This window comes from Gracilinanus agilis, chromosome 5 (assembly GCF_016433145.1).
Source record: "Gracilinanus agilis isolate LMUSP501 chromosome 5, AgileGrace, whole genome shotgun sequence".
Lineage (NCBI taxonomy): Eukaryota > Metazoa > Chordata > Mammalia > Didelphimorphia > Didelphidae > Gracilinanus > Gracilinanus agilis.
The window spans coordinates 298,636,000-298,708,088 of record NC_058134.1 but is presented as its reverse complement, the minus strand read 5'-3'; the positions used below and the strand labels follow the sequence as shown (position 1 = coordinate 298,708,088).

The 72,089-nt window shown below is 41.1% G+C and overlaps 1 protein-coding gene and 1 pseudogene across 1 annotated transcript; one reads left to right on the top strand and one right to left on the bottom strand.

Moving 5' to 3' along the window:
• Window positions 1-26,971: 26,971 nt before the first annotated feature.
• LOC123249661 lies at window positions 26,972-29,202 on the top strand (annotated as a pseudogene).
• A 4,332-nt stretch (window positions 29,203-33,534) lies between these two features.
• On the bottom strand, window positions 33,535-66,482 carry LOC123250263 (zinc finger protein OZF-like). Its single transcript, XM_044679276.1, has 7 exons — window positions 66,404-66,482; window positions 57,090-57,216; window positions 56,551-56,646; window positions 52,675-52,849; window positions 51,515-52,023; window positions 50,783-51,358; window positions 33,535-33,680 (listed from the first exon to the last, which is right to left on the bottom strand). Exons 1-7 carry the CDS (start codon window positions 66,437-66,439, stop codon window positions 33,535-33,537), a joined length of 1,665 nt encoding a protein of 554 aa, XP_044535211.1. The 5' UTR covers window positions 66,440-66,482.
• Window positions 66,483-72,089: the final 5,607 nt, after the last annotated feature.

The following is a 72,089-nucleotide window of genomic DNA, read 5'->3' as shown; positions in this document are numbered from 1 at the left end:
TTCCCGTTTTCTAGATGAGGAAACTGAAGCCAAAAAAGGTTAAATGAACTGCCTAGGTTCCACATCTGGTAAATGCCTTCAGATTTATCTCAGTTCTTCCTGACTCCAGGCTAAGTGTTCTAACCACCTGGTCCAAATGTCACCTTAGTCATATTAAAAATAATTAAAAACCATAAAAATGCCAACTCTACCTCCTCCTAAAAGCATAATGATCACTCTTACCCTAAAGAAGACAAGGAATAGGTATCCTGACCGAGGTGAGCCATGGGAAGGGAAGGCAGTATAATAATCTTCTCTTTGACAGAATCTGAACTATGGAAACGGAGAGATGACCAATGGATGCAAAAGAGACAACTTGGCTCCTCAGTTTACATACCTCAGCTGTCCATGTTCATGGACCCAAATTTCTTCTAGGAAAATGCCAGGGACTTATCTAAAGCCATTTTGTTTCTCTGTGGTTTACCAGAATAGGCCCAACTTAAGGTGGAGGACAGAGAGTTAATTAGTTAGATCATGAGGCTGTAAAGATGCCCAGAAAAGAAGTGGTGACAATAGAAGACAAAAAAATGGAACAATTTCCCTGGGATAGAAGATGGAACTACTCTTCCTCAGAGACTATAGGAAAAGAGGAAAGAGAGGAGGAAGTTTCAAAGGGATAGGAGAGATAACAGAACTTCTGATAGATGGCCTTTATTTTCTCCGAAAATTAGTAGTTTAAGATGTCTGTTGAGAGAGAAGACGATGGGGCAGTGTTGAAATCCTGGGCAAGGTGACTGAGTGAGGATGAAAACTGGACCATAAGGAAGCAGTAAGGTCCTGTAGTGGATAGAATCTTGGGCCTGGAGTCAGAAAAAAACTGAGTTAAAAATCCAATCTCAGACATTAGCTGCATGACCTTGGGCAAGTCACTTAAACTCTAGTTTCCTCGGTTTCTTTATCTGTATAATAATAGCAATTATGAGGTTCAGGGTTGTTGTGAGGGTCAAATGAAATAATAACTGTAAAATGTTTTACGTGACTGCTCCATAATAGACACATGATACATGCTAGCTATCATAATCATTACTGCTACTTCATTATGTTCATGTTCCATTTTCATTAATTTACTCATTCATTCTTTTATTTATATATTCATATAATCTATATAATTTATTTATATATTATATAATTTATAATAATTTAACTTATATCAATTATAGCTATTTTGTCATATTTCCTAGAACTGAATTGGTTAAGTGCTCAAAACCTTTAAGTCCTTGTTAAATCTTCAAAGCTCTCTCCCTTGATCATCCAATTTGATTTAGTTTAACAAGACAACTCATGGTATAGTGATGGCAAACCTTTTAGAGATGGAGGACTGGCCCCCCCCTCCCCAGATCATGTGCCATGTCTCTCCCCCAACCACATGCTGGGTATGCCCTCCTCTTCCCCCCCTTACCCGGAGGGAGAAAGCACTCCCATTGGACTGCTGGGCGGAGGGCAGGTGAAGTGAGGAATGTCCTCAGTGAGTGTAGTGAGGGGGGAGGAGAGAGGTCCGAGTGCTCTGCTCCAGGTCAGCTCAGAGCAGCTCCACCTGAATCCCTTTCTAGGTAACAAACTTTGGGGGAGGGAAGGTGGCTGAATGGCCACAGAGAGTGCTCTGTGTGCCATCTTCTACACTGGTGCCATTGGTTCGCCATCACTGGTATAAATGATGTACCTGTTACATGCAGGGCTCTTTACAAGAGAGCAAAGAAGTTAAAAAAAACCCCAGAATCTGAGGATTCTGTCCCCTGGAAGCTAAAAATCAGAGAGTGAGCTACTTTTGGAGGATCTACAACTTTAATCCAGAGGGGGAAATGATGTTGGTAAAGTTAGATGGTGTTAGAGACAATCTAAAGAAGGAAAGAAGACTTCCAGCCACTCATACTGGTGAGGTGGGATGTAGTTTCTTTTTCCTTTTGATAATTCAAATGCCTCAATGCAAAATATAGCCATAAGCGAAAGAATTGAGTAGGAAATACTGATTTAAAATTTTTCTTTCCAATTCAGGAGAGCTAACTCAATAAATTGGTGCATTACTCCTAGAGGAAAAAAACAAAACAAAACAGGAGCTACCCAAGTAAGCAATCATGACCACCAATAACCCAGGTAGTTCCCAAGGGAGTTTGAAGCATGCTACCTATTCCAATTTCCAGCGCCAAGAAAAGAACAAATCATTTTCAAGACTTAATATGCCAGGAAGCAGCTCCTCAAGGGAAACTCAGAGGCGTAACCCAATAGTTCCAGAAAATGCTGTTCAATCACAAGGTAAAATTCTAAAGCACAATCCTAGAGACTGTTCAAATGGATTCCCACATGGTTTAATAACTTTTTCTGATTTTTCATTCATTTCTTGAATGGATTTAATAAATGACAGAATATATAATTAAACCACATTCCTGAAGTCAGATCATCACAGAAGATCAGAGTTGGCAAGGACCTCAGTGGTGGCTGAGTAATAATACACTAAACCTCCAACTCTGCCCCTTGACCATCTCTGAAATGTAGGGGTGCAGTTTCTGCTTCTATCAGGCAGAAGATGGGTGTTTGAATCTTCACTTAAAGACCTGAAGCTAGCAGGGAGAGAGTGACATAAAGGCAGATAATGATTATAGGGTTGAAGGTGGAATGTGCACAAATAAAGTTTAAAGGGTTACTTTTTAATTTGGAAAAAGAAATGTCTTCTGGAATGGGATTCAGTTCCTTCCTCTGTGTTCTACATCCAGAGACCACTGATGTGAATTTAAGAGTGAATCAGTAAGTACTTGCTCCTTTTTTCTTCTCCAAACTTCATATCCAAACCAAACTTTACCACCTTTCCTACAAAACCCTCTTTTCCTCCTAACTTTTCCTATTTTTATTAAGGGAACTATCATCCTTACAGACACCCATGCTTAAATCTCAGAGGCAATTCAGTTCGTCATTCATCGGATATATCCAAGCAATTGGAAAGTCTTATTGATTCTTTCCTCATTACATGTCCTAAAGCACTGATTTGATCATGTCACCCCATGACACAGTAATTTCCCATGGCTTCCTATTACTCAGGATCAAACACAAAATCCTCTGACTGGTGTTCAAAGCACTTCATAACATAACAACTCCTGTCTTTCCTGTCATGTTAGATCTTCTCTCTGCTCTTTGATCTAGATACGGTGGTATTCTTTTCACTTGCTATTCCTTTCACTCCATCCCTAAACTCTGGACATTTTCACTGTCCTTGCCCCATGCCGGGAATTCTTTCTTTCTTTTGCTTCCTTCCAGTTTTGATAAAACCTCACTTTCTGCCGGAAGCCTTTTTCAATCCCTCTTATTTCAAGTACTTTTAGTCTTTTAATTCTTTCTAACTTCTCCTCTCTATAATTTGCTTGTTCGTTATTGTTTTTCTCTACTTTTAGGTTATGACTTCCTTAAAGATAGAGACTTCTTTTTTTGGTTTTCATTTGATTCCCTGGCACTTAGCACATTGCTTGTCCTAATGTAGGCATTAGATGCATGCTTAGTGACAGATTGACTGATATATCCCTTCCTTCAAATCACAGGACTTGATCCTACATCAAGGGGTTTATCACCTTTCAATTAGACTATTTCTACATCCTCTGATTTGATCTCCTCTCTTTAAATCTCTCTGTTTTCTAATCCATCTTCCACACCCCTGCCAGTGTCCATTATCTAATACGTGGCTCTGACTACACCACTTCCCTGCTCAAAATATCTATGGATTCTCTATTGCCCCTGAATCATCATTGGATGAACTCTGGTTGGTATCTGATTACAGTTTACATTTCCTTTTCCCACACTCCACTTTGACCACACTTGGACTTTTTTTTTTGTGTGCCATTCTTCATGTTTGATATTCTCTGCCTTTGTACTATATATGATGCTCCTTGGTTGAAATGTTCTTTCCTCACCAGCATGGCCAAAGAGGTTCTGGGTTCCTTCAAAACTCAGTTAAAGGGGGCAGCTGGGTAGCTCAGTGGATTGAGAACCAGGTCTAGAGACAGGAGGTCCTGGGTTCAAATCTGGCCTCAGACACTTCCCAGCTGTGTGATCCTGGGCAAGTCACTTGACCCCCATGGCCCACCCTTACCAATCTTCCACCAAGGAGCCAATACACAGAAGTTAAGGGTTTAAAAAATTAAAAAAAAAACTCAGTTAAATCAACACCTTCTATTTGAAGCCTATCCCAATCCAAGTTTCTAGAGATTCGTTTCTCCCTACACCCCACCCCCCATGATTATGTTTAATTACAATCCCTTTTTGCACGTACAAAGGATGTGCCTCCCCAACAGACTTCTCAGGAAGAGTGTAAGGTCCTTGAGGGGAAAGAGTTTTTTAGATATTGGGGTCTATCTTCAGTTCCTGACTCAATGTCCCCAATACTTTGCTGATTTTGATTAATTCATTTCTTCTCATGCAGGTCGACCAAAGCCCTCAAATGACCAGATTGCCCGTAGAGGCAGTGCAGTTCATCCGAGTGAAGCTCAAATCCGCAAAATGACATTTGAACAGGTCGTAAGCTCTATCCTCCAGTTTCTTGGAAAGGATCCAAACTACATGGCATCTGTTGACCCCAACCGTCCTGGCCAGTCAAAATCTCGAAAGAGGAAACAGAATCCCAAGGTAGATCTCTAGAACAAAATCCTAGATAGTATTTATGGTGTTGAATCTAGTCTTGATTTCCTTTTCTCTGATGTTTTTTAATTTACCGAGTTTCTTTACCTTGATAAATAACATCAGCTTGGACAAGGAGGAAGAGAGATGGGTTTAGAGTCACAATACTTGCCTTTAGCTCCTGGTTTGCTGATCGAATGTAAGCAGGTTGGCTCTGAGGGTCTCACATTCATCAAGTGCATAGTTACTGGCTTGGACTAGACAGCCTTGTAAGGGAGCTTCTCTAGATCTGAGGCTGTTTCCTATTCACAGGTAATACTCAAACATTGTTTTGGTCATCTCACAATGCATTTCTGAGAAGGATTTCATCCAGTTGCCAAGGGGCACTATGACACACAGGATGGTTAATAAACCCCTATTATATTTGGTCCCCTTGTCTTGTCTCTTCATACTTTAATCCATTCTCCACTGAGGATCTTCCAAAGTTATTTCTCTAAAGCTCTGAACATGACCCTTCCCCCATTAAATAAATTCCAGGATTCTCTATTGCTTCTAGGATCAAAATCACTGGAATATCTTCATAACCCGCCTCCCCTCACCTATTCACTTTGATTATGAGAGGATATTTGTAAATCAAATACTATTTATAGAGTCCTTAGCACAGTGCTGACATTTAAGGAAGCGATACTCTTTCCTCTATCCCTCCCTTGCTTCTTCCTTTCCTTTTATTTCTCCTTTCCTTCTTCTCTCCTTCCCTTCCTTCCATCCTCCATCCCTAGAAGACTGCGCCCCACTCCTACTTCTTTCCTGAATTCCCTCAAGATCCATCCTCAGTTGGAAGAGAACTTTACCCGGCAGCTCCTAGTGCCTTCCCTTCTCAGACTGCCCCCAATTTATACCGTATCTATCTTGAGCGCACTCTGTCGTGTACGTGGCTGCCCTTCTATTAGCCTATGAGCTGTGTTTATTTTTCACCTTCCCTGGTCACTCCATTAATTAATACAATATCAGACACATCAGAGGCACCAAATCACTGCTTGCTGCCTTGACATTTACGATTCTCCACTCGCTGACTTTGAGCGCTCAGCCTTCTCTTCCTTTTGTACCCGCAGTATTCGGTCGTTGCATTGGATCGACATTATTGCCTTCTTGTGTCTTCAGATTTTTTTGTGAGTCTGGAATTTTGTGTGTGTTGACCCTTTCATGACAACAGTAGCAATCATAAAAATAATCCCTACAATAAGGATGCTTACAACGAGCATCCATTTAATACTTCAAGTTTATAAAACTTTAAATATGATATCTCATTCGTTCCTCGCAACAACCCTGGGAGGCACATGCATGACATTTTTATTCCCGTCTCACAGTTGAGGAAACCGAGGAAGACAGAGGAGAAGTGGCTTGATTTAGATGACACGGCTAGTCAATCGCCCTTCCACTCTGGCTTACTCTTGTTTTTCATTTTGCCATTCACCATGGTTTTGTCACAGATCACCCACTGAGGTTCACCCAGGACCCTAGCTAGCGACATCTTGCCCTCCATTCTCTTAATCCTGTTTTGTTTTCATTTCAGCTCTCTGAGACAACAGATCAAGCTTCCAAGAAGTGAACCAAGAAGAAAAACAGAAGAAAAACCAGTTGGATAGTTTCACCTTTTCACCCAATTCCCCCAAGCAACGGTCCTCTACTTCAGTGATCATTAACTAGGACTTCTGAAGCCTCTGCCGTGCACTTGTGCTGAACTGACTACTCAGGACAGAGACCAAGGAGAAACAATCCCTGCCCTCAGGTTTATTTTCTATCACAGAAGAAATAAATACGCAGATGTGTTCTATATGGATGTATGTGTGTTTAATCAGTATTACAGAGCAGACCAATCTAACATTGGATGGCAAGGCACTAGCGTGGAGGAGCAGGCCATTATTTTTTATTATATTTTATTTTAATTGTTAGATATACTTACAGGTCTTCTGAACAAGTAGAACTCCACCTGAGCTGTGAAGGAAGATATGACACTGTCACAAACCTCACCTTACTGTATCTTTAGCCCACTTGACCTTATTTTTGGAGACACCGAGAAGCAATTTTTAAGAATTTTATTTGACATCCTGGAGTTTTGAATCACTTGCATTTCCCCATGTATTCTTCCCCAACAGGCTTTCAAAGAGTTATCTCTGAATATAAAAGAGAAGGGAAGGGAAGGAAAAAAATCATTAAAACTACCTAGCATTCTGGGAAAAGTCTGATATTATTTCCAGAATTCCACACCCAGAGTCCTTCACCACTGAAAAGAAACAGGGGAAGGTTCCTTGTCATATCTGTTCATTTTGGTCATTCTTATTTTGCCTCCTTCTGTTTTAACTTTTTTGCTTCTCATTCCCATTTATATAGCTGTAATAATTAGGTATGTGGTCATCCTGGTTTCCATAATAGTTTTTGGTCTTCATCCTCTGTGACTCTCCCTCACTTCTCAATTCTGATTGCTAGGTTTGACCTCTGAGAATGTCATCACAGCATTTTCTTTATACAGCCTTCCCTTTGCTCCTTCATTGGAATGAGAGCAACTGCTCTGTTTGGCTCTTAAAGCACCTGGGACAATAGACTGATGTATGAATGAAAGAGAGAAAAATCCGTGCAGGGTAAAGGTAACATGAGAAAGTGCTAACTTCCAGAGAAAGTGACCGACGCTCATTAGGTTGGTCAGAATTTATCTCAGTTGTCTACTGTAATATTGATTTGCTTAGCAAGAAATCAATAAATACCTCCTATGGGCCAGACACTATGATAAATTTTAAATTGTGGATTTTATGAAAATCTATACAATCCCCCCGAGAAAGGTGTTGACCAATACCTTGATCAACTCAGAACACATGGTTGAGTTATGGAGTGTATGAGTCAATTATCAAAGGAAAACCAAAACGTAAAATGAAAAACAGAAGATAAATTAAACTTTGGGAAAAAGAAAAAATTCAAAATCAGAATCAAAATATCAAAAATCTACATATGTAAAAATTTCTGAGCAAACAATAATAGATTCATAACATGGTTCAAAGAAAACACACTGTAATGCAGGTGGTGAACCTATGGCAGACATGGCTCCTCCAATCACAGTCACAGATTTGGCCTTCTTTTCATAAGTTTTTTCATAGTTTGTTTTTTTTTATCATATTTTTTTCCAAGTATAGCTAGGAAAGAACTGGTCTTGGCCTGAAAGCAACTTTAGGGAATTCTCCAAGGTAATAGGTATTATAGATGGGGGACCCTTATTTGGTGAGCCCAACAGCCTTACAAAGGAATTGCTGCGTGATCCAGTTACAAAGCCTGTCGTCCTTATTTTTTCAAAACTCTTTTCATCTTTCCATCACCCTACAACCACCATGCTATACAACTCTATTATTATTATCTATTATATATCACTGCCATGTTCTGACACAATACCATAACTTCATCAACATATTAAAGATCTGATACTATTTAATATGTCATAACCTTTTTTTTTCTGGTTCTTTCCTTAAACCTTGTAGATCTCTGAATATAATCAACATTTTTAGCATCTGCATCAATAGGATCGCCTGAAGATGCAGAATAAATATAGTTGCTCTATTTGGAATCTTCGGATTGAACAATGCTGAAATTATAAAAGAGCATGTCCTAGTTTTATATTCTCATTGATAAAGTTCTATAACCCTATAACGCAGGGGTCGGCAACCTTTTTGGCCGTGAGAGCCATAAACGCCGCATTTTTTAAAATGTAATTTCGGGAGAGCCGTCCAGTGCTCACAGTGCCACTCCTGTAACAACGCCTGAAAAAAAATTGACTTTATGGCTCCTGCAGAAAGAACCATATGTTGCCGACCCCTGCTATAATGGTTCTATAATTTTCTATAAAAATTCACTTAGTAGGGAAATATGTTTTGAGTGATAATACATGTATAATCCAATGGAATTCTTTGTCAACTCCAGGAGAAGGGAGGGTAAAGGAGAGGGAGACAACATGAATCATGTAACTTTGGAAAACTTATGTGCAAATTTGTTATTGGAATGAAATAAAAGTAAAAAGTTTTTAGAAATTCACTGTGACACAGAATTCATATCTTTTGTTTCCTTTTATCTGCTTCTTCATTTCTCAGACCTCCATATTTCTTTTCTAATTCCCAATGGCATCAAGAGTGAAAAATCAAATCTTCTTTGGTATTCCTCTGATTTCAACACAAAATTTATGTAATTTTGATTGATTAACAGTCACACTTTCCAGTAGGGGTAGTTAAAAAAACCCTGTGATGTATCCATATGGTTCAATACCACAATGTAATTAAGATTAAAACAATATGATGGAAAAAAAACAAAAACAAAACAATATGAGGAAGTAAAGGAAGTGAAACTAAAGTTCAGTGATTTGCTATTCAAAGAAAACAGAACTGGAGTTTTGAAGACTCAAAGGTAAAAAAACAAAGAGAGCTTCCCCTACTGAGGGCTGGCAGCCCCATCATGGATTATGACAGATATAAGAATAAATCAGATTCATAGTGAACTGAGATGAGAACTGGGTGGCACCTTCTATCTGCCTGTTTCATCTTTGAAGTGTAGGGTCATCCAGGACCTGTTCAGGAGCCTTACACACAGCAGCTCCTTTCTAAGCGCTTGGCAAATTGAAATGACTTGAAATCTACTGAAGCATTGTCATGTGATGGTTCTCCTGAGCCCTGGGAGCAGGGCTTTGGGAAATGGGGGGACAGGTCCACAATTAGCCTTTGTGTAGAGAAAAACATCCAAACAATCAGAAGTATTTTCACTTCGAATTGCAATCCCTCAGTTTCTCTCCACTCCACAGGTCTGGTTGGGCTCCAGCATGTTCTGAACCCTGTCCTAAACCAGTTATCTGTGTTCAGGCCTTCAGCTTTCTATCCAAAACTACCAAGCTCCAAAGCTGGGCCATGCTGGTTGATCTCTTTCTCCCCTCCTTCTGCCAAGATTCTCATACTTTGTATGATGAAGTTGTGTAGCAGTGCTCATTGGTTCTTTGACAAAGTCATATTCCATGTATTTGACCCTTCCTACTCAGTTGCTTTTCTTCCATTCTTCCAAAATTGTCCCTCCATAATTTTTGATTCATGAGCCATTTCAGATGCTTCACATTTTACTTTGAGCTCATGCTCCCAGTTCTCACAGGCATTGCCAGATTGGGGCTCCCAAGTGTGATGACTACTTCCCCCTCATGGATCTAGCTTGTTCTGAGGGACTAGCGGTGATTTTATGGAATGTTACATTCTGGGTCTCAAACTTTGCCTTTCCCTATTGATTATAAACCTACTAAGAAGCTTTTAGAAGGAGGTATTTACTCAATAAAAAAAGTGCTTTGTCCAAAGAATCCCCTTTCCCAGTACGTTCTCCCAACGATATATCCAGAATACAGGAGAAGGTGGGCTTGATCTTAGAGAGCATCTGTCTTAAGAACTTTTAGTTCTGTCTTCTGTTAAAGATTCAAGTTTAAAACTTGGCGATATGTTCACAAGTGCTCTCATTGAACCCATTTTGAAATCTCCAGACGGTCAACCTTTATCTTTCCAATTTATTTCAAGTAAACAGTCCTCAGGTATATATATTTTACAGTGGTTCTTTCCAGAGCCCTGTGGCAGGAGGCAAAAGAAGTTAAAGATAAATAAACCAAGGAAGCTGAACATCAAGCATGGTAGATAAAATATGGAGTCCAGTAATTCTTATCCAGGAGATAAGATCAAAAGGTCAAGGGAGGGTTAAAATCTGTTAAAATTTAAAGAAGAATGGGAATCTGGGAACTCTTGAATTAGACTGGGGACAATTGTTTTCCCCTTTACTTTTTACTCTATCCAAAACATAAGTATAAGTGATTTTTTTTGTCTTTGTTCAGGTGTACCAAGTTTGAAAAACTCAAGAGAGGTGCCTAGAAAATAAAGTACATTTCATGTATTCCATCCGTCTATTGAAAACAAAACCCAAACTGAAAAAAGTTTTAGAAAGGAGTTTATTAAATCACCTGGGATGAGGTGAAATAGGCAGCCCTTTCCCTGAGCCTCCATGTGTTACACATTTTATAAACCTGAAACAAAAGAAGAAAAAGAAAACAGCCGATTGGTCACACACAATCAGTTTCCACCTAGGTTAAATTCTACCTTAAAATGTACATCTCAGAAAATGATTTCCTGGCATCAAGCTTTAGATCTCCTGGATGTTTTCTGAGGTAAAATATGAGTTAGCTATCCTGAGCTAGGCAACAAATTCAGGCTCTAAGCAACAAATACATCTCAAGCTCTAAGCACTGTATTCTAAAACATAATAAAGTTTTCCTCCAATCTTATAGAAGAAATTAGACCTGGTAAAGAAATTCGGCAAGAAGTTCAGAAGATCAAACTCTTCTTGTAGGTTAATTTCTACTGAAGATACTAGAGGATTTTCAAACTAATTCCTTTTAATTCTAACTTTTCTGTGTTTCATAAAGAAAGAAATAAGTAAAGAATGATATGGTGGAAGGGCATAATTCTACATCCAAAGAATCAGATAATCTGATGTTTTGGCAGAGATCTGAGGAGCTCTTTAGTCTAAGCAGTAGTTGAGTAATCACCCACCCTACAAAGTACTGGTAAAATCAATAACTCCTCTTGAATTGATTATTACCTTCCAGAATGTCTGGGTTGGAATTCTGGCTACTGACACTCTCTTTACTATCTAGAGAGCCTAGAAGACCTTCCTACTCTTGAAGCCTCTCTTTCTTTTTTGTGCAAAATAAAGCCCTCAGACTATATGACTTCCAAGTTTTCTTTTGGCTCTAAAATGGAACTTGTTATTTGCAGGCAATGCATTGTCCTTGGCACTTTGAAAATCACTTTGGAAAAGTTCCAATTAATAATAAACTACTGATACTAATAAAGGCTAGTTATAATAATTGTTAGTATCCTTAAAAATATGTTTTGAGAGATTTCCCCTTCTCAATGTGGAATCTAAAGACCCCATACTTGTGGCCTAGAGAGATCTGATGAACCCCAAGTTTTAGAAATAGTTTGTAGGTTGGAGACCCCCAAAGCTTGAGCTTGTTCCCTGTGATTCTTTTGCCTTAGAAGCTTCTCCCATTGTACTACATCTGCCTTTCGGGAAGTGAACTCAGGACCTTCAGCTTAGGAGACTGATGCGCTGCCTACTGAGCTAAAGAGTCACTTAGCTTTTACCCTAGGGTCCTTTATTCAGTCTGCAACTGCTAGCCTGAGATTCCCTTCAGGGTGGATTCTCATGGGAACAAACTTTGGGGGTCTCCAACCTACAAGCTATTTCTAAAACTTGGGGTTCATCAGATCTCTCTAGGCCACAAGTTTGGGGTCTCTAAATTCCAAGTCGACACCTTCAAGGAACTGAAATCTAGGAGGGAGAATGCAAAGGAAAGACAACAAAAAATCCAAGTACAGAGATCCTCGAAAGTGCAAACAAGTGGAACAAGGATCTAGTTTCTATGTAAAGAAGGAAAAGCAATTTGGAAATGAGTTCTGTGCTCTTCTACTTGGCTAAGGGGTTGCTCACTCACTGATTATGGAATAATTGAAGAAAAGACTTGTATGACTGTGAAAGGGAATTCTGTGTTCTCTTTGTCTATTTTGAGTTTACACTTGTGTAAAAGGAATCCTTTATTCTCTTTGCCTAGTTGGAGTGGATACTTTGGTTAATATCAACTTAAGTATTCCTACTTAGTACCTCAAAAGACTGAAGAGGGAATAACTCTCCTTTGTCTACCTTTCAAATTGAATCAGCAAAAGATTGAACACCCTACTTAGTGCTAGGTGAGAAGCCAGCAAGATACTTGGAGAGCTCCACCTTTTTTTTTTTTTAACTCAATTAGTCAGAAACTTGTGAATTCTTTTAAGAGTTCACACCCTAAGAAACTTTTCAATCAAGAAACTGAGAACCTTTTTTATGAGGAAACTGACCTTCAGAAGGTGAGAAGTTGATCCCATGGACACTGCCCCCTGGGAAGTGCTAGACAATTAGGCTTGAAGCAGGAAGTGGCTTTAGAGGCCATCAAATCTAAAGCCACATTTTTACAGAGGAGAAAACTGAGGAACAGATCCATTAAGTGACTTGCCCAGAGTGAAACAGCTAGTCACTGACTGAGGTAGTATTCAGAGTCAGAGGTTGCTGAATCCAAGTCCAGTGCTTCTTCCACCATACCACACTGCCTCAATGCATTCTTATATAAGAGCCTTCTTCAGATCCTCCCAACATTCCATTAGAAAACAAAGAAAGTACCGATCTTTTTGTCTAAAGCTCAGAGTGGAGCTCCAAGACTGGACAATCAAGGGTGTGCTTGATTGGTAAATCCCTTTCCAGAGCATCCAAAGCTAGTGCTCTCTCTCTCCCCCCTGTATAATTAGAAAATATTGTACCCAGGACTATGTTCCCCAGAATTCCTTTAGTATTTCCCAAAATTCCTTTCCTCTCTCCACCATGTTGAATGTTCACGTTATGTATATCGTTGTGTGTAACCTCTCCCTCTCTCTCACACAGGAATTCTGGGGAACATAGTCCCGAGGTACAACATTTTCTAATTATACACCCCCCCCTTTTTTTTAAGGTCACAGAAGCTCCATCCTGCCTAGTCCTTTTCTTTGAAATTGAATAGAAGAGACACTCACCAGACTGGTGTCTGACACTGAGAAGGTAGTCAGGATGATAGCAGAAATTGTGCAGGGATGGTAGGGACAGAATTATAGGTACTATCTCTCCCGAGTTGGCTGCTTCAGGAGGGTGGTTATCCTGTCACCTTCAAGAGAAGAGATACTGACTGCAGAGGGAGTTGGGGAGATCTCCTAAGGCCCTAACTTCTGTACTGAAAGCAAATCACCATTGCCAGTGACTAATGACTAATTACTCGGATCCATTAAATAATGAGAATGCACTTTGAGTAAGTGGGAGCAGTAGGGAGAGTTATCTATCTCTATCAAGTTTCTTTATCTGTAATCAATCAATCTATTTTTCTATTGGCTTTTTCTATCTCCCTTTTCTATCTATCTTTCATCACCATCATCCTCATTCTCATCTCCTCCATCTTTGTATTGGTCCATCACCACCTATATGCCATTCTAATTACATCTCTATTGTATATCAGTCTCTACCTCAATATCCATGTTTCTACCTCTCTCTCATTATTGCTTATATCTCTAGTTATCCATATCTATCTAATATTCTCTTAATAGTATCCATTATTAAGCTATATATCTATATCTACCCACCTAAATTTGTATCATTGAATCATCTATCTATTATGAATGTTTCTTTGTCTCTATCTAACTATTGTCTTTTCATCTCTCCACAGAAGCTATCTGGTCCAAGCAGAATGTAGGCTGGCATCTCCTCTACAACTTACCAGTAAAATCAGTAACCACTGTAAAAATTAAAATTAATATATAAGTGGGGGTGTATACATTCCTGGTGGCTAAAATCTAAAGAACAATAGGGGAGAGTTAATCTCATCTTCACACCACCATGGGAGTGAATCTTACCTAAAATGAGGCCAGGGTGGTATTCTGACTTACAACCATGGGTAAAGGCATTCCCACTCTGAGTTTCTTTCTTTCTGTGTAAAATGTGATGCTTAGTTTAGATAATCTCCCAAGTCTTTCTAGCTCTAAAATGGCCTTGATATTTTCAGGCCCCAGTCTATAGCACAAAGTCTATGAAAAACATTTTGTAAATATTAAAGTGCTACAAATAAATTGTTACTATAATATTGATTATTATCTTTACAAAGGGATATGCGTAAGGAGTCTCCCATCAAAGAACCAATAATCCATTCAGTGGTACAAAGTAAAGACAAAAAAATTTAGATTATAGAGAAGGTGAAATTTGCAGATGAGTTGAACAAAGACTGGGTTATATCTAGATAAGGAAATGTCATTTGGAACTAGATTCTAATTATCTTCTTGAGGTTTTAATATTTGGACATAACTCAGCAAAATACTGTTGGCATGATGCTCATCATTAGAGCCCAAGAATAACATTCAAATTCATGAAGCATTCCAAATTTTTCATAAAATTAATTTCTGCTCAAACAAAATAAGTGCTTCTTATATCAGAAATAAAGTGGTAACTGGGGGAAATATTTGCAGTAAATTTTTCTGATAAAATTCTCATTTTAAGATAGATATAGATGATTCAAATTGTGATATAATGCACTGTTGGTGGAATTGTGAATTGATCCAACCATTCTGGATGGCAATTTGGATCTGTGCCTAAAGAGCTTTAAAAGACTGTCTGCCTTTTGATCCAGCTATACTACTACTGGGTTTGTACCCCAAAGAGATAATAAGGAAAAAGACTTGCACAAAAATATTTATAGCCGTGCTCTTTGGGGTGGCAAAAAATTGGAAAATGAGGGTTGTTTTGGACACCTTTGATCATCAATTATTTTTTGCTTGTTTTTTTGATCCCACCAAAAAAAAAAATGTGATGGTCAAAGGTGTCCAAAACTAAATCAAATTGTGGTATCTGCTGATGATGGAGTGCTAAAAGGAACGATGAACTGGAGGAGTTCGATGTGAACTGGAAAGACCTCCAGGAACTGATGCAGAGTGAAAGGAGCAGAGAAGCAGGAGAACATCGTACATCAGTGATTCGCAAAATGGGCACCACCGCCCCCTGGTGGGTGCTGCAGCGATCCAGGGGGGCAGTGATGGCCACAGGCACATTTCTGAGTTCAATAAATAGTTTCATAGTTTCAAAGTTCAGTGTTTCTAATTTACACCTTTCTTTACTATATTTTACTAAAAAGGTAGAAACATTAATAATAAGAAAAATGTCTTTCCTATTAATTGCTATTAAAAATAAAAAAATTAGTTTCCAGGGGGCACTAAGTAATATATTTTTCTGGAAAGGGGGTGGTAGGCCAAAAAAGTTTGGGAACCACTGTTGTACACAGAGACTGATACATTGTAGCACAATCAAATGTAACCAACTTTGTTACTAGTAACAATGTAAAGATCCAGGACAATTCTGAGGGACTTATGAGAAAGAACACTATCCACATCCAGAGAAAGAACTGTGGGAGCAGAAACGCAGAAGAAAAACAACTGCTTGATCTCATGAGTTGATAGGGATGTGATTGGGGATGTAGACTCTAGACAAGTGATTCCCAAAGTGGGCACTACCGCCCCCTGGTGGGTGCTGCAGCGATCCAGAAAGCGGTGATGGCCACGGGTACATTTATCTTTCCTATTAATTGCTATTAAAGTTTTTTAAAAAATGTAATTTCCAGGGGGCTAAGTAATATTTTTTCTGGAAAGGGGGTGGTAGGCCAAAAAAGTTTGGGAACCATTGCTCTAGACAATAACCCTAATGCAAATATCAATAATATGGAAATAGGTCTTGATCAGTGACACATGTAAAACCCAGTGGAATTGCTCATTGGCTATGAGAAGGGGGGTGGGAGGAGGGGAGGGAGTGGCTGGACAAATTATGCTCTATAAATGGGATAGAATATTAGTGGGCTGTAAGATATGAAGAGGGAGATGAAGTTGGAGACCCATTCTAACACCAGGCCATCTCTGTTCCACCTTGGCCATCATGTTCAGGTACCATGCTACCATGCATGCTACCACTCCACCTTCCAGCAAAGGAGTAGAGGATCCTGAGGAGAGAGAGACAAACAGCACTCACCCATCTGAGGAAAGGTTAAGGTTGAGGAAAAGTCAGCTGCATCTCAATCCTCTATTTGCAAACTCACCAACAGTCTTTGCCCATGTGCTCTGGGGACCTAGAAGAGGTAGACAGACCTGCATGCATTAATAAAACCCTCCTTGTGTTAAAAAAAATCAAAGAAAGAGATCACACCAAGAGGACTTGTGACTTTAATCCTGGGAATGAAATGATGTTGATAAAGGTACATGATGTTAGAGACAATCTAAAGAAGGAAAGGAAACTCCGACCACTCAGACTGGTGAGGTGAGATGTAAGTGAGATTTCTTTTAACTACTAATATTCAAGTATCTCAATGTAAAATTGCTAAATGAATGAAAGAATTAAATAATAAATACTGATTTTTCCCCCTATTCAGGTGCAGCTAATTTGACAAATTAGTGCATGACTCCTAGAGGGATAAAAAACAGGATATGAACAGTCAGGCAATCATGACCACCAATAGCCCAAGTAACTCCCACAGGCACTTGCAACATACTACCTATACCAATTTCTAGTACCAAGAAAAGGACACATAATTTCTGAGACATAATATGCCAGTAGCCAACTCCTCAAGGGTCACTTGGAGATATAATCCAGAAGTTGCAGAAAATTCTTATCAATGCAAGGTAAAATTCTAAAGCATACTGAGTTCTCTAGAGGGTATAAAAGACCCCCAAGTTCTGTCCCTGTTGGGAGCTGACATCTAGTGCAGTGTCTCTCCCAGGGATACGTCCCCAGAGTCCCCAGGGTGGTGGCCCTGGGTAGATTTTGGTGCTGGTCTCTGTGTGGCAGCCGAATGTTGAACATATCCCTATTCCTGATTAAAGACTTGGGTTTTTCTGACTATCTAATAATTTCTGTGTATATTTACAAGTGAACACAGCCTTCCCTTTGCTCCTTCATTGGAATGATAGCAACTGCCCTGTTTGGCTCTTAGAGCAGCTGATAATCTGATAACAACCTAATATTCCAAACTAATTTCACATTGCACTCCTTCATGCATTCTACATATTGCCTGTCCAACTCCTTGGAACAGGTGGTCTCCACGTCCTGGAATAACTTTAATGATTCATCATCTCAAACCCTTGGAACCCTTTCATTCCCCTCCTGGTTTATGCAAAGTGCCACCTCTCTCGATGTTTGATCATCCCACCTTCCTTGGAATAACCTACAAATAACTGATTTTCCATTTTATTATCTACATAAAACCAGTCTGCTAGCAACACTGACCATCAAAGAACCACCACTGATGGGCAAATAAGGCCCCAAAGCCTGGGAATTTCTATTTTCACAAGCCTCTAGCCCAATGGTTCCCAAACTTTTTTGGCCTACCACCCCCTTTCCAGAAAAAATATTACTTAGCCCCCTAGAAATTAATTTTTTAAAATTTTAATAGCAATTAATAGGAAAGATAAATGCACGTGTGGCCATCACGGCTTCCCTGGATCACTGCAGCACCCACCAGGGGGCAGTGGCGCCCACTTTGGGAATCACTGCAAGTCCTCTGCCCTCATCACCCGGGGAGTCAGACTTGTGAAGAGAACTGGTGACCAACTCCATAGGAGCCAAGACCCCCACCTACTCAGCAAGCACCCTATGGAACACGCCTAAAAGAATGATTGAATTCCCAGAATCCTTGGCTTGGGGACCGCAGACTATGTCAACATCAGAATTTGAGAGAGTTTAAATGCTTCAGAGTGTTTTCTAAGAACCACGAGATGTTTCTGTCTTCCATACATGAGAACTTCACTAGGCACAATCTCCCCCAATTAGAATGTAAAATTCTGGAGGACAAATATCTGGACTTTCTGTCTGTATTCCTCCCCGTAGTATTTTGCTTAGCATATAGGAAGCTCTGTGTAAATGCTCTTTTGTTCATTAGTTTATCCGTTCCTCATTTTCACAGCCTGCCATAAAAGTGGCTGTTTTCTTTTGTCCTTAGGTGACCCACAGGAAGTATTTACTGAATACTTACTAACGAAACCAATATTGCAAGTGACAATGGAGAAAAATTCTGACTCACCCAGTGAGTGTTGATCAGTCTCTAGAATTTAGCTTTCCCTCACGTTGCCTTTACGCTGCACTGATCGTCGGTCTCTCATTCTTTCATTTCATACATAAGTCAATTGTCCCACTCATCTCACTTGTTCTTGGGTTCAAGCTCTGATAGAATTTCTGTACAAAATGTTTCTTTCTTTCATCATGTAGTTATTAATAGTGTATTGATTAAAATTGAAAGTCTGGCCGTAGACTTAACATTTTTATTTAATCAGAAAGGAGAAGAAGAGAAGGATGAAAGAGGGAGGAGATTACTTTTAGGGAAGATTTACCCTAGTCTAGCTTTTCCATTTAGCTTGCTGTTATGCAGCAGCCATGTGGGCCCCGCAGTCAGCACCAACACAGAAGTGAGGAGGCCAAAATCTCTTCTCACCTCAGTTTATTAAACTTTCTCTCCACCCACTGACTCTCACACTTCAGCCAACTGTCCCTTTCTCCTTTGCCTGGACACCCAGGGGACATCCAGCCTGTCTCCTGCCTTGTTGTCCCCTACCCCGATGGCTGGCTTTTCCTGCTGACTACAGGGGGCACCAGAGTCTCAACTCCATCCTCGTGATCAAACCTTCACACAATGGTTTACTTTGTGCAAGGCATCATGGGAAGTGCTTGGGTTCTAAAAATAAAAATAAAAGAGCTGAATGGCCTCAGGGAGTTTACATTCCACCAAGGGAAAACACAATGTACATGATCAGATTGTCCAGACTGTGTATTTGTGGAGGCTGGGTAGTAGGAGAGAGCCTGATTTAAAATCATGAATAATTTTTAAAAGGCCCAAAACATGAGTCTAGTATGAATATACAGACAAGTTGGAGATGAGTTTAAAATCAAAAAAGGAGCCAACAGATCAATCCATAAAAATTAGGTCTAATGTGGAAGGCTAGGAGGTACAGTGGAGACAGGAAAATCTGAGTTCAAGTCCCGCCTCAGACACTTACTTGTTGTGTGATTCTGGATAAGTCACTTAATCCTATTTGTCTCCGTTTCTGCAGATATAAAATGAGCTGGAGAAGGAAATGGCCACAACTCCAGTATCTTTGCCAAGTAAACCCCAAATGGGATTACTGCCTCTGACAAATGAACATCAAAAACAATGTGGCAGGCATTAGAACAAGGGAAGTCATTTGAATTCACACAATCTGAGCAAAATCCTGCCATCTCTCCATCTGGTTCAACACCACAATGCAATTAAAATGAAAAAATATGAGGAATCCAAAGAATGATGGAAAGACTTGCAAAAGAAGTGAAACTAAAACTCAAATAGAATAGAATTGGAGGGGGCAGCTGGGTAGCTCAGTGGATTGAGAGCCAGGCCTGGAGACGGGAGGTCTTAGGTTCAAATCCGGCCTCAGACACTTCCCAGCTGTGTGACCCTGGGCAAGTCACTTGACCCCCATTGCCCACCCTTACCAATCTTCCACCTATAAGTCAATACACAGAAGTTAAAGGGTTTAAAATAAAAAAAAAAATTAAAAAAAAAAAAGAATAGAATTGGAGTTTTGAAGATTCAAAAGTTAAAAAAAATCTTTGGTAGACTTAAGATCCTTCATCCACTATAACCATGATCCATGGGAAACCTGATGAAACATAGTGGATGCACCATGGAGCCAGACATTAGATGCTCTCATATACCCCTTGTGCAGATGGAGAATGCTATTGAGAAAGCGACGAGAAAGAAGGGAGCTCGCCAGCAGCAGGATGGATCTGGAGGCCCTGCTCTCTGGAGAGATTCTGGAATTAAGGCTGGTCCTGGGTAGGTGCTGGACTCTTGGGGTGTTTCCTCAAGAAAATCACCATAGATAGCCTCTTGGGCACATCATCAATCCCACAAAGCCTGCTTTTCAAATATGATCAAATATTCTTTCAAAGGTGGTTCCCAGGAGCAATGGAGATGAACTAGGATGTAATCAGGAGGACTTGGCCTCGAGCCTTTTACATAGAGGAGCACATCAATGTCTACAAAGTAATTAAAAAGCCAGCCGGGGAGGCAGGAGGGGAGGACCCTTTTTGGGGCTCCTGCTTTGAGCCTGGTCCCCAGGGAGCCTCTAGGACTGATGGTAACAGTCTGGAAGCAACTGAACAGGTAGGTGGTATAGCTAAAAAACCCTGGCTGACATTTTGAAGACACAGGACCATTTTTTGCACTCTGAGACATTCAGGAAGTATTTCATCAGCAGAATTGCGATAGTCAGACAAAAGTAAGGTGGAGTTAATGAAAACGAGCTGGGCAAGAATAGGACCCCAACTCTGGGCAGTGAGGAAAGTGCTGAAAGAAACTGAAATATGACGATTATCACCAGAAAAAGGTGGTAGGGAGTCATTCTCTCTGTTTTTTAGGGAAAAGAATGATAGCCAGAATCAGTAGGACTTGTGTATCGTAGAGGGCAGAAAAACCTCCAAAACATTTATCACTCACTAGGTTGGTACCTAGCCACAATTTCTACATTTCTGGAAGCAATGCCAGACAGATTCCATTCACAAAAGGCACCTGCCTAGGAAGGTGACATCCCAGGAGAGCTGAGTTCTATCCCAGATGTGATAAGCTGGAGTGGTCAATGGAGGGGACAGTTCTGTGAGCAATGACAGATATTGCATGCCTGGTTTCAGTCCAAGTAACTGTGAGGATGCCTCAGAGAGTCATCATACAAAATGATGAACAGTCTTTAATTTGGCTGCAGAGTCAGAAAAGGAAAAAACAACTATACTCTAGAGTTGCTGAGCTGAAAATGAGGTTCTATTTAAAATAGGAAAACAAGTCCATTTCCCAGGATCTTGCCTTTGTGCCTACAATGGGGCAGAAATTCTTTCTATGCCTCCTCATTTTGCAAATTCTAAACAAGTGTACAATTATCATCATCATCAGTAGGTGATCTCGAGTGATAGTATTAGACACCAATGAGATTGTATTAAAATGACACAGAAAATGCCCTAGAACAAGAAGGAGGAAGTAAAGAATTGGGCATTTGGCAGCGGTCCTGGCTTCCACCCTCCTTTGCAGAGAGTTGCCCAGTTTGGATGAAGTATGGGGCGAAAGATTATAGAACACCATGCTGGGGAAAGCCTTTGGTACCAGGCAGAAGAGTTGAAACTCTACTCTGGACTGAAGCCAACAGAGAGCCAGTGTAGAGAGTTATGAGCAGAAGAGAGTATCGACACATTCTGGCAGCGTGTAAAAGTCAAGATGGAAACAGTGGGACTGGGAAGTCCCACAAAGAGTGCCATGTCCAAAATCCAGGCAAGCAACAGCGAGGGTACTGCACAAGGGAAGGGCAGGAGAGCAAGAGTTGGGGGAGAGCAGTGTCACAGAGATGAGATCTGTAGGACCTGGCCATGGAGTGGATATGAGAAATCCAGGAAAGTGTCCCGGGTCATAGGCAAGTGAAAGTTCTTGGCAACTCTCAAAGGTAGGAAAAGCTTTCTTCTCCTTAACAGCCAGCATTTAGAGAGTGCTTTAAGGTTCCCGAATTCTTGGCAGCAGTTATTTCATTTGATCCTCACTGAAGCTGAGGTTAAACGACTTGTCCAAATCCATAGTTTGTAAGTATCTGAGGCACAATTGGCAGTCAGATTTTATTGGATTCTGTAGCCACAGTCCCTCTAAGTTTCCTCTACTCGGGTCCTCTTCATGGAATAGAAAATGTAGCTTTGCCTAGTGGCTAGAGTCCATCTCAGTGCCTGAAAAACCCAGGTCCAAGTCCCATCTCTTCTGTTATACCTGTGCAGATCACTTGACATCTCAGTGCCCCGAGGCCACTCTCAGGACTGGAAGTTACAAGGGATTTATCTCACTATACACATGAGGAGAGGGTTTTCTCAGACAGTGGTTCACTATATCATTGAACTTAACTGTTCTTTTCCATGCCTTCTCAAAGGCCAACACACAGAGAATCAAAAGCCTGTGCCCTTTCCCTCCTCTTCTTTTAAGGACATGGAAGAAACTCCATCCTGCCTAGTCCCTATCTGTAACCTTGAGATAGAAGGATGCACTCAAAGGGCTGGTGTTTGCTACTGAGGAGGTAATCAGGAATATTTTCAGAAAGTATATCAGGGATGGTGGGGGCAGAGTATAGGGAATGACTCCTCTTAGCTCTCCTCCCTTAGGAGAGTGATTATGCTGTCACATTCTGGAGAAGAGACATTGACTGCCAAGGGATTCTGGGACATCTTCTAAGGACCCAACATCTGCCTTGGAAGCAAATCACCATTACCAGTGACTAATGACTAATTACTATGATCAGTTAACAAATAATGAGAATGTATTTTGAGTAAGTGGAAACAGCTGGAAGAACTATCCCTATCAATTATCTTTATCTATCTATAGCTATATGTAAACTATCAGGCTATTTTTCTACTAACTTTTTCTGTCTATCTTTCTCCTCTTTATATCTATCTTTCATCATCATCATCATCATCATCATTCTTATATCCTCCATCTCTGTTCTGGTCCTTCACAACCTATCTATCTAATTATCTCTGATGTATATCAGTTTCTCTACCTCAACATCCATCTTTCCATCTCTCTCTCTCCTTATCACTTATTTCTTTCATTATGTCTATCTGCATATTCTCTGATTAGCAAATCAGTTATTGAACTACCTATATATATATGTATATATATATATATCTACCCACCTAAATTTTCATTGCTTGACCATCTATCATTAATAAGCCTACTAATCAATCATCTGTGGTTTTTTGTCTCCATCTAACTATCCTCCTATCATCCATTAGCCTCTCCTTAAAAGCTATCTGGTTCAAGCAGTTGTCTGGGCAAGTATTTACTCTACAACTAACAGTAAAATCAGTAACCACTTTTGGATTGAATTTCACCAACGCAATGCCAGGGTGGCAATTTTGGTCACTTACAGTGTCACTACCAACAATCCTTGGGCAAAGCATTCTCCTTCTGAGTTTCTCTTTCCTCCTGCATAAAATGAGAGGCTGGGATTAGATGATCTCCAAAGTTTCCTCTAGCTCTAAAATGGTCTTGATATTTGTAGACCCCTGCCTTTGGTGCTAAGGATGATTCCCTGAAAAAATATTTTGTAAAGATTAAAGTGCTATAAATAAATCAGTTATTATCATTACAATGGAAGGGAAAGATGCCATGAAGCAAAACTTCCTTTTCCTGCTGTGTCCAGTTTTGGGCATTTCCCCCCAATCTCTTCCCTCCCCCCCCCCCCATGACTCTAAGTTTCATTGGAAATCACATAGATCATGAAATGAAAAGAGTCTTCAGTTGTTTCATTTTCCTCCAGCAGATGTCTCCACGAAAAGAAAATCAGACTCTGTCCATGAAAGTCAAGCAACTGAAAGAGAGGATGGCAATGTGATGAGAAAGAGGAAAGTAGGAATTTTCTGGAAGGAGAAGGACAACAGACGAGGATTTGAGTCAGCAAACTTCTCATAGAGACTCTCTGGGCACAGTTGAAGAGTAAGAGATGAGAGATTTGTGGGGTGGAGCCAAGATGGAGGAGTAATCCAGCACACAAGAATCCTCTCTGACCAAGATTACGATATCACCACAAAAGGATAAAAGAGTGAAAGAACCAACAAGGAGACCGAGTGAAACAACTTTCGAGAAAAGAAAAACCCCAAAAGTAGGCAAAGAACATCTGGGGCACTGCAGTGAGAGGAGAGCAGAGCCAGCAAGAAGCAAGGAGGGGAGAGCAAGCCAAGAGTAAGCCACATACCCTCATCTCACATAGTTTCTTTTTAATATTGTGCAGGTCTTAAAATGGTTTAATAAAAGGAGACGCAACATGAAGAAATTTATAAGAATACAATTCACCACCATAAATTAGAGTTGGTTTTGGAAAATATTTTAAATTTTGCATCTAAGTGACCAAGTAGCAAAAAATAGCGTGTTAGAAAGATTTCAAGCAGGAATTTAAGTTGATGAGCCCAACAGCTTCATGAGGAATAGCTGTGTGATACAGTCATGAAGTCTGGTCATTTTCGTTTTCCCACAATTCTTTCCAACCTCCCACCAATCCTACAATCACCACCCTACACAACCATATCATCGTAGAGCACTGCCATGTTCCAATAGACACAATACCATGACTCCATCTACATAAAGAATTATTGTGATCCAATATACTTTTCTTTTCTGGTTCTTTTCTCAGATCCTCCAGTGCTCTGAAGACCGCCCACATTTTTAGTATCTCAGTCAAGATAATTTCCTGAAGATGTAGAAGAATTTTAATGCTCTATTTGGAAATCCTCAGGTGACCAATTCTGGGATTCTCAGTCTACCCTGACTTTACATTGCCTTAATGATACAGTTCAATAATTTTCAATAAAAATTCACTATCACAGAATTTCTCTTCTGCTTCCTGTTATCCACATCTTCATGCCTTGAGCCTCCAAATTTCTTTACCAATTCCCAAATGCACCAAAAAATTTACTCTTCATTTCTTTGGTATTCCTTTGATTTTAACATAAAAGTCTTTTAGGCATGATTGAGTAATATTCAAACTGATTTTTAAAAAAAAATTGTGATCTATCCATCTGGTTGAAAACCACAATTTGATTAAGATGAAAACATATTGGGAGTACAAAGAAAGATGGAAAGACATGTGAAATGATTTTTAGTGAAAAAGAAAAACCAAACCAGTACTCAGTGTTTCCTTACTGAAATGGAATCAATTAGCTTCTGGCTATTCAAAGGTGGAAGAAGACAAAAACTTTTCATCTAGAGGGCTTTCACCCCAGATTAGGCTTTAAAACAGTCGAAAACAAATAGGATTCATAATAAATTGGAATAGGCTTTTATTGGAAGCTGATAACTATCCGCCAGTTTTTGAAGCCATCCAATAATGGTCAAGTGCCTTTTCACACAAAAAAAGGTCTTTTCTAAGTGATTTCAAATGGAAATGTATTGAAACCGTTTGAAGCATTTCCATGTGGAAGAGTGATGAGGCTTCATCTGGATCCTAGGGGGGAAATGATACACAATGGGTAGGAATTGTACAGAATGAAACCAAGGCCTCCTTAGTGAAAAATGTACAAATTTCAGCAATTCTCCAACCTTAAATTGAGCTCCCTCAATCTTCATTAAAATTCACATTCTGGGCTCTATTTTAAGCTAATTATTTACGTGAAGACCCTTTAGCCTTGGATCCTACTTACCTCCTGAATGACTAGAAGGCTTCATAGAATGCATGTTATGTGTATCTTTATACCCAGGCTATGTGTTATGCTTGTCAAAAGCGAAGATTCACACAAGCAACACATAAGGTGTAGAGCGAGTCAGTCAGATGGAGGAGAAATACACGGCTAGGACGAACTCTTGGAAGAACCAGATATGCCCTCCTTAGTTAAGTTTTACCAATGATGCTCAGCACTGGATATGCAGAGCACTTGGAATTCCAGTCAGTGCCACGAAAATACCAGGCGGTGTAATAAGGAGGAGGACTAGTGAACACGATAAGGAGGTTTATCCCAAGAGCTCATACCTTAGCCCAGGAGTACACGGTTTTATTAGTACACTTAACAGGCCAGTTTTCTTCTTTGTCATTTGGGGAAAGTAAGACCTCTTCTGATCATACTCATAAGGGCAGGGATCGGAAGAGAATAATAAGTATTTTTACAGAGATGACTATTCAGCAAAGGGCTTTACAAATATGTCATTTCATTCTCATAACAATGGTACAAGGTAGGCTGTATTATGATCCCCATTTTCTCAAAAGTTAAGCGAAATGCCCCGTGGCCACCTCTCTAATAAATGTCTGTGGCCTTTATTTTCTCTGAAAACGGGTAACTGCAGATGTCTATTGATAGAGAAGGAAACGGAATAGTGTTGAACGGTGCCTAGGCAAGCGATCGAGTAAAGGAGGAAATGATAGGCCTTAAGGAGGCTGCAAAGTCTCACAGTGATACTCTGGACCTGGAGTCAGAAAGATTTCTAGTCTCGGACATTAGCTGTATGACTTCAGACAAGTAACTTAACCTCAGTTTCCCTCAGTATACTGTAGTATATAGCCAAAGCTAGAAAAAACTATATGACCCCAATTCTGTATACTACAATACTCATCTATATAAATAACAGCAACTATCCCCCAGGGTTGTTATGAGGATCAAATGAGATAAGAATTATAAAACACTTAAGTGACTACCCCATCATAGGCGCAGGATATATGTTAGCTATACTTCTTGTTATTGCTACATCGTTTTGTTGTTGATTGGCATCATTTTCCATTTGTCACTAATCTATAATTTCTTTTTTGCATCCGAGGGGCTGTTAATTGGAATTTGGGAAATGCCATTTAAAAGTATATATATATATATATTTTCTATGGACACGTGGGGACCTTAAAAACTACATTTCCCATGGTCCAACGGGTTTCCTATTTTGGATGATGTATTCAAGGTGAAGGACTGTTTTAAATAGGGGGAAGTGACTTTGAACTTTCTCTTTAGCTACCTGAGCGCGCAAAGGTACGAAAGGTAAAATGGCTAAGGCAGGAGTTTGATACTTACAGGCGCGTAGTCTAATGATTTTATCTCTATCAGCATGGCTTTAATTAAAATACTAATTTATATTATTATATCAGTCTTTATTATTTTTAATCATAACAGGGCAATGGCAGCCAATAATTGAGAAGAGAAAGAGGGAGATCTTAATGTTTTGGACTATATTTTAACTAAAGAACATGAATAGGATGACAAATTATATATACCTGAAATTGAACAAGATTAAAAGGAAGAAAAGGCTCCAACAAGAAAATGTGACCAAATAGAAACTTCTGAAAGCAAGAGTCAAAAATCTTTTGGACATTCAAGACAATTGACTCCAAAGCCACCTAGCTTATCTATTAGTGATAACAAAAGAATAATTAGTACAAAAGGAAAGCCAGTAACAGTGTATACAAGTAAAAATTACTAGAGGTCTGAAAGATCTGAAGGAAAAAACATTTATCAAGTGGCAGTTCTGGAGAGCCATATAAAAGTCAACCTGAAAAGATTTCAGTCAGGAAAAGGGATCTAGAAAGAAGGACTGAGTCTTCCACACCAGATGGTTCCCAGAGAATTAGGCAGGATGTTGATAGGTGGCACAGCAGATCAAACCTTTCTTCTAAAGAAGAAGAAAGCTCTGAAGAATATGACCATGAGACTGGCAGCAGGGACTTTTCCAAAGAGTATGGAAACTGCAGAAGGAATGAGGAAGAAAGAATGGAAGAAGAGGAAGAGTGGGATGATGAAAGAAAAGATGAAGATGTTAGAGGGGAGGAGGATGAGCAAGATGAGAGAGACCAAAAAGAATATGATATATATGTATATATTCACATATGATACTTGAAGTGAAGCCAATGACTCTTTTTCTGAGACTGTATTTTTCACAGAAGAGTCAGTCACATCTGGTTCTAGCACAGATGGATCAGATGAGAAAAAGGAAGGAAGGAAGAGAGCCAGGGACATAGCTTCCATTGTTTTTCATAGAAGTACAAGTTTTGAATCAGCATCATTTATAGGTTCAGAAAAGAAGCACAAGAAAATATCATCTTCTGTTCATGCTGATCAAAAAGATCAAACAAGGAGACTTAAATATATTCTTTGGGATGCAAGATTCTTCCTTATGAAGAGTAGCAACCATGAAAACATCTCTCTTGCTAAAGCCAAGGGTGTGTGGTCAACACTTGCAGTAATGAAAAAAAATTGAATGCTGCATTCAGATCTGCAAGAAATGTTATTGTGATATTTTCCATGAGAGAAAGTAGAAAGTTTGATGGCTTTGCAAGACTCTCTTCAGAGTCCCACCATGGAGGATCTCCTATACATTGGGTTCTACCTGAAGGTTTGAATCCTAAAATGCTTGGAGGTGTCTTTAAAATTGACTGGATTTGCAGGCATGAATTTCCCTTCACCAAATCTGTTCACCTTACCAATTCTTTGAATGAACATAAGCCAGTTAAAATTGGATATGATGGACAGAAAGTTGACCTTGAATGTGGAACCTGGCTTTGTCTTCTATTTCCCCCTGATGAAAGTGTTGATTTGCATCAGGTCATTCATAAAACGCATCACAAGAGAAGAATGCATTTACAGTTTCGTTCAAGAGGATGTCCATCCCAACGAGAGCCAGTCCAGGATGTGAGAAGGCATCAGTCAGAAGATTATGTTATTCACAACTGCAGAAAGAAACTAAGGATTGACTATGCCCCTAGGTTTCATCAGAGACCAAGGCACACAAAGTTTGATCCACAGTATCAAGAAGCAGACAGAAGATTTTCAGGAGTTCCCAGAGATGCTTTCTTAAACGGGTCCTATGATGATTATTTAATAGAGACCACCATCACCAAGGCAGGGAATGTCCCCTTATCTAGGAATAGAACAGTCTTCATATCATCCTTACTATCAGAATCATGCTCTTCCTTTTCAAGACTCTTATTCAGGACATCAACCAGTACCACCACATGAAGCAAGGTACAGAGAAAATCAAGTATGTGATTATGATATGTGGGTAGATGACTTCCTTCGTAAAACACAAGCTATTCTTAGTGGTTGAAGAAGTAGATCCTGTGAAAGAGATAGAGATAGAAAACGTGATAGTTCCAGATATATCAGAAGAGATAGGGAGAAGGATCAATGGAAGAAGAGGAGAAGAGAGGGGAAGAGAGAGGAGAAGAAAGGATAAGGGAAGAGAGAGGAGAGGAGAGGGGAAGAGAAGGGAGGAGGGAAGGGGAAGAGAGGAGGAGAGGAGAGAGGAGAGGAGAGGAGAGGGGGAAGGAAAGGGAAGAGAGAAGAAGGGAAAATAAAAGGAGATTATGTGATTAGGACAGAGAATGAAGGGAGAGAGGAAGATAGAGAAGATAATGTATCTTAAAGCACTGGTTGTTTAAAAGCAACAAAAGAAATTCTTGTATTTTTATGTGTTTGTTTATAAAAAAAATACATTTTCAAATGTCTACTTAAAGTTCATTGTATAAAAGGATTTATTTTAACTCTCTTTGTTCCAAACATACGTATAAGATCTAGAAAAACTCAAATCAGCCAAAAAGAGACATACCAAGTTGATGCTTGAATTGGCCTTTTTCTGGGGGTCAAATGGAAAAACCAACAGTGTAGATGTTAATTAATTCTCCATAAGTGTTCATCTACTTCTATAGTGTCTTCAGGTTTTAAATTTTTTTTTTGGATAATGATGGAAAACACCCAGAATATTTCAATTTGATGTTTTCCTACAAGTAGTTAGTTGCACAAGGTTCAATGAAAATAATGCTGCTTCAAAAATATGAAATTTTAAAGTCTGATGGGGTTTGACTTTATGGCAATATTGTAGCAGTCTCTTGGTTTAATTTTCTTTGTCTTTTTCACACTCTGTAAATTCTCACTTTTAAAATTTTTTTAAGTCTTCAATGACTAAAGCAATATTAAGAAGCCATTATTGATATCTAATTATTAAACTTTTTAGAGAGAATCTTCCTATGTTTAGTAGAATTTTGTTCAATGCTTTGTTTAACATTGTTTGTTATATATTGGCTTATAATATGAAAACCTGCATGTATAGCAGCAGAAGAAATTCCTATAGTATATGTTGTTAACATTTTTATTTCTTTTTTGTTTCTTTGTTTTTAGTTTAAAAATAAATTGTAAAAGATTGACAAAAATTATAATTTTCATCTCAATTATATATTTTTGGTCCCCTTTCCTAGAATTAAAATGATTAAATGCTCAACATTGGTCTTAGGCAAGATCTTGTTAAATCTTTTTTTGTAAAGATATTTTATCAATTACATGTAATAATTTTCTGCATAAATTTTCCGAAGTTATACGTTCCAAATAAGTTCCCTCTCTCTATTTCCTCCTCCTTCCTAGAGTTGGCCAGCAATTTGATCTGGGTTATACATGTATTATCATGCAAAACATCCCTCCATATTGTTCATTTTTGTAAGAGAATACTCATAAAAAAAACAAAACCCCAAAATAAAAACTCAGAGTGAAAAATCATATACTTTGATCTCCACTCCTACTTTCTGGGAGAAAGGGCATACAAAGTTTCAGTAAAAGAAATCCAGATTTTCCACCAGAAAGTACAATACCTGGACCATGAACCCTAGTATATGAAAAAAGGAAGGCTATTTTGTCTATCTCTTCCCTAGGGGCAAAGAAACAACTTAGGACCTTCCTAGCTATGGCAGGATCTGGATCCCTTACTTTGGTATAATTGCCAAGCCACTGTACAAATCAACTACAGGCCCTGATTCCCAACCTCTGCACTGAGGACCCAATCAACATGACCGCCTTTAATACCTTAAAGGCCAAGCTCACATCTACCCACCCCAGTACTAGCACTATCCAACCTTGACAAACCTTTCTATTTGTGGATAATAAAAGGGGACATGCTTTGGGGGGCCTCTTACAGACTTTGGAACCCAATACCTCCCTATAGTCTACTTTTCTAAGCTAGACACCATAGCTCAGGGGTGGCTCACCTGCTTTCAAGCAGTTGTAGCCACCACCATGAAGGTGGAGGAAGCCTACAAACTACCTCTTCAGCAGCCTCTTGAGGTTCAGATCCCTCCATCTGGTTCAGAGTTGTTGTCTGACATAATTGTCAAAGGGATTGCAATACCCTCCTTAGTGGGGACTGCATAATTATTATAGGGATTGTATAATTATTTTAAAAAATCCAAAACTTAATGAACTGTTTGAAGAAGACCCCATGAAAATGCCTGAAGAAAACCTCCACAGCATCAGAAGATCCAGCATGAATTTTGGAGCATGATTGATTAAATTGTGGGGGGTTGAACGAATTTATTCTGAATGTAAACTCTTATGCCAAAGGGTTTAATATAAATAAATAGTAATTTATTTAATATTTAAAAATTGATAATCAACATAAATAAACAAATAAACAAACAAATAAATAAACCCCCTGATTAGTTTATTGTCAATGTGCCTAGCAACATTAGTTTGCTCTCTCTCTTTCATTTCCTTCTTATCTCTAACTATTATAGTTTCTGATTATGTAAAATGATTCATGGGGAAACTAGTCTTCCAAAGAATCACAGGGGGGGATGGGGGCAGCTGGGTAGCTCAGTGGAGTGAGAGTCAGGCCTAGAGACAGGAGGTCCTAGGTTCAAACCCGGCCTCAGCCACTTCCCAGCTGTGTGACCCTGGGCAAGTCACTTGACCCCCCATTGCCCACCCTTACCAATCTTCCACCTACGAGACAATACACTGAAGTACAAGGGTTTAAAAAATAAAAAAAAAATCACAGGGGGAATTGTGAAAGGGAATTCTTTGTTCTCTTTGTCTATTCTGAGTTTACACTTGTGAAAAGGGAATCCTTTATTCTCTTTGCCTAGTTGGAGTTGACACTTTGGCTAAAGTTAACTTAAGTACCCCTACTTAGTACCTCAAAAGATTGAAGACAGGATTAACTGTCCTTTGTCTACTTTTTAAATTGAATCAACAAATGACTGAACACCCTACTTAGTGCTAGGTGAGAAGCCAGCAAGATACTTAGAGAGCTCCACCCTTTTTTTAATCTCAATCAGTCAGGAATTTGTGAATTCTTTTAAGAGTTCACACAAGAGTTCACATCTTCAGAAACTGTTCAATCAGGAAACTGTGAACCTTTCTGAGGAGAGACTGACCTTCAGAAGGTGAGAAGTTGATCCCATAGACACTGCCCCCTGGGGAGTGCTAGACAATTTGGAAACTGTGGATCGGCCCCCTGTGAAGAGGAGAGGAGACAAGAAGTCACCATAAAAACAAGCCGGAACTTCCTCAGAGAGGAGGGTCTTTGAGAAAATAGTCTGAAGAGATTGTCTTCTGGAGATAGTCTTCTAACTGGGTAGAGTCTTTGAGGGAGCTTTGCTGGAGACTGTAGTTTGAATTGTGGGCTTGGAGCTTGGCTTCAACTTATACTCTGACTCCTGGACTACTTCATGTGGTGAGTGAAAGGCTGACTACTTTCCTAGTTTCCTAAGAGACAAGCTTCTATCTTAGAGGAGGCCTCATGGTTACTCACCACCAGCCTTCCTGGTTGAGAGCTAATTAATTTCTGCCTGGATTAAGATAGGATAGATAACTTTTCTACCCCCTTCACATTCCTCTACTTTATTGTTTCCTCTCCATTTTATAAATAGATTTCTGAATGGTTGGATCAGTTCACAACTCCACCAGCAATGCATTAAGTTTTGCCACATCCCCTCCAACATTCATTACTCTCCCCTGCTATCATTTTAGCCAATCTGCTAGATGTGAGGTGATACCTCAGAGTTGTTTTGTTTTGCATTTTTCTAATTATTAGAGATTTAGAATACCTTCTCATGTGCTTATTGATAGTTTTGATTTCTTTATCTGAAAATTTCCTATTCATATCCCTTGCCCATTTATCAATTGGGGAATGGTTTGATTTTTTTATACAATTGATTTAGTTCCTTGTATATTTGAATAATTAGACGGGTGATTCCCAAAGTGGGCGCTACCGCCCCCTGGTGGGTACTGCAATGATCCAGGGAGCAGTGATGGCCACAGGTGCATTTATCTTTCCTATTAATTGCTATTAAAATTAAAACAAATTAATTTCCAGGAGCACTAAGTAATTTTTTTTCTGGAAAGGGGGTGGTAGGCCAAAAAAGTTTGGGAATCACTGAATTAGAATTTTGTACCCTGGACTTTATCCCCCAGAAGTCCTTCAGTATTTTCCAGAATTCCTTTTAATCTCTCCACCATGTTGCATGGTCACAAATTGTTTATAACTCTGTAACTCCTCTCTCTCGTGCTCTTCTTTTGCAACTGGAGTTGGATTAGATAGTTTNTTTGTACAAAAACTTTTTAATTTAATGTAATCACAATTATTTATTTTCCATTTTGTAATTTTTTCTAACTCTTGCTTGGTTTTAAAATCTTTCCTTTCCCAGAGATCTAACAAGTACACTATTCTGTGTTCACCTAATTTACTTATAGTTTCCTTCTTCATATTCAAGTCATTCACCCACTCTGAATTTATCTTGGTATAGGGTGTGAAATGTTGATCTAAATCTAATCTCTCTCATATTGTTTTCCAATTTTCCCAGCAGTTTTTGTCGAATTGTGTATTTTTGCCCCAAAAGTTGGGCTCTTTGGGTCTATCATACACTGTCTTGCTGACGTCACTTACCCCAAGTCTATTCCACTGATCCTCCCTTCTGTCTCTTAGCCAGTACCATATTTTATACACAGGGTACCATATGTAAGGAGAGGCAGCTCCTTACCACTAAGGACTCCCCCATGAAATACAAGTCCAAAATCATGCAGCTCCTCCAGGAAGTAACCCGACCACTTGAGGTAATCGTCATGTACTATAAAGGACATTAAAAGGGGAAGTATGGAGAGGTAAAAGAAAATAGAAAAGCAGACGCCACTGCAAAATATGCAGCCAGAGGGACCACTATCTTGACCCCTTCCCCCACTATCCCACTTCCCCCAGCTTCTTCTTTCAACCACAGGGGAATTACATCCCAGCTACACTCAAGATGAACTTAAAAAGGGCTAAAAAGGAAGGCATTAGGGAAAAGGAAGGAGGTGGCTGACTTTAGTAACTTACAGGATAACTCCTTATTCTGGAAGGTTTCCAATGAAAACTAGTAATGGGACTTCACCAGGCCACTCAGGCTGCCAAGCTTTATCAGAAATAGGCCCCTTTTATGGGGAAAAAGGTGAGGGATACAATTAAAAAGATGTGCAGGAGCTGTGATGCCTGTGCACAGACCAACTCAGAAGGTCTAAAACCACTTCCCCTTCTAAAACCATTTCAGAGATGGATCTCCCTCCCAGGGGAAGACTGACAAATTGACTTTACTCACCTACCACTCCAAAGAGGCCTCAAAATTCTGTTGGTCTTGATAGACATATTCAGAGGATGGGTGGAAGCATTCTATTGCTGATCTGAAAGAGCCCAGGAAGTGGGAAAGACTCTCCTGAAGGAAATCATTCCCAGGTTTGGCCTCCCATATTCATTCTAGAGCAGTGATTCCCAAAGTGGGCACTACCGCCCCCTGGTGGATGCTACAGCGATCCAGGAAGACAGTGATGGCCACAGGTGCATTTATCTTTCCTATTAATTGCTATTAAAATAAAAAAAATTAATTTCCAGGGGGCTAAGTAATATTTTTTCTGGAAAGGGAGGCAGTAGGCCAAAAAAGTTTGGGAACCACTGATCTAGAGTAACAATGGGCCAGCCTTTATCTCACAGGTAACCCAACAAGTAGCCAGGGCTTTGCTACTTGCACTCTGCCTGGCATCCCCAGCCATCAGGGAAATTAGAGAGCATGAACCACATTCTCAAGACAATTATTACTAAAATATGCTGAGAGACCAGGATGGATTGAGTTCTGGCAATTCTGAGGGGCCATATCACCTTGCCCCACTCTTTCGGGAGCAAATATGGGCTTAAGTCCTCTTATGACCTACTTTATGAAACTCACCTACAGGAGACACTTCCTTCCTGTAGACATCCTGGTAGAACTAGAGCAACCATTTTGTTCAACAGGTAAGAGTTACCCATTCAGTATTGTACTAATATGGGTATATGCTTCTGCCCAAGTCTGACTCTGGGGTATCTGATGCAGAGACCCCACCTCCAAAGCCAAGGGACCTGGCTCACCAAAAAACCTGGAGACTGGAGGGCTCAGTCAGTCAATTCCATCCTAAGTGGAAGGGCCCCTTCCGGATCATCCAGGCTATCCCAACTGCTATGAAGCTGGAGGGGCAGCTGTCATGGACACACATTTCCTGTATTAAACATTTCCTTCCTCCAGGTTCCAAGAACAACATGAAGACACCCAGCTACTACTGTGAACCTGTGGGGGACTTTGAATTCTTGTTTAAGAAGGAAAAAAGAACACCTGAAAAACCAGTTACTTCCCTCTGAAATGTTTGCTTATATCAGACTAATTGCTTTCTTTTCCCAGGCTAAATATGCAGTGCATTTGGCCCCTTCTTCTATTATTTGTATCCCTATAAACTGCTAGAATACCACAATGGACCCAAAATTCCGTCTTCCAGCTCTCCAGGTCTATGGCTCATGGAGAGTATTTTAGCAACTGTTCATTCCAGTCACAGATGGTAGCTACTGAATGACAAGCACACTCTGACAGTTGGACACCACTGCTGCCACCTTCCATTATACCTAGAAGCCATGTGATGACCCCCACTCCACCAATAATACAGAACCCTCTGCCCATCCCTGATCCTGTGCCCCTATTCAGCAGGAAGTAGTTCCAGAAGACTGATTTTTCCCCAATCCAGGTTCTGGGCCCTATGTTATTTGAAGGGAGAAATCATGTGGGTTGCCATGCAGGTGGTTTGGTATATGGACATTGACAGGTTGCTATAAGGATGTAGGCAGATTTTGGGGGGGTATTTAATTGATTAATTTAGAATATTTTTCCATAGTTACATGAATCATGTTCTTTTCCTCCCCTCCATCCACCCCCCTTCTGTAGCCAGTGAGCAATTCCACTGGTTTTACATGTGTCATTGATCAAGACCTATTTCCACATTATTGATATTTGCACGAGGGTGATCGTTTAGAGTCAATAAGGATGTGGGCAGATTGACCTGCTGAAATGGATCACCTGGAAGCATGCTGAGTAGTTGCCCCTACAGAGGGAACTTCAGCTGGGCTGAGAGTGGGTCAGGGACCCTATAGGGCTTCCCAAGCTCCAAGTCTGGTTTAAGATGATTGGTGGCAGAATGGCTTGGGGTAGCCAAAACTGGTGTGGCCCCATTGCCTACCCACTGTGTCACCAGCACATGGCGTCTCTCCCAGTGCCAGAGGGCCTCCACAAATGGCACTCCATGGATGACATATCTAAGTGGGCTCAAAGCAGAGACTGTCTATAGCCACAGATGCCACAGTCAGTCAGTGAGCACAAGAGGCTGGGCTGGAATCCCCTCTGCCTCCCCCATCCCCTGCATAGGTATTAGGTTACAGCTGGACCCCTAGAGGCTGACATCCCTGCTCCAGTCAGGAAGGCTGTTTGCACCAGGTGATGTCAAAGTGCCCAACAGCTGGGTGGTGTGTTTGAATTTCCTGGAAACTGCAGAGCTCCACACTTATCTGCCTAGCTGTCACTAGGAAATCTGGCAAATTCCAATAGGTTTCTTCTCAGGAAGCAGTCCTGGTGGGAGCCCCCCAGAGGGGCAGTTGCCAGAGCCATGCCCCTGGTACTCCCTGGAAAAGGTATCTGCTTCTGACTCCCATGCCTTCTGGAATGTATGCTCTTTCCATAAGAGGAAGAAACTCCCCAAGGGAGTCTTGTACAGAAAATAGCTCAAGATAAAAGTTAGTAGTGGAAAAAAAGTCCAAACTGTGTGTCATGGCCTAAATGCTTTGGAGTCCTATGATTAGAATTATATCATCAAACGATACCACGTTTACAAATGACCACAATCCACTCCTTAGTCTTAAGGACCATTTTGCCACCATTTGGCCATTAGCTAACAGAAGTCACCTGGTAACAATAGTACCTGGTCCCCTAAGAATTTTTCTCACGTGGAAATACTCAACCCATAAAAGCAGAGGAATTGCAGGAACCTGATTATTTCTGCTTCCCTCTGTTGGTAAGTAATCCATCATCTAGGGGTGGAAGAGAGAAAACCTTTTGGTTTTTAGATATAGGTGAAACTGTGAACTAGGATCCTTTGGGCCTGGACAAAGCCACCCACCCACTCCCACATTTCCATTTCAGCCCATCAAAGGGTCTTTGTTTGACATTAACCCTTTCCTTCACTGTGATAGCAGTATTAGGCTTCAAAAGGGGTTGACGCTATCCCAGGTTCCCTCTCCACCTCTAAGACCAGAGCACACCTTGTCCTCTAGCTGAGAATGTTGTTTGTCTCATCCTGAGACTGGTCGATTAAGACTATTAAATAGATCTCACTCAGTCCTCTCTCAATTTAGGCTTCCGTTTTCCTGGATTCTGCCTGGTGGGGTAGGACAGCTGGGTGGGTGGACTTTTTTTTTTTTAAACCCTTACCTTCTGTCTTGGAGCTAATACTATGTATTAGCTCCAAGGCAGAAGAGTGGTAAGGGTAGGCAATGGGGGTCAAGTGACTTGCCCAGGGTCACACAGCTGGGAAGTGTCTGAGGCCAGATTTGAACCTAGGACCTCCCGTCTCTAGGCCTGGTCCTCAATCCACTGAGCTACCCAGCTGCCCCCTGGGTGGACATTTAAAGATTAATATATTTGTGTTTTTATTGCCACCGTTTCTTCAGCAACTTCTATCCAAAATTCTTAGGGAAACAGGTATGTTACCAGGTGACTTAACTAATTATTTTCAGTAAGATGGTCATTAGGACTAAGGAGTGGATTGTGGTCATTGTAAACTTGATACTGCTCGATGCTAAAATTCTAATCATAGGACTCCATATTGTGTCACTTTGACTAAGTGGTCCTAACTTAGGTCCAGATTGGACTTTTTTACTATTAGCTCTGTGTTGACTAATTGATACCTTTGACCTACTGCAGAGATCTGAGCTAGTCCTCTCTACTTTGCCTTAGAGAGTAAACATAAATCCAACCCCTAGTTTGTGATTCCAGTAAAGAAACTCCCCTCCCCAAGTGTCACCCAAGACTGGTCTAGATAAGCAACCCAACAATTAATCTACCAAATCTGGAAGTGATTAGGAATGCCTCCTCCCACAGCTGGCACCAATGACTGGTTTTCTACCAATCCCATTCTTATGGTACATAATAATATCTCCATCTGAACCCCAGCTTTGAGTGTTTCCACTAGCCATCTCCCTCCCTTTCTCCCTGGGTGAGTTTCTTTATGTTGCTATTGTGTGTGTTTTATTTGCCAGCTAGTTGGGACAAAACACTTCAGTTTTCTGAGTACCAGTTTCCTAGAAAGTTCTAGCTGCAGAATTCTAAGAGACTGAACATAACTGGTCTGTCCAAAATCTGGGCATACCCCAGAGGTATTATGGGTTTGGTTCTAGACCACCGGAACATCTCAATAAAGCAAGGCACATGGATTTTTTGGTCTCCAGGTGCATATGGAGGTAATATGTTAAAAATGATGTACATACCTTGATTAAAAATTAGTTTATTGCTAAAAATGCTAATAATCACCTGAGCCTTCAGAAGTCCTAATCTTAATAGTGATGGGAGCTGACTAATTAGGGTGGTGGTTGCTGAAGGCTGGGGCAATTTCTTAAAATAAGACAACAATGACATTTGCCCCATCCATTGATTCTTTCTTTCTCTTGAACACTTAGAGGTCATTGTAGGGTTATTAGTTGACCTAATTTCAATATTGTTGGACCTCAAGGAATAAAGAGGTTTGAAGAGAGGAAGAGAGATGGGATTCTGTGTTGGTGGAACAGTTCCCATGTACACACTACATTTCTAGATTAAATTCGCTATCTTATAAAGATCTCGTTTGTGGCACCCCAAATAATTACAATAGAAACATCAAAGATCATTGAGCAGGGATCACCACAACAGATTTAATAATAAGAAAAAGTTTGAAATATTTTGAGAATTACCCAAATGTGACACAGGGACACTATGTAAAAAAAAAATAGTGCCAATAGATTGTTTGAGGCTGGGTTGCCACAAACCTTCAATTTATTTAAAACCAAACTAAAGCAATATCTGGGAAGCACAATAAAGTGAAGCACAATAAAACAAGATATGCCTGTATTCTGTTTGTGTTCTTTTCCCTCCCTTCCCTTCATTAGATTAGAAGCTCATGGTAGGTGGAGCTTTTGTATTCCTAGCACCCAGTAGGTACTTTATAAATGCTCAGTGATTGACTCTGGGAGCTTAGGGAGGCATTGGGCTCATGACAAGGACCAATAGATAAAAAACATCTCCACTCTTGCCCTCAAGAACCTTTTAGGTTCTCTATATTTATTGACATTGATCAGTTGGCAGCTTCCAGGCTGACCATCTAGGAATAAATCTGAACTCTTTACTTTCCTTTAGCCTCCCTCCCCCTATATCCAATGGTTCACCTTGGTTTGTCCATCTCACTTCTGCAACGAATCTCCAAAACACCCCCTTCTCTCTTCCAACACTGGTCCGTGCAGATGCTCATCCTCTCACATCTGAACTTTGGCCATAGCTGCTAGGGGGTCTACCTGCTTCAAGTCTCTCCCCACTGGAGTCCATCCTCCATTTCGCCACTAAAGCACAGATCTGACTACGTAAACTACAATGGTTCCCTATTGTCTCCAGGCTCAAATACAAAATACTCTGTTTGGCATTTAAAGTCCTTTATAACCCAGCCTTCCTTAGCTTTCCAGTCATCTTACACCTCACCTTCCGTCACATACTCTTCAGTCCAGTAACACTGGTCTCCTCGATATTCTAGGAACAAGACCCTCCATCTCTGGGCTCCAGGCATTTTCTCTGGCTGTCCTCCATGTCTGGAATGCTCTCCCTCTTATCCTCCAAAGTCCCTCCAAATCTCAACTAAGATTTCATCTCCGACAGGAAGCCTTTTCCTACCCTTAATTCTAGTGTCCTCTCTCTTAATTATTTAATATTTTAACCTGTCTATAGCTTGTTTAAATTGTTAGCTTGTCTCCTCCATTAGATCGTAAGCTCCTTGAGAATAGGGACTGTCCTTCACCTCTTTTTTGTATCTGCAACATTTAATACAGTGCTTGACACATAGTAGGTACCTAATAGATTTTTTAAAAATAACCCTTACTCATGAGAAAGAATGCTATCCTCATCCACAGAAAGAACTGTGGGAGTAGAAACACAGAAGAAAAACATTTCCTTGATCACATAGTTCGATGGGGATATGGTTGGGGAAGTATACTCTAAATGATCACTCTATTGCAAATATTAATAATAAGGAAATAAGTCTTGATCAATGTAAAACATGTAAAACCCAGTTGAAGTGCTTGTTGGTTATGGGAGAGGGGAGAGAGGAAGGGAAGGAAAGAATATGACTCAGGAACCATGGAAAAATATTCAAAACCAATTAAATAAATAAATTAATTAAAATAATCCTTACCTTCCTTCTTAGAATCAATACTGTGTGCTTTGGTTCCAATGAAGAAGGGCATGACTTATCCAGGGTCACACAGCTGAATTAGATTAAATGAGGTAGCATTGCACAAAGTCATCAGCCTCACTCTCTCTTCCAGAATCATTTTAGTCTAATGGCAGGACAAAAGTCAGATGGCTGGCAAGTCCAGGATACAGTGGCTTCCATGTCTGACCAAGCTTGAAATTCTGTTGGAACAAGCAGTTTTCCTCTGTCCATTCTACCATGAGAGGTCTTCACATGCTTGTCATAGACATCCCCCTAACTCAGCCATGGGTTTGAGGTCTGTCAGTCATTCACAAACTGTTTTAGCCTGTCTGCCAATACAGTTTCACCAGGGTGTGTTCACTGTGCATGCTACAGCTTCTTAGAGTGAGAATTGGTTATTATTAAATACCAAGAGAATCAAGGTCTATTACTCGCTATAAAAGATGAGAGTTTGGGAATAGAAGGCATAGGAGATACAAGGTCAAAACTTCCACTTCTATTGATCTTTCCTACAATACAAGTAAGGATAGGTTGTTTTGTTTTGTTTCTCTTAAATTTAGGGTTAGAGTCTGAATTCAAGTTAGCACACATGATCCTTTTGCTTCTTCTGTTTTTAGAAGACAACTGTTTTTCTAAAATAATCAAATGAGATAATATTTGTAAGATTTTTAGCATGGGATTCTCAACTGAATTGCCCCCTTTTTAAAAATCCTATATGGTGTTTTCAAAAGTATGGTCCTCATTTAATTTTATTTTTTCATTTTTTATTTGATTAATTAATATAGAATATTTCCCATGGTTCCATGATTCATGTCCTTTCCCTCCCCTCTTCTCCTCCTCCTCCCTCCCCCCTCCCAGAGCTGACAAGTATTTCTACTGGATTTTATATGTATCATTGTTCAAAATTTATTTCCGTATTATTAATATTTGCAATAGAGTGATCATTTAAAGTCAACATCCCCAATCATCTCCCCATCGAACCATATGATCAATCATATGTTTTTCTTCTGTGTTTTTGCTCCCACAGTTCTTTCTCTGGATATGGGATAGCATTCTTTCTCATAAGTCCCTCAGAATTGTCCTGGATAGTGATGGGCAAACTACGGCCTGTGGGCCAGATGTGGCCTCCTGAAATTTTCTATTCAGCCACACGACAATATTCCTAATCTGACAAATACAATGAGTAGGATACAATACAATGAAACTTTGAAAGTGTTGCCTTAGAAACAGACTGACAGATGAGCATTTCCTTTCCTTTGGCCCCCCTCTTTAAAAAGTTTGCCCATTACTGTCCTGGACCATAGCATTGTTGCTAGTAGAGAAGTCCATTCCATTCCATTGTGCCACAACGTATCAGTCTCTGTGTACCATGTTCTCCTGGATCTGCTCCTTTCACTCTGCATCACTTCCCGGAGGTCATTCCAGTTCACATGGAATTCCTCCAGTTCATCATTCCTTTCAGCACAATAATATTCCATCACCAACAGATACCACAATTTGTTCAGCCACTCCCCAATTGAAAGACATCCACTCATTTTTCAATTTTTTGTCATCACAAAGAGCGCAGCTATAAATATTTTTGTTCAAGTCTTTTCCCTTATTATCTCTTTGGGGTGCAATCCCAGCAGTGGTATGGCTGGATCAAAAGGCAGAAGTCTCTGAAAGCCCTTTGGGCATAGTTCCAAATTGCCTTCCAGAATGGTTGGATCAATTGAATTGCCCTTTCAGAGGCCATTTGGTCCTGCTGCTGGGGAGCTGTCCTGAGGAAGTATATGTGTGTGGGGTTATTCTGATTTGACGGACACCTCCAGAAAGAGACAAAATGCCGAAAAAAAAAATAAAGCTAAGGTGAAATCAGACTAAATAGAGAGCAAAAGGCTTTTCATGAGCTAAGCACAGGCCCTTCCTCTTTGGGCCTGAGTCCTTCCCCAATTAAAGGATATCAGAATAGGCATGTTGTCGGGATCATTCCTGCCCCCATGTCTGTGATCCAAGGACTCCTTGGAAACATGCTCACAGGGCTTTCCTCTTAGAGTTGTCTGGAAAAAAATATTCTATCACCTGTAGTATCCCGATGAAAACAGGTGATAGACACCTTTTGCAGTGGGAGATAGATAGATAGATAGCTATTGACTGGAGCAGTCCAGATCACAGACCTGGAAAGTAGGAAGTGACCTTCACTGCCTCCAGGCTGCTTCCTCCACCAAAATGAATCCCTACTGAGACATCCCAAAAAGTGACAGTCCAGCCTCCAAAGATAGGGAACCCACCTCCTTCAGAGGCTGCCCATTCCACACCAGGACAGCTCTAGCTCTTAGGAAATTTTTCCTGACAGCTCAGGTAGTTAGGAGCCAAGTTGTAAAGAGTTTAAATCCTCGATGGAAGTTAGAAGTAATAGGGAGCCAGAGGAGTTTATATCAAGTAGGGGTGATTTGGTCAGATTGCATTTTAGGAAGATGACAGGGCAGGATGTGGAGGCTGGATCAGGCAGGAAGACACCCCTAAATCTCCCCAACACCCCTCCCCTTTAGTCTATTGCAATTGTCTAGGCTAGAATTAGTGAGGGTCTGCACCTTGGTGATAGCAGCATGAGTGAGAGAAGTTAGAAATAAATATAAAGTAGATAGGTAGTGAGTGAGAGCAGGAAAGTGAGGAAAACCCTAAGGTTGTCAACGTGAGTGCCTTGGAAGGAAGAGGGGTACACTGGACAGAAATGAGAACTTAGGAAGAGGCTATTAGGGGAAATAGGGAGAAAATTAGAGAGGGGGGAGATAATGAATTCCGTTTTGGACATGCCCTTGTTTGTCAATAGAAATATCCACCAGCAGGAGATCCAAATCTCACCTCAGACACTTCCTAGCTATGTGACCCTGGGCTTGACACCAGTTGCCTAGCCCTTACTGCCCTCCTTATTTGGAGCCAATATTAAGCCAGTTTGGAGCCAATTATAAGACAGAAAGTCAGGTTTAAAAAGAAAGAAATATCCACCAGGTAGTTGGTGACATGGTCCTAGAGAGGCCATTTGGTCCTGCTGCTGAGGAGCTGTCCTCCTCAGATGTGAGTGCCATCTGCTTAGAGATGATTATTGGGTCCATGGACACTGATGAGATCACCAAGAGAACTGGCCCCAGGTCTCCTCTCCCGCATCTCTGTGATCTTCAGCCCACCCTAGGACCCTGCTAATGTCTGATCCAAATGTGTACTTAACTGTGAAGTGGGGTCCTGCCACGGGGTGTCGGGCATGCCCCACTGCTGCCATTTAGTCCCTCTTTAATCGGTTCCCTGGGTCAGGAGGAGCATGGACAGTTCAGGGGGACAGGCGAGGGAGGCAGTGGCTCTAGGACTCAAGGTAGGGGACCATCCCCACTGAAGGCCCAGGGCCAGGACAGAGGAGAGCCCCAGGATGGGAGAGAGGCTGAAACCCACGTATTCTGTTTTAAACTCAGTTAGATCCATTGCCAGGCCTGCAGAGGCTTCCCTGACCAGCTGAAACCTAACATTCCCTCTCCTGGAAGCCTTGATTGCCAGTCCCTGCATAACTTTTTGCTCATTTCTATCCCATGGGCCATCCCTTCTATCCCCACCTCCACCTCCCCATTAATGATCCCACTTAGTGGCCTTGGATTCTTGAGCGCACCTGGGTCCATGCTGTCATTAGCAAAGAAAACAACTGATGAAAAGCATGTTTGGAAACTTCACCGTCTCCCCCATGGGACCGCTCTGAGGGAGCAGGGCTGGGACTTAGTGATGCTCCCTCCTTCCTTCCTTCCCCGCTTCCTTTGTTCCTTCTTAGGAAATGAGCTCTCCAGGGATGCCGCCACATCTAGTGTCGCCAGCCGCCACCTCATGGGAGGATGGGAGTCCCTTGGGCTCTTTCAACATGAAAAGCCAAACCTCAGAAGAATTCTGGGGATTCATAGCACTCTCAGACTTGACTGGCCTCTCCTTTTATTGCACGGGGCAAAGAACCGTTCCCTTGATCCTTCGGATCACTCAGCAGCTCCTGTTTGAGGCCTCCCTCCACACTGCCCAAGCAGAGCAGCGAATGCATCTGGCCGCCTATGCTACGTGGTCCCATGGGCAAGCAGCCTCGAGGTGCAAGGGAACCGAGTGCAAGGCTTCTTAACCTGACATCAGGCCTCTTTTGGCTCCTCAAGGCCAGTTTGGATGGGAAAAAACTACCTCTATTTTTACTAACCTCTCATTGAAACGGAGCATTTCCTTCAATTAACTTTTCTAAGTTAATGTAAAAGTATGATAAGAAGTCCCTAGATTTCAGCAGCCTGCCAAAGGGGCCCACACCACAAAAGAGGCAAACTCAATTTGAGGAAGAACTACTCTCGACACAAATCCAAAACTGAACAAAAGTCAATGAATCCGATTTGGAAAAACGTCTACCACAACCTTCCAAGCCCAAACTCAAACAGATCCTGCCCTCAGGGGCCTAGACATTTGGCTAGCCTACTGGGTCTTGGGCTAGTCCCTTCTGAGCCTCAGTTCCCTCATCTGTAAAATGAGAAGACACTTGTGATACCCATCCCCCAGAGAGGTTGAGGGGTTCAAATGAATGAACCCAAGGCACTTTCCATACTCCAGAGCCCTCCATGTCCTTCATTATTATTATTGTTGTTGTTGGTGGTGGTGTTGGCAGAGCCACCAGCACAGCAAACTGTACTGCAAAGGGGTGGGCATTTGTCCCACATCAGCTCCGGCCACCCCCAGACACTTGGATGACCTTTCCTCTAGTCCAGTTGATAGGCAGAGAGCTTCTTCTGGGCCTTTTATTCCCCCCATGCCCTGCCCATGTGGCAGCGTCTCAGGAGAGGTCCTCATGCTCAGCTGGAAGCCTCTCCTATACAGGTGACTGACAGAGGCTAGGAGTCTGCTTCTGGAAAGGTATGGAAATTCCATGTAATGTAGGGCTCTCTCTGCTCCCTGATCCAGAGCCATTCTGTGACTGGTTCTGGTCTGCTAAGTATGTGGTAAAGAGACTTTTGTCTGGCTCCAGAACTGGGGAGATCCCCCAGGTTACGAGCCAGCCAAAGTGAATCTCTCATTTTTTATGCCTGGCTGAATTCGGTGGACACAGGATACAAGTTGACCAACGAGTACATGGCCCTGCTGCCGCTTCTCTCTAGTTTAGTTCTGTGTGGTAAAGTGAAGGGATGGAGGTAGGATGGTAGGATGGATGGGAGAAAAGAGAGAGGAAGGTAGAGGAAGGGAAAGGAGGGTAGCGGTACCCAGCCCCAGCAGGGGGAGACTGACCAGAGCCCTCAAATGAATGATCAGAGAGCAACTTTAGGGTTTGAATAGCTAGATTTTATTTTAATTAGAAAGGGAAAGGTCTAGGGAAAACTAGGAGGTAGGAAGAAAGGGAAAAAGGCGCCAAGAGAGAGCAAAAAGGTGCCAAACTTTCCCTTTTATACTTTCTCCCACAAAGGAAGTGGGAGTTGTCAGGGGAAGTTGTAGCAGAGAGAGTTCTGGGAGTTGTAGTCTTCCAGGGCTTACAATAATTCCAAATGACACAGTTTCCTTCTGCAAGGAAGGAAAATTTCAAATTCTCTAAGTCTAAGGAATGGTCCCTCCAAATCACTGCCAATCACTACCACTTGAGGATGCTGCTGGATCCACCCAGAGAATCAAAGCTGCTGCTGCCTTGCTGCTCTGAGGAGCTGAATCCTCCTTAGAACTCAGAATTGTCCACTGAGGGTGAGATGGGGGACACCTTTGTTTTCTCGGTTGTTGAAGTAAGCAAAGTGAGCTGACTTGGTTTGGGGATGACATTCTTAATCACCTCAATCATCTCAAGCAAACTGGGTGGGAAGGGTATCTCTTTGGTGCCCACTGCTCCTTCTCCACATTCTCTGAGAATTCCAGACCATTCTGTATGGAAGTATCTTTTCTCAGAAAAGCAAGGAAGATGATCCCATTTGGAGATTCTTAAGTTCCCTACAAGAATAAGACAACCTAGTACAACCTTAAAGCAAAAGGCCATTTATTACAGCACATTTTAACTTTCACAATGAAGACTGAGATGTCTAGGGGTGGAGGCAACAAGGGAAAAATAGGACCAAGGCAGCATGTTAACAATTCCACTTGAATGCCAGGGAAGGGAGGTACCTAGGGTAGTTCCATGTGATACAGGTATGACTCTACTGTGGTTAATACACATGAGAATAGGTCCTTTCTGTATGGATCTGCAAGATGCATAAATCCCATTTTTCCTTACCATCAGTAGGGAATGAGCCCACCCCTTTTCTGTCAATGGGTGCTATCTTCCCAGACCCCTAGGAAATAGTTTCTGAGCCCCTTCAGCTACTCTGCCTACTTCTCAGTGTTGTATTCAGATAGTATGTAAAGAGGGCTACCTTGGAGTCAGAGGCTCTACTGTTTAAGCTATATGTCTTGACTTTTAGCTTTAAATGTCCTTGTCTATAAAAGGAAGGCTTGACCAGATGGCCTCTGTGGTTCTTTATACAATTCTTTGCATCCTTCCTCTGCTCTACAGACCAAGGGGTTAGCTTCAAATATTTGAGTATTTCTATGGGTCTAGGACAAAGGATCTCCAGATACTGACCATCACACACACACTGTCTCTCCCCATTGGAAGACAGAGGAGAAAGAAAAGAAATAAGTATTCCTATAGCCCCTTACTCTGAGCCAGGCATTGTTACAAGCACTTTACAAATGTCCTCTCACTTGATCCTCACATCAATCCTAGGAGGAAGGTGCTGTTATCTCTCTTTTATAGTTGAGCAAACAAGCAGGTAGAAGTAACTTGCTTGGGATTATATAGCTCCTAAGTGTCTGAGAATGGATTTGAATTTGGGTCTTCCTTTCTCCAGGGCTAGCCTCTATCTACCTGTGCTGAGGCATACATACTACAAATCTGCAGAAGGTAGGTGAGAATTAGGCAGCTGGATCCTACTTCAAACTACTACCCAGGTGGTTCTGCAGAGGTGACATCCATTTTATGGTAGTCCATACAAGTACTCTGTGCCTGCCTCATATCTGAACAGGCCTTATGCCAGATCTGGAATCAGGTCCCAAACCTTTCTTTGTTCTGGATGGATCCCTCCACCTCTCTGAAGGAATCCATTTCCTTGCCTGCAAAATGGGGATGATAATATTTGCAGTATCTCCCTGCTTGCCTTGTAAATGTCTGTTTGTATTTTATTTAAAATGAGGTATATGCCAGGGTCTGAAAAAAAGGAAGCCAGTTACATGCACGTTGATGGTAGTGTAAATTGGTCTAATTTTCTGGAAGACAATTTGGAATTCTCCAAGCAAAGTTTCTAAATGTGGTTCACACCCTTTGATCTAGCAACCCAATGCTGGGCAAAGGTCCCAAGGAGGTCCCAGGCAGAAGGTCCCAATAGATGCAAACATATTCATAGCAACACTTTATGGTAGCAAAACGATGAGCTAAACACACTGTGGTATATGGATGCAAGAAAGTAGTACTGTGCCCTAAGAAACCAAAAATATATGGAATTCAGAAACATGAGAATAATGTTATGAGTGGGCTAAGAATAAAGAAAATAGAATCAGGAGAATAAAACAGTGGCAATAAATGGTGGCCAAAAAAAATTTTTTTTAATCCTAAAAGAAGGATGAAGTCTGAAAAAATCAAAACCAATCTCTCCCCTTTCAGTAGAAAAGTAGGGAACTAGAAGCATGGAATGTTGTTTATATATATATACACACACATACATATGTATATACACACACACACATACACAAACATATAAAACATACTGTTTGCTCTGCTGTTAGTCTCATGTTTTTCTGTTATTAGAAGGCTTCAATTGGGGTTTGGAAATGACTGAAAGGGGAAAACATAAGACATTCATAAAACCAATGAAAGTCAGACACACAGGAGTTATTCACACTACCTTCCTAAACTGCCCTTTGCCCAGCTCTTTTGTTTCTGCCACACCCCTAACAATTCTCCTCTTTCCAGCTGTCATAGGCAGTGTCCTAGGCAGGACCCTAAGGAATGCACACTACCCTACTTCACTGTTGCTCAGTGGCCTTCACTGTTGCTTTGGCTGGCCTTCTACATGGATGTTTTTGTGATTTAAGACCTTTAACTGAAAAGATCTTCCCTGAAAACCTGAAATTGGAAGACATTACCAATGACAGATTCCTTCAACCCAATCCACTCAATGCCTAGAGATTTGAGGGGTGTCTCAATTTCACAGCTACCCTCATTAGAAATGAAAATTAACTATGCCAAGGAAGTCTAAGATTTTTAAAGAAATGAGATGGGGAGATCAAGATTTAAATTAAAAGTGTGGGGCAGGGCATTCTCTGGGGGATTATGGGTAGCATAAGGACACCAAAACTTTGGGATGGAGAATGCAGAATGATTGTTTCTGTCTTGTTGGTTTTCTCCCCACCATCATTGTTAAATATCTACCAGATCCCACATTTCCATGAAGTACCCCTTGGGTGAGCCATCTTCTTGGCTTCTGGAACAACTTCCAAATACCTTCCCTCTACATATTCCCAAAATATAAGATCCACATTCACATACACCTCCAATCTTCTTTTAAACCCCAACGATAAGTGATCTATCAAGTTTCATAGGGATTGTCAGATGTACATCAATGAAAACTATGTGAAGGGGTGCTCACAATCAATGTTGTTGCTTATAAATACATCACAATGGAAATTCTGGTTATCAGCATTTTTTTCTATTTCCTCTATTCCCTCACTAAAATGCTTTAAGATTCTTTTTTTTTTCTGTCCTAGAAAGCTCAGAGTCAAAGAGCTGCTAGGTCTTACTTATACAAGTGGAATGCCCTCAGGTGTGTTGTGGAAGGAAAATCTTTTTTTTTTTTCCCTCTCAATTTCCAAATGAAAAACTATTATCCTGATTCCCAGACACATAAGTAATAAGTCTTAAGCTTTCCTGGCACTAATACCAGGAGTTTGTCTCTTATGTCTGGACTAAACTGCAAGGCCTTTCCACACAGATATTATTTATATTTCTTTGAGCATGAATTTTCTGATGCTAAATAGTTTCCTCATTAGGGGAAGGTTATCTATCCCATAAACACTAAACTTTTAGATTTCTTTTCAGTATGAATTCTCTGATGTTGAAGAAGCCCTCTTCCCTCACTGAAAGCCTTTCCACACTCGCTACATTTGTAGGGTTTCTCTCCAGTATGAATTCTCTGATGTACAGTAAAGGATGACCTGTGAGTGAAAGCTTTTCCACATTCAAGACATCTATGGGGCTTCTCCCCAGTATGAGTTCTTTTATGTCTTGCAAGGGATGAGCTGGAGCTGAAAGATTTCCCACATTCACTGCAGTTATAAGGTTTCTCTCCAGTATGAATTCTCTGATGATTTGTAAGGCTTCCCTGTGCACTGAAGACTTTCCCACATCCATTACATTTATATGGCTTTTCTCCAGAATGAATTCTCTGATGTACAATAAGGGACGAGCTTTCACTGAAAGCTTTTGAACATTCACTACATTTATAGGGCTTCTCCCCAGTATGAGTTCTCATGTGTCGAGTAAGTTGCATACTATAAATGAAAGCTTTCCCACATTCATTACACTTATATGGTTTCTCTCCATTATGAATTTTTTGATGCTGAGCAAGACCTCCCTGCTGACTAAAGGCTTTTCCACATTCATTACATTTATATGGTTTGTCTGCATTATGAATTTTCTGATGTTGATCCAGGGATGAATTGTTGCTAAAGATTTTTCCACATTCATTACATATATAGGGCTTTCCTTCAGTATGATTTCTCCAATGTAGATTAAGAGATGGCTGATCACTAAAAAATTTTCCACACTCATTACATTTATAGGGTTTCTCTTCCACATGTATTTGCTGATGCAGGTTAAGTGATGAGCTGGTACTAAAGGCTTTTTCGCATTCACTACATTTGTAAAGTTTCTCTCTAGAATGAATTATCTGATGTTGAGTGAGGCCTGAAGACTGGGTGAAGGCCTTATCACATATGTTACACTTATAAGGTTTAACTCCAGTATGAATTCTATGATGCTGAGTAAGGTACATTCTCCGGCTAAAAGCTTTTCCACATTCACTACATTTATAAGGTTTCTCTCCATTATGAATTTTTTGATGTTCACTAAGATGTCCTCTCTGGCTAAAGGCTTTCTCACATGTGTTACATTTATAAGGTTTTTCTCCAGTATGGATTCTGAGATGTACAATAAGGCCTGCACGACTGCTGAAAGGCTTCCCACATTCATAACATTCATAGGATTTCTTTCTGCTATGACTTTTGTGATATAAAGTAAGAGATGCCTTACTGCTAAAGGTTTCTGAATAATCACCAGATGTGGAAGGTGTCTCTCTAGGATGAATTGTCTCATGTTGAATAAGACATGTACATGGAGTACTTTTACTCTCACCACATGAACTGCATTTATAAGTGTTCACTCCATTATGAAGTCTCTGGTGTTTAGTAAGATATATTCTCCGGCGAAAAGCTTTTCCACATTCGCTACATTCATAAGGCTTTTCTCCACTATGAATCCTTTGATGAAGAGCTAGGGAAGAGCTGCTTTGGAAGGTTTTACTACATTCAGTACATTTGTAACATTTCCCCCCAGTTTTAATCCTCTGACACTGAGGAAGGTCCACAACACGAGTCTTTCGATGTTCACGGTGTTTACGGGGTTTATCTGTAGTATGAATTCTATGATGTAGTGTAAGTCGTGACCGACTGCTGAAAGCTTTGCTACATTCATTACATTTGTAAGGCTTCTCCCCAGTATGAATTCTTTGGTGTTCAGTGAGGTGACCCCTTTGACTGAAAGCTTTTCCACACTCACTACATTTATAGGGCTTCTCTCCAGTATGGATTCTGTGATGGAGAGTGAGGTGTGAGTGATTGCTAAAAGCTTTACCACATTCATTACATGTATATGGTTTCTCCCCACTATGAGTTCTCCGATGTTCAGTAAGGTGTCCTCTCTGGGTGAAAGCTTTTCCACACTCACTACATTTGTAAGGCTTCTCTCCATTATGAATTTTTAGATGTTGAGTAAGGTGTCCCCTCTGACTGAATGCTTTTTTACATACATTACACTTATAAGGCTTTTCTCCAGTATGAGTTCTCCGATGTACAATAAGACCTATACACTGGAGGAAGGCCTTTCCACATTCAAGACATTTATAGGGTTTTGATCCTGTATGAATTCTTTGATGTACAGTAAGAACCGAGCTGTTGCTAAAGGCTTTGCCACAGTCATTACATTTATAGGGTTTTTCTCCAGTATGAATTCTGTGATGCAAAATAAGGGATGAGGTATTACTAAAGGCTCTCCCACACTCATTACATTCATAGGGTTTTTCTCCATTGTGACTTTTCTGATGTTCACTAAGATGCCCACTCTGGCTGAAGGCTTTTTCACATATGTGGCATTTATAAGGTTTCTCTCCAGTATGAATTCTCTGATGTACCACAAGCCCTATGTACTGAAGGAAGGCCTTTCCACAGTAATGACATTTATAGGGTTTGGTTCCAGTGTGAATTCTTTGATGTACAATCAGGACTGAGCTATTGGTAAAGCCTTTTCCACATTCATAACATTTATATGGTTTCTCTCCAGTATGAAATCGGCGATGTAGAATAAGGGATGATTTATTGCTAAAGGTTTTTCCACATTCACTACATTTATAGGGCTTCTCTCCATTATGAATTTTTTGATGTTCAGTAAGATGTCCACTCTGAGTGAATGCTTTTTCACATATGTTACATTTATAGGGCTTCTCTCCAGTATGAATCCTCTGATGTTCAGTGAGATGTCCTCTTTGGCAAAAGGCTTTTTCACATACATTGCATTTATAGGGCTTCTCTCCAGTATGAATCCTCTGATGTAGCATAAGGTAGGGAATCCGACTGAAGGTTTTCCCACACTCTGTACATGAATATGGTTTATCTCCAGGTCGAATTCTGTGATGTCGAGTAAGATGTCGCCTCTGATGGATGGCTTTGCCAAATTCATCAAATGCATAGGGTTTATCTCTGGTGTTTACTCTGTGATATCGGATAAGGTCTGAATGGTAACTAAAGGTCTTGTTGCAAGTATTAGTCATATGAGGTTTCTTTCCTGAGGAGATTCCATTATAACTATTTAGGTCTGAAGACAATTTAAAGCTATTTCCATGTGTATCATATTTATGGAGACTCTTTTCTGAAGGAACATTCCTTTGTATTTCAAGGACTGGCCTTTGAAAGAAATTTTTGCTAAATATACATTCACGTTCTCTTGACTTACTAGAAATTCTCTTTCTTTGCCTTAAGGTTCTCTTCTGCTTTCTCTTATGCCTGTTAAATCTCTGGCCATAGCCACCAATTTTTCCAAACTTAAAGTCTTTGGGGTGATCTCTTGAGAGTCTTTCCTGGGATGATTTTTCCACAAAAATGACCTGCTTTAAAATTGTCTTCTTGGTCTCTGGACTACTGTTCTGGTCTGAAAGAAAAAGAAAGAATGTAAATGCCTTGTTTCCAGTGCTATGAGAAAGGATTATTTTGAAAACACTCATTGTTTGTCTCAGATTTTAAAGGGTCATGGGATGTACTGAATCCCTAAGGCCTTTCTTAATCTTGTATTTTTCCAGCCAATATGGAGAATTCCAAGTTATTATCTCTTACAGCATGTTGGAGCAGGAATTGGGATGGCAGTGGGGAGGAAGGAGAGGTAGAAGGGATGTTCTAACTGCTAGCAGAAAGAAAAGGAGTTTCTGCCTCTGTTTTGGAGACAAATTTTGAGAGGGATGGAACTGCTTTATATCCTTTTTCTATTCTATAAATTCTCAAATTTCTGAACCAATCTCTCTGCCGGCCTCTGAGAGAGGCAATGTTGTGTGTCTGTTCATATTATATGCTTCAGTTTACAGAAAATAAAGACACCATGACAGAGAAGTAGGGGTTTAAAAGTACACGGAGTCAGGGGTCCATAAAGTCTCATTACAACAGGATAACACCCAGTGGAGGTGAACAGAGGGCAAGCTCTGTCTGATTCATTTTGGGGTATAGTCCTGGCAATAGATCAAGTCTGTTTATTTAGGAGCAGCCTAGTTGGGGACAAGGGGCTAGACACCAGCAGACTGTCCACTTGCAGATAAAACACAAAAGATCTCTCAGGCTTTTGGGGTCCCTTTCCTCCTCTGCATCAACAGTGGCAGAAGGAAGGGGCGTGAAGGGTGTTAAGAATAACACTGTAAGACAATCTACAAACAATAATTTAGCTAGTCATATTCTAAATGTGAGACAAATAAGTAAACATACTGCAGAAAGTAAATCATACCAGTCCCAATTGCTATAAAAGAAACCAGAGAACAAAAAGAAATTGCAGATAAATGGAATGATGGCTTATAAGTTTGAATAGAACAGAGGTTCTTAATCCTTTTTTGGTCATCTGGGGGTATCCCTGGGCCCCTTCTCAGAATCATGTTTTTATGCATGCAAAAATACATAATTTACAAAAGAAATCAACTGTGATGAATATAATTATCGAAATTTAAAAAAAAATAAAACAAGTTAATGGTCCCCAAATTAAGAACTATTAAATAAGGGAGATGGAAGAGTTAGTTTTGTTGTATATTCAAAGGCAATAAAGAGACATTTATGCGAAGGAAATTTACCCTTCCCCCTTTCGACTACATGTACCTGGCATGAGCCTGAACTTGACTCGGAAGTGAGGATTGTGTGAGGGAAATCATTGGGTGAATTGGGTCATGAGGATAGAATGGCAGCAATAGAGTCAAGAGATCACCAGACAGGGGCAGGGGAAATGTCCTGGGTTGCCCAGGCAAAATAGAAAGCCACAGCTGGCTCTAGAGATATGATGTGTAAGAGTTAGTGGGCAGAGAAAAGATTTGATAAATTGAGGCAAGAGAAGATTTCACTCTCTTTTCTTCCATGTTTGTTGCTGGCTGGACTTCCCTGTGTCACACGGCTAGGAGGCCCTAACGGCAGTCTCAGAATAGCAAGCTAAATGGAGCAATAAATAAAGTAAACTAGCTCTCTTCTATCTATTCAAGTAATTCTATAAACTTTATTAAAATCTAAGGACCAGAGTCCAAATTTTATTAAAACACATTTGGCACTTCATATTACAGTACTCATGATATCTGCAAAAAGATTACCAAGAAAATAATTTCCATTTTCTATGTGAATGTCAGTTGTAAATTAAAAGGAGGAAGAGAATTCTATGAAGAACTCAATGAGCCACTCCAAGTTAAAGCAATATAAATATATACTAGCTACTTGGTCATTTCCATGCAAAGGTGGGCAAAGGGAAGGCAGCAAAAAAAAGTTGGAAAATCTGCTTCAGAAGAAACATAAGAAGCTAATGACCTACAAGTCCCACAAAGAAGTCTCAGATCTGAACAGCACAACTACTTTCTGTGAGGAATAAAAAAGCTGGAGGCCCTGAACATGGAATCAAGAAAATGACACATTACATTTAGCAGATAGGAAACAACCCATCATTCATGTGAAAGTCATTCCAAAGCCATGTATGTACATTCAGATCACCACCTTCATAGAGCAAAAATCACAAATGATACAAAACTAGAAGAATAAAAATGAGAAAAAGATATGATGAGTGATTAAAAAACTTTAATCTGACCTATTTTTAAAAGCTTCTGGCACCCCAAAATGAGAAACAGTTGGAGAAATGGACACCAACAAAGACTAATGACATTTCCCAGAAAAGCTGAACCAAAGATAAACCATAAAGAGGAGATCCTGTGAGCCTAAAAAGTGCCAGAGCAAGCAAAGGCTTGACACCCTACCAGGGTGAGAGATATGGCGATCCAGGGTAACAATAGTTTAAATAGTTTAAAACAGGAACTTTAAGACCCTCATGAAGCTGCATCTTCAAGGAAATGATGGATTCTGAGGCAAAGGTGAGGGCTGCTGGGATGCAAGCTCAAGGATCACTTGGTATTTACTTGTATACATTCTGCCTTTACTTGTAGATGTCCACATTGTCTCCCCTAACTGAAGCTATTAGGTGCTGGATACACCAAGGATGTGTTTTATATATATATATTTGCTGACTGACAGGCAGGCTTTCCCAAAGCTCTGAGAGATTTCAGAATTCTGGATGAGGCAGACCTAAGACTTAGGTATGATGAGGAGATCATGGCCATGAGTCTTCTTGTAGGCAGATCATGTGATCAGAAAGAGGGGATGGGAGGGTACCAACATGTACCTGGAAATCCTTTTGTCTAAGAGCAAGGGTTGGAGAAAAGAAGAATGAGTCAGGGAGTGAACCCTAGAGGAGTGGGCCCAGCAAGGAGATGTCTGCAAAGTGGGATGAAGAACAAACCAGACAGAAAGAAAGCAGTGGAGTGACTGATGGTGGTTAGGATCAGGTTAGTCTGGGAGGGGCTGTGCAGAGTAAAAAGTCTGCCTGAAGTAAAAGAGATAGGGCACCTAGTCCAAGGTAAGGGTGTTTAAGATTCAGGGCCTTCTAGGGAGAGCTCAGATAATACTCAGAAGGAATGGCCAAGGGAAAGTTCAAGGCAGCAAGGGGGACTTAAGCAAACTTGAGGGAGCATGGAAGAAATCAGCAGATAGGAAGGAGGCCACTGAGGAAGGCAAAATTACACAATTTTACACAATTACACAAATTAACACAAACAAGGAAAGAAGGAGAAGCAAAAGGGTTTGAAAAGAGAGAGCAGGAAGCAGAGTTGCTCCCTTGTCTTCTGTACCTGTCTCTGGTAAGCCTCAATCTAAGCTAGCTAAATGGAGAATCAGATTTATCCCTAACATTAGAAAGGCTGAGACCTACTTCTCTCCCTCTATCTATTTCTCTCTCTTTATACTCAAGGGGCTTGTAAGATAAAGAAAGGTCTCATTATTTAAACTCAAGGATTGATTGGGAACAAACTTTTTAAAAAGTTTATTTTAAGAATAGAGGACTCATGTACACTTTAAACCACAAGGAAAAGGACTTAAAAAGGCAAAGGCTAAGGATGTTAGCAAAGGAAGCTCTCTATCCCAGGGAGAGCAAGAAGGGTTGTCTGTCATCTCCAGCCCTGGGAAGAGTTCAGTTTAGAAACCCCACAGCCACAGAGCTCACTTGGGAAGCTGCTACAGAGGTCAAGATGATAGACAGAAGGGTCTCCGCGGACAGACCTCATGTCTGTCTCTCACCTGGACAGTGGCTTCTTAGCTCTTCCTCCAGCAGCATCCACGGGCCTTCCCCACACTCCAGCTGGGAAATCAGTTCTGGTTTGGAAACTGGAAGCCCTGCTCATGGGGAGAGAAAAGGGAGCACCCTCTTGAGTCCATTCCAGCTGCCTCCTCTTCAGGTAGAGAATGGCTTTCTAGCAGTGTCCTAAGGGTGAAAGGAAGTGAGGGCTCTGCTGGACATTCTGTCCTGGGATCCCAGGGAGCCATTCTGGTGCTACACAGGCATGGTGGGTTTACACTACAGGAGCTTAAAAATTATTGGTCACAGGGCCTCTGGGGCTCTACTTGGGTGACAGGATTCAGGCAGGAGCAGCCTAGGGACAATGCCCACTTTGAGCTGCAGACTAGCAACAGGGACATCAACATTGTCTTAGGGACAGAAATGATCAGGCCAAAGGCCAGGCCAAGACTTAGCTAAACCTATAAGTGGAGGGGCCACAGCTGACTACAAGAACATGGAGATGCTGGGAGGGGTGCCAGCAGAAAGCTGGGCTCCTTACCCAGAAAGACCAGGTGCCGATAATTCTCCAGCATCACCTCCCGGTACAGGCTCTTCTGAACTGGGTCCAGGCATCTCCATTCCTCCTGGCTGAAGGCCACGGCCACATCTTGGAACGTCAGTGTTGCCTGAAACATCAATACACCTGCTCACCCACAGGCTAGGCAAAGCAAAGGGGAAGCAGTGCAGGAGAGGGAGGGGGGGTATGCACGATGCACCCCAGTGAGGGGACACAGGAGTCACAGAGTCAAACACATTATGTCTGACAATATAAGGGCCCAACATGAGGCCTGATGGTCTGGTGTAATGCCATGGAAGGGCAGACGTGATGTTTGAAAGCCACTGGCCAAGGAAAGGGAGGAGGAGCAAAAGGGTTTGAAAAGAGAGAGTGGGAAGCAGAGTCACTCCCTTGGCTTCTATACCTGTCTCTGGGCTGACCTTTCTGAGCATTTCCTTATCTCTGGCAAGCCTTGGCTGAGCCTGCTAAATGGAGAATCAGGTCTATCCCTATAGTTAGAAAGGCTGAGACCTACTTCTCTCCCTCTATTTCTCTCTCTTTACTAATAAATGTTATTATAAAAGGTCAGGTTCCACAGATCCAATACTGACAGTCTCCAGGATGTGTCTGAACCAGACTGGCACAACATTAGACCAGGAGAATCACCACTTGGTCCCCAAGTGGCTCAAACTGGGATAAAGGTTCCAACTTAGATACAGAAACAGACCTCAAAAAAAGGTGCTAGGCTACACCTGGCGTGGGTCAGTCTCTGATAGTTTAGATATAAAATTATGGCAAAATGAGACACTCCTGGTCTTTCACTAGTTAACAAAAGGACATTTTCATGGCCATAGCACAAAGGTTGCACAATGATGAATGGTCTGGGCAGCAGGGCAGCGTGGCAAAGCTAGCCAGCAGCCTTCAGATATTAGCCAAGACTTACCTTGACCAGAGCCACACTAACACCACCTCAGGCCTCCCAGAAGCTCCTATAATACTTGAGCCTTCGCCCCCAAGCCAATCAAATTACGGGGACAATTTCTTAACCCTTAAGGAAGAGAACTACACCAAATGGGATGGCAGGGCATGCAGAGCTAAATCCCAGCAGACATTCTCTAAAAACAATTTCCAAAAAGATAAATGTAGCAGTCTCTAATCTAAAACTGTCTTCTTTGGAATACTTTGGTTTTTCCACTGGCCATCACGCCTGTACTAGCTCTGCTCTCTTCCCTTCCTGATCTCAACTTGCCACTCAAAGTTTCCTCACTACAGGCACTCTTAGATGACTTCCCCCTCCAAACAAACTTAGCTTCCACCTCAGCCCCTCCCAGCTCCTCCAACCAGGCCTCCTCAATAGACACATTGGGACACCTCAACTGACAAAGGACACAGAGATGTACAGACAGGTCCCAGTAGGGCTGGGGGGGTCTCCATCTCTGTGAGAGATTTGTCCTGTTTTAGTTGAGGTCTCTGTCTCTCTCCTGGGGGCTCTGCCTCTGTCTCTGTGAGGGAGCTCTCATCACTTCCTGCAGTCTCTATACTATTTCCCATCTTCCTCCTCCATGCTTTCTAGCAACCTTTTATGTCCTGTCCTCTTCCATTAGAATGTAGTAGAATGTCTTGAGGACAGGGATTATTTTTTCCCCATCCATACATTCATACATCCATCCCACTTTCCTTAGGCCTTTGTTCTAGGGTTAATCAGACCTTGCCAAATCCTCCTCACACTCTTTACTCCTCCCATGATAGTGAAATTGTGCTGACTGGGCCTACTACAAATGACTTGAATCTCAATAGAGCCTCCACGGAGACAAGACAACCCTTTTACCTTCTCTAACTAACACATTATCCCACTTACCACAGCAGGTTTTCCAAACATTTTTCTTTCTCCTCAAGCCTCCACAGCACCTCATCTTCCCACTCCCTCAGCTGAGGACCTTGTCTTCAAAGAAATGGAGGCCATTATCAGAGCATTCTGAGAATGCTGGCCTCTTCACTCCTTCTGCTAACATCTCTTCCTTCAGCCCTCTTCATGTCCATTTGACCCCATCCCCTCCCATCTTCTCCAGCAGAGACTGACCTCTCTGTCTAAAGGCTGTATCTCTTCTGCCTACAAACAACCTTTGTCTTCTAAGACCTTAAAAGCTCTCACTTGATCCACCCATCCCACCAGCTATCAAGCCCTTTCTTTCCTTGCTTTCTGGGCTATAAACTCTTTTTTTAAACCCTTACTTTGCATGTTAGAATCAATACTAAAAAAAAAAAAAAAAAAAAAAAAAGCACAAAAGCATTAAGGGCTAGGCAATGGGGATTAAATGATTTGCTCAGGCCTTACCCTTGGGTCAGCTATAATAGACATATTTCTATGTAGGTGACTCCCCTATCTGATCCATATCTCTCTCAGGAGCCATACAAGTCACAACACGAAGATTTACAAGGAAAGGCAACATAATGCCCTGAGGCAGCTCTTTTCCCTTTGAAGCAATTCTGATAGTTAAAGTGAGGGTTTTAAAAAAAAAAATCAAGCCTAAATTTTTCTCTTTACTTCCATATTCCCACACCTCCCCATAGACTCACTCATCTCTGCCACCCCTCCTTCCTAATTTCCCCTTTTCTTTTGAGAGTTCTCATCATAAGTTCAAACTAGATTATCTTTTCTCTAACCTTCCAGTCCTGTCAACCACCATATTAAAAAGCTTTTCTTTTCCACAAACAGGAGAGAATGCATTTATGTCACTCTTCACATATGCAAGGCTATTCCACTTTTTTGCCTGGATGATTTGCAGTGCCTCCTAATTGTTCTCCACTCATCCAGGCTGACTAACTACCTTAACTTCCTTGGAGGTACTAGTCTCCGGGAGGCTCCCTTGATTGGGGGAAGCCCTAGTGGCTAAACCCCTTGTTAACTGACTTTTAGGTTCTCCAGCTGGGACTCTGGAGCCCTGCCAGAGTAAAGGCCAGACTTGAATACAAATCTAGTTCATTAAGTTAGATCTCTTACTCTACTTCCATTCTCCCCTATATTTTGTAAATAAATTACTAAAATCATTTTAGGAATGGTTATTTATTCAGTTCCTTGGCAACCACACCTTTAAATATTAATATATCCAACTGAAAACTCCTTTTTCCCTCTTATGCCCATCTCTCCCAACTAATCCCTCCTCATCATAGCTACCAAATCTATAATTATAAAGTACTGCCAGGACTCTCACACTGGGCTCAAAGAGAAGTTTTGGCAGCTTCAAGTCCCTCAGAATCTGGCATCAGTAGAATGTGACAATCCTGAGGTCAGGGACCACTTCTCTCCTTTGTGTATTTGTGCCCTTTACACATAACGCAGGGGTTGGTAGTGAAGAAGTGTTTAATTAGTGCTTTTTAATCCCTATGTGCAGAGGTGTGTTCTAGGTACTCTCCTGGACCACTTTGAGGAATCAAACCTACTTAGTTGTGGTACCAAAATTCTAAGCCTAGGAGGATGGTAGAACAGGAATGTTTGGAACAGGATAGGATTTGGAGAGAAAGATAGCAAGGCCTGTTTTGGACATGTAAAGTGTGATACATCTAGAAGATGTCCAACTTGAGATGTCCAGAGTGCAACTGGTGATTCAAGACTGTAGTTCAGGAAAGAGATGAAGGGTGAATCCCATGGGAGCCACTCAGATGGCTGAAAAAGGGAGCTCAGGATGGAGGCTTGGGGGAACTTCACTGTCCATAGATGACCCAGAGAGAAATCTATAAAAGAGAGTGAGAAGTAGTGTTCTAGCAGGTGTGGAGAAAGTCCTGAGAGTATTGGCAGATGGGACTGCTGAGCCCCCATCAGAGATATGTGAAAGATCAAGAACAATAAGAGAGAAACCATCAGACTGCAGAAGGGCCACTGTTGTCCTCATGTTACAAAAAAGAGGGGTGGGATGGGAGAGTCTGCCAAATCTTCCAATGATAGGCCAGTGAGCTTGACTTTGATTCTTAGGAAAACTCTGGACCAGATTACTGGAAATGGTTGGGGAACACTGAAACCAATGAGACCAATGTCAGACTAATCCCATGGCCTTTTCTGAATAGATGGTAGAACTAGCAGGTGAAGAATTTGGGTTTTTCTAGGTTTTGGGAGAGCAATGGTCAAGACATCTCTTGATTCTTATGAAGAAGACAGAGAAATAGGGATCAGACATTGAGATAACCAAATGGATTCAGACCTGGGCAGATGGCTGGGGATCTCCAGGGGAGTGCCCCAAGGATCTATACTTGGCCCTATACTAATGAACATTGTTTATCAATGATTTGAACATAGATGGTATGCTCATCAAATCTACAGATGACACAAAGTTGGGAGAGATAGCTAACACATTGGATGCCAGTTCATTCAGAATCTGAAAGGATCTTGGCAGATTAGAGTATCGGACTGATCAGACAAAATTCAAAAGGAATAGATATAAAGGCTTACATACAAAAAAATTCAACCTAAGTAGATAAGATGGGGGCAGGCCTACTTTGAGATCAGTAGTCCTTAAAAAGATCTGAGGTTTTTAGTGGACCACAAGCTCAATTAATCAAGGAGAAGGCCATCCACAATGGGCACCTCCACATCTTCTCTTCTTTTTCTTTTCAAAGGCCCCCTCTACAAGGTGGTTTCTAATGCCAACATGTAACAAATGCTCTCTCTCCAAAGTTACCAACAAGTTCTTAACTGTCAAGTCTAAAGGCTACTACTCAAAATGGATTCTCCTTGGCCTTACTGAAACCTTTGAGACTCAGTCACCCTCTGCTCCAAGATGTTCTCTCCTTTGTAGGTTTTCATGTTCCCTCCAGATTCTCTCCTTCATGCTGGTCACACCCACTAATTATGGTTTTGACTTTCAGTCCCCTGCCAAAGCTCTGTCCTGGGTCCTCTGAAAATTTCATCTCTGAGAAGATCTAGATATCAAGCCCTAATTGTCCCACTGACTCCAGCCCCTTTTTACCTTTCACCAATTACCTTTTGAACATTTCAAATTGGATGGCCTGTGGGCATCAGAAACTCACTGTGTTCATACAAAACTCACTCTCTTTTCCTCAAATTCTCCTCTACCCATTTCCTATTTCTGTTGTATATGCTTCTAGCCTCACTGCTACTGTGGAGAGAAAATCTGGTGTCATCTTTGATTCCTTGTACACTCACCTCACATATTTATTCCATTGCCATTTTGTCATTCCTACCTTCACACCATCTTCAGTACCAGACTCTTTCTCTCCATTCACGCCACTGCCCCCTTGGTACAGACTCTCATCATCGTATGCCTAGACTTTTGCAAGTCTTTTGGGTGGTATCCTTTCCTTGAATCTCTCCATAGGAAATCTGACCTCTACTTAGCTTCCAAAGTGATTTTCCTAATCTGTGAATCTTCCCATGCCAACTCCCTTTCTCAATAACTCCAGTGGTTCATTGTTATTTCCAGGATAAAATACAAAATACTCTCTTTCTCACCTTACCAGTTTTCTTCATTTGTGGCCACACTCCCAACACACCCTCTATGATCTAGCTTCACTGCCAAACTTGCTATATTCCTCAACTCCTAACTCTGGGTCTTTGCATTGTTCCTCATACCCATAATGTAGCCTTCCCTTCTCATTTCTGACTCCTGGTTTCCTCAAATTCCCCATACAATAAATGATCAAAGTATAGGAACAATTTTCAAAGGAAGAAAAACAAGCTACCAACAGCCATATTAAAAAAAAACATGATACAATTCACTAATAATTAGAGAAATGCAAAATAAAGCAACTTTGAGGGGCTACCTCCTGTCAGTTCAATTGGCAGATGACCAAAATGGGTAATGAATGCTGGAGGGGCTATGTTTAGTAACCCTTTGAGAAGTCGTTGGGATCAAGAACCCCAATGTCATGACTCTGGACTATATAGAAATACAGAAAGGCTTTCTGGGGAGAATGATGGTGGTTCTTTTTTGAGGTAGCAAAGAACTAGAAGCCACAGGGGTCCCCAAAAGGGAAATGGCTGAGCCAGTCATGATACAAACATGTAAAGGAATCTTGTGGTGCCATCAGGTCCTAAGCAATGTGAAAGCAAGAATCTCGGGAAAAGTGCTGGGCACCCAGTGCCTGGAGAAGGAAGGAGAGGTGGGTGATAACCTATCCACACAACAATTACCATCAAGCAGAGGACTGCCTAGGAAGCAGGAGGAGGAAGAGGCCAGCAGCTGGTAGGGATATTCTCTTGACCAAGAGTTTGATTTTCTTTTGTCCAAGATAGGGAGAAAAAAATAAATGCATTTATTTGAATATGTGTACACACACAGAGTATGTATATGTGGTGTTGAAGATAAGTGATTGTTTTCAAAAGGCATCTTGAATCCCACCATCTGCAGGAGGGTTTCCCTGGGCTTCTTTCCCACTGAATTTCTTCCCCTTCCTTTTTCTCCCACCCCACTGCCCAACATCTTCTATTTACATCAGGGGTTGTTACCCAGGGATGTAGTGATAAATGTTTAACAATCAGCTCTCTGGTACCAGGATACATTTTTAAGTTTAATATCCTAACTATTTACATTTTATCTATCACTGTCCTTGGACCTGGACAACCATCAATCAGTGTTAGCTGATTTCTGAAGGAGTCGATGCCCCTACTGGCAATTTAACAATAAGCTTTCCTGAGCCAATACAAACTGGCTCCAACACGTCTGAAACTTTACCTTCTTTAGTTTTGTGGAGCCCTTGGATGGCAGCCTCATGTCTTTAAACACATAAAATCCAGAGGACTACAAAGAAAAGCAGCTCTATTGAGATACCAATCAAAATTTGATTTACATGGTCTCTCTCTTTAAAAGGTAATGAGTTGTCTGCACGCTGATTTCTCCATGTGAATGGCTCTTTTTTGGAGTGGGGACATGCTTTCACTTATCTTGATATCTCCAGTGCCCAGCACACAGCACATGCCTCATTGTTGACAGACGCCTTGACTGCCATATTTCTCCACATTACATAGCACCCACCTCTCCCCAAACTGGGTGTGTCCCACAGTAGAAAAAGACCTAATCAATAAATGTAGAAGACTGGAGAAATTAATGATCATACACAACAGAAATTCTAATAAGAGAAATTGGAGACTAAATAACATGATCTTTAAGAATGAATGAGTCAGAGAACAAATCATGGAAACAATACATAATCCTGTCAAAGAAAACACAACCAAAGAGCGTACCAAGTCTTTGAGGATGCAGCCAAAACAGTCCTTATAGAAAAGTGGGCATCTCTAAGCAAGAGGAATAAGAGAGCACCAAAATGGACATGCAATCAAAAATATTCAAAAAAGCAACAACTCAAATCCACCAAGTAAGCTCAAAAAAATAAATTATAAAAGTCAAAGAAGGAATAAATTTAAACCAAGAAATTAAATTGATATATAAAACTAGGAGCTCTTATTTAAAGAACTAAGAGAAAAATGAACATTAGTTAACCTGATTTTTAAAAGGGAAGTTAAAAATTTAAAACTAAAAATGAAGAGGAGAAACACCCCGGACCAAAAAAAAAAAAATCATCAAAAACTTGTTTCCCATTGTATAAGAACCAGAAAAACCTCTTAAACAATGGAAAATTTAAACAATCCAGTCTCAGAAAAAGAAAATGAACAAGCCATAAGAAACAACCCAAAGGAAAAAATAATCCAGGCCAAGATGGATTTATAATTGAACTAAGTCAAACATTTAAAGAACAATAAACTCTGATATAGCATAAATTAGTTCCAAAGAGAGAAAATGGCATTGTACATAAATGAATGACTCAAATATGGTCCTGGTATCTAATCTGGGGACTGAGAAAAGGAAAAAAGGAAACTAGAGACAACTATTTTTCACAAATGCACATAGAAAAATATGGTGTAAAGTAATTACCAAAGAAACTACAAAAATATTTTTAAAAGATTTACTGACCACTATGAGAAATGCAGGCTTGGTTCAGAAAACCATAAGCATAATAGTCCTAGTAATAAAAAATAAAATAAAAACCACATAATCATGTTAAGGCTATTTTTGTTAAAACAACAACCATTTGTATTAAAAATACTAGAATGTTTAAAGATAAACAGGCTTTTTCTGAAGATAGTAAACAGTATTTGTTTAAAACCAAGCATTAACCTCTAATGGAGAAATACTATAAGCCTTAAGGTCAAGAGGAAAGCAGGTATGTTTATTTGATATAAAGCTAACTATAACAGACAAGAAAAAAAGAGGTTGCCTAGACAAAACTATCAGCATTTGTGGATGTGATGGTTTACTTAGAGAAATGCAGAGGTTCAACTAAAAAAACCTAAAAAGTTAATTAAAACAATAGCTTTGAATGGATAAATAATATACAATAAGCCCACAAAAATTATCAGCTTTTCTTTTTATTACTAAAAAAAATAAATAACTTAACAGGAGAGAAAAATAAAGTTATTCCATTTAAAATAACTCCAAAATGTATAAAGCACATGAGGATCCATGCATCACTAGACCCACCAAGGACTTAATAGCATGACTAAACACTTCCTAGAAAGAAAGATTTAAACAGGCAGAGAAATATTCAGTGTTCCTGGCTAGACCATGCCAACAGGCTATACCCATATTTGCAGATCCAGCCCAATATCAAATTTCTGAAGCCCTGACAAAATCATCAAATTCATCTTGAGGTAGGAAGACAAGATGAAGAATCTCCAAGGGCATAATGAAAAAAGATAGGAATAAAGGGGATTGAGCAAAACCAAATTTCAAACTAGGCTACGAAACAGCAATCACTCAAACCGTTTCGGGATATACCAAATTTACTATATATACACACAAAATCAAGAAACGTGCAAAAGAAAAAACTTGGAATATAAAAGAACAATTTGGTTACTACGAAATTAAATTGCTTGTGCACATCTAAAGAATGCAGTTTATGATTTCTCAGGCAATTCTCTTTTTTGTCCTCTGAATACTGAAATGTCCTTGTTGGCTGATGATTCTCAACCTCAAAATAAAAAGAAGATCCCAGAAGGTTTGTATAAAGTGCCTATTGTCTGCCCAGTATTGAGGGGGCACTAAGGAATGTTGATAATCAGTAATAAATCCCTGCTGTCCAGCACTGCCGGATGGTTTCTGTTGCCCTCTAATAGTGGCAAAACTGGTCACTACCCTGGGCCTCAGTTTCCTCCTCTGTCAGGGCCAGAGCTGGGCAGACTGATCCCCAAGCACCTCCCCCACCTCCCCAAGCTGGAGGATGTGAGGACTCTGCAACCACTACATTTTGGGGCTGGGGCTCTGGAGACCTCAGGAGGACCCCCACTCCATCAAGGGCTGTCCACTCACCAGGGAGTTGGGGGCCACCAGGAGCCCAGAGGTCATTCCCTTTTGGAGCTGGCTTCTGCTCCTCTCCTGGGGGAGGGCAGAGTCTGGGGGAGAAGAAGGGAGTCAGGGGGGAACATACTCACTCACCCATCCCACTTCCCAACCTCTCCCCCCACCCAATAGGCTTGTCACACTCACCTCTGTCCTCCATCTCCTGGGCCTCTGTTCCACCTTCCCTGGTCACCTCCTTTTTGGGGATTCCCGACTGCACATATATTCTGCCCCCCAGCTCAAAGGTTTCAGATTCTGCTCCTCAGTCCTCAGCCACTGGCCAGGAGCTCTGGGGAAAGGTGTCATGTGGTTAGGCCTGTCCCCCTCCCCCCCAGTTCGGGCCCAGGGTTTCCCAGGAGGGTACCAACAAGATCAGGGTTCTGGGCTCTCCTCCAGGTCAACCTCAATCCCAGCAGAGCAAAAGAGACGGAAAGGAGAGAGATAAAGGGAAAGAGGCAGAGGAGAGATGGAGAGAGGAAGGGCGAGTGAGAGAGAGGAGAGATGGGGAGAGAAGAAAGGGGAGAGAGGAGACGGAGAGAGAAGAGACAGAGGCGGGGAGGAGAGAGATACAGAGGAGAGGAAAAGATAAAGAAAGACGAGAGGACATAAAGTCAGTGACAGAGCCAAGAGACCTGCAATGAGACAGCTGATCGAGCAGACCCGAGTTCAAATCCAGCCTCGGACGCTCATTACCGGGATGACCCTGGCTAAATCCCTTCCTCAGGCTGCCTGCCTTAGTCTCCTCATCTGTAAAAGGGAAGAAAAGCCCTTCCCCCCCGCACCCCCATGGACTGTTTGCCAGGGTCCAACAAGACCCCGGTAGCAAAGCGCGAAATTCCTGGCAGGGGCTAGTAGCGATGACGGTGGTTAGACAGAGACTGAAACATCTCTCACAGAAAACGATTCCCAAAGGGAAGGCTAGACAGACCCCGAGAGACAACCTAAGGCGCCCCAGAACAGACAACCAAGCCAGACTTACCTCCAGACCAGGGAGAGCGAGCGCTCGCGCGCCCGGGCGCGCGCGTGCTGCCGGGCACGCGCCTCTTGCCCATCCGCGATCCCCGAAATTCCTGGGCCAAAGGGAAATTGCGCAAGCGCGTCGAGAGTACTCCAGGACCATTCCCACAATGCTACGGGCTCTACACCACTGACCCTGTACGACTTTCTGGGAAATGGAGTCCTGTTACTGGGAAGATGCAGAGTTCGTTAACTGCGCATGCGCAGTACTCGCCACCTCGCAAGACGTGAGAAAAGGAGGAGTCCAGGGCTGTGCCTCTAAGGGAGAGCAGGGGGCTAGTTCACTTCGAGGGAACCAAGAGAAAAAGAAGGCGGCAGCAGTGTGTCAAGGGGATTCCACTCTCTGAGGATCTCCTCTGACTTGCAGATCACACCTCATCACCAGTGGGTACGGGGTCTGTCCGCGGGCCGTCCCCCGTGCCCATTGCTCAGACACGAAAACACCTTTTTCCTCTTTCCTGTCCCCTGAAGTCTTCACCTTTATTATTTCCTGTTCTGTCTTCTCCCCTCCCCCCACCCCCGTCGTGTAAGCCTGTCCTTGATCCCATTTGGAGTTTTAAAGATACCAGAGAAGTTTGGCATTTCCTTCTCCAGCCCATTTTACAGTTGAGGAAACTGAGGCAAACGGGATTAAGTGATTTGCCCGGGATCACCCATGTAGGGAAGTGTCGAAGCCTGGATTAGAATTTAGGTCTTCCTGACTCCAGTCCTGGAACTCTATTTAGAGCACCATCACTATCTAGCTGCTACGTAATTTCTTAAAGACTGACGTGAGACACTGACACAATAGGAGACGGATGGATGGATGGACGGATAAATGAATGACAACATTTATAGAGTACTTCACTATATGCAAAGCAGAGGTTTAAAGCCAGGAGTACAAATACAAGCAGAAGGCTGTAAAAAGCATTTTTTAAAAGACAGTCCCTGCCCTCCGATACCCTGTCTTAACTCCAGTCATAATAGTTAGGGGTTTTTTTGTTGTTGTTGTTTGTTTTATTTTTGACATTGGATCTAAGTTTCCCCCTTTGCAATATCTCCACATTGTTCTTCCTGCCTCTGGACCCAGACAGAATATCCACATGACAACCCCTCACATATCTGAAGACAGCAATTACATCCCTGCTGTATCTTCCCTTAAACAGTTCCTTCCAGCAAATCTCATATAACATGAACTCAAGATCCTTATGTTCTTTTTTTTTTTAATCTTTCAATTATCAAGAATTTACTTTTTTCCCTCGCTCCCACTTTACCCACTAAAAAGAAAGGCATGAAGGGAAGAAAGAAAGGTAGAAGAGAGGGGAGGAGAGGAAGAAGAATGAAGGGAAAATACAGAACTGTGGGAAATATAAGTAAGGTAATGGGGCACCAGGGATATTATAAATTAACTAAGTGGTTTGTGGGAACATACTCTAGGATTTATGAGAGACTGGACCAGGATGGAGAGACCAGAGATTACTGGATTTCCACAGGAATGGCAGTTGATCTTAACTGTCACTCAGCTTCTACTAGGCCAGAGTATAGTAACAGGCTAACAAGGTAAAAGGGACTTAACAGCTTTAATTATGTTTGACTAAAAGGTGGGAAAGGGATTTCTATACTTACAATCTAAAGGATAAAACCACAGGGCAATGGGAGGACTTATTCTACTCTTATCTAAGTGATCTAAACTAACAGAGCCCAAGGAGCTATAAATGGAGTCTCTGCCTCAGACCTGGAACCTGCCAGGCTTGAGTACAGGGCTTTTGTGGCTTTGGGATTCTCACTGCAATCCACTGATGATCTCTGGATGCCAGGAGCTAAAGTTGTCTCAGGAACCAAGTAAAGAAGGTTTTGCTTGAAGCACTGTCCACCAGTTTTCAAACTTCTCCTTCTTCCTTAGGCACTGTAGATCTTGTCCTTTTTGCTAGATGCCACACCACACAGGATCCCAGGGGAAAAACAGAATGCAGGATGTCCTTTTACTCTGAGTGCTCCCAGGGCTAACCACAGTTTGTGTTAACCCCTAATGGAGTCACACTCAGAGCCAAGTCACCTCTTCCTGCTCCTTCATTCCAACCTGGAATTCCCAGCTCCAGCTCCTTCCTGCTATGTACTTCCTAATCAATACCTAATCTAATCTTCCTCACAACAGAACTCATATCATATAAGCAAAATCAAGCAAAATAAATTCCCATATCAGTTCTATCTGAATATATGCTTCTTATCCTGCATGTTTGTCCATTATCTCTCTGTCTTGGGGTGGGGAGCATTCTTCATGAATGATTATCAGAATTCTCGTCTTTGAGATTCGATCATTTTTATAGTATAGCTGTTATAAATGATTCTCCTCTGCCTGCCCATTACACTCTTCATCACTTCTTAAAAGTTTTCCAAGGTCTTTTTGAAACTATCTCTTCATTTCTTATAGCATAATAACATTCCATAAATCCACATAATTTAATTTGTTCAGCCATTTCTTAAATGTTGGGCATTCTATTAATTCCCAATACTTCTACTGTTATAAATAATTTGGTGCATATAGGACCTATTTCTCTTCCTTTGATCTCTTTAGGGCATAGTAGTGGTATTGCTAGTCAAAGGGTATGCACAGTTTAGTAACTTTTGGGGCATAATTCCAAATTGCTTTTGAGAATTTCTGGACTAATTCATTCATAGCTACACCAACAGTAGATCAGTGTGCCTAATATCTAATAGTTCTTCCAGCATTTATAATTTTCTTTTGTTATTGACATAGCCAACTTGATAGGTATAAGGTTATATATTATAACTGATATATCATTATAACTGATATACAGTTACTTTTATGATGTATAATAAAATGATTTGCTTTTATTTCATTATTTGCAATTTATAGTATTTTTTTCATATGGTTGCTGATAGTGTGGATTTCTTTCTTTGAAAACTTCCTTTTCATACTGTAATGGTCAAAGGATGAAAATGACTGAGGAAACAAAGTTTGATCTTGTGAGCATATTGATTTATTATGTAATGCCTGCCAATAACCTAACAAATCAGGACCAAGCCCCTTCCTCGATTTAGGGTTGGACCCCAAATACAGGGGGAGAGAGACTTTTATATATTAAACACAATATATTATTTTATATATTAAATGTATATTTATATGCATATATAAATATATTTTGTACATTAAACACAATAATAAAATAAAACCAATTAATCAATAGGAAACAATGCAATGTTTGGAAGTATGATTTCAAGTTTGATGAAAGATTAGAACCTTTCCAACTTTGGAGGGGGATAGTGAACAGGTGCAATTCCCTGAATTCAGGGAAAGAGATGTTCTACTCCTCTTTGAGTATCTGTAAACAATCAAAGGAACATACAAACAATAACTGACTGATCAATATGAAGCCAGTTTTCAGATGCTTGAGATGTACAATTATAAACTTCCATCAGACTTTGGATCTGACTGTTTCTGGTCAACCTAACGTAGGTCTTTGGTTAAGGTTCTCTAAACAGCAAGTACAGGTGGTTCAATTTCCTAGCCACCTGGGACTAGGTTCAAACAATGCAATAAGGTTTTTGCCCAGTTCCCACAACTGAATAAACTTTTTTCACAGCGCAGAATTTGGACTAGGGAACTGAGCTAGTTCCAGAATTTAATCATAAGATAAGAGAAAGTGTGGTTCACTCAGTTCCCACAATTAACCACTCACTGTCCTAATTCCTTAAATTTCCACACAATATCATTTGATCATATTTATTACGGGATGGTTGTTAATCTTATAAATTTGTGTCCATTTCTTATGTTTGTGTTCCTTTGGTTTATGAGATGTTACAAAGATTTTTTTCTCATGCATTTGCCTGCTAATTTTAACTATATTTGATTTGTATATGAAAAATCTTTAAAATTTTATATAATCAAAACTGTCCATTTTGCCTTTTGTAATCCTTTTTTAAAAAATTACCCTGAGTTCCGGGTTAAGATGGCGGCAGAGTAAGAAGCAGCTCTTAACCTCTCCTGACCGAAAACACACAAAACTCCTCAAGGGGACATAAAAACAAGTCCAGACGAATGGAGGAACCCCACAACAGGGCACAGTGTGGAAGGTACGTGGAATCGAGGCATTTCCATGCTATAAAGGGGTGAAACAGCTCTCACTAAATCGCGGGCTGAGCAACCACCCCACCCCCACCCCTTCCACACACATCTATAGCGCCGAAGCCAGCTAAAAAGAAATAGAGCAAGTTTGGGGCACCCATCGAGTCATTGGCAGCTCTGGGGCCTGTTCCTGAGAGCAGCAAGATTTAGGACCCCAATAAGCCAAAGAACGGACGCGAAATCTGAGCGCGGGAGCAGAGAGTGGACGCAGGGCGCAGAGCACGGGCTGAGAGCACAGGCACGGGCGGAGGCGTGGGTGGAGGCAGACACAGCCAGGAACTAAAGCTCTGAAAACCTGAGTGGGGAACCAGCGTGGACGGGTATACGACTGTGGAAGCAGCGCCCGGAGACTTGTAAAGGAACCTCCTGAAGAGGATCAAGCAAGGGGGTCCACCAGGGGGCTTGACCTTGGAAAAAATCAGAACTCAGACCTCAGGAGCCAATAGACCACGGACAGACACTGAGCGCGAGGATAAACCTGAGAAGCTGCTGGGCTAATGATGGCTACCCAGT

What these genes read in the sequence shown, in the direction of transcription:
- LOC123250263 (XM_044679276.1), bottom strand. Translation starts at nt 66,439, where the DNA reads ATGACCTCTGGGCTCCTGGTGGCCCCCAACTCCCTG. An exon ending in TGGTGGCCCCCAACTCCCTG is followed by an intron (nt 57,217 to 66,403) that starts GTGAGTGGACAG and finishes TTGATGTTTCAG; the next exon opens with GCAACACTGACGTTCCAAGA. An exon ending in AAGCAGAAGAGAACCTTAAG is followed by an intron (nt 52,024 to 52,674) that starts GCAAAGAAAGAG and finishes AAAAACCTTTAG; the next exon opens with CAATAAATCATCCCTTATTC.